This window comes from Mixophyes fleayi, chromosome 8 (assembly GCF_038048845.1).
Source record: "Mixophyes fleayi isolate aMixFle1 chromosome 8, aMixFle1.hap1, whole genome shotgun sequence".
Classification (NCBI taxonomy): domain Eukaryota; kingdom Metazoa; phylum Chordata; class Amphibia; order Anura; family Limnodynastidae; genus Mixophyes; species Mixophyes fleayi.
In genome coordinates, this window is record NC_134409.1 from 56,860,394 (window position 1) to 56,932,482 (window position 72,089).

Below are 72,089 nucleotides of genomic sequence, written 5' to 3' on the forward strand. Positions count from 1 at the left end.
TACTATATCATACTTGCCAACTCTCCCGGAATGTCTCGGAGACTCACGAAATTCGGGTTGGTCTTACGGACTCCCGTGAGAGCTGGCAAGTCTCCCGCATCCTGCAATTGCGGGGCTAAAATGCCCCCGCTACAAAACAGCATATTTTCGCGGGGGCAGGGCCAAAATGACACCTTTGACCGGGCTCCACCTCCGCCCGCCCTCTAGACACGCCCCTCTCCTGGACAGACCTTGCCAGAAGTCGGCAAGTAAATACTATATGCCTATTAACAGGTCACTAATTGTACTTTATAATTACTGCTTTATAATTACCATACTATTATTCTTAAGATTATTATTACTGCTGTGTAAAGAAGCAACATATTTGGACAAAACCATAGTTGCTATTACTAAAAGGTGTTTTTTGTTGACAAGTTTTCAACAGTATTTCAACAAATTGTTTTTGCACTCCTTAAACATCCAGCATGATTATTTTGCTTTATTTTGTTTTTGCTTTGTTCCAAAATCAATCAATGATGTTGCTAGATTGTTAGAGAATTATAACTTACTTGCTTGTAATGTTGGGTTCAGACCAGCCACATCCCTGAGAGCCTCCACCAGTTCATTTTCTGTTGTCTGTAGCTTTCTATTTGCAGCTTTGTTCTTTCTTGATATTCTCAATTATGGATGAGACCTTTGAGTTTCATCAGAACATATTTAATCAATATATCCTTCACTAAATGGAGAATATATATGATAAGAAAGTGACAAAGCCACCTCACTGAGGAGAAAGTAACTGAGAGAGCTGATCAGAAGAAATAGCTAATAATTTGGGTGAGATGATGTCACAATGCTAAATGTCACAACTGGTAACCATGGCAACCAGACAGCTGGACTTCACATCACCTGGTGAAAGTTGTAATGTACATTTATCTCCCAAAACAGTATACTGGGAATATCTCATTTAACACATGTCCCATCCAACCTTTACAGCCTCATATGGATATGTGAAATATTGCTGTAGCACTATGCGAGTACTTCATCAATCAGCACACTCTGGCATTTCCCATCATCAAAAGCTACTACTGTGTGTACATATGTATGTATGTATTGTATGTATATATAAAATATACATATATTGTATATACAGTATAAGCACTGTGTATGATAGCTATATGATAGTGATATGATTATTACAGCAGTGTATTAGCATGATTATTACAGGAGCAATTGGCTGTAACTACTTCCAGAAGAATAAGCTTGACTAACCTGATAACACAGAAACTTCAGTGAATAGTTGACCACACATTTGTAAGTGGACAGATGGTTTATATTCATGTACAGGTACACATATCCCTATCAGATTTGTAGATGTACACCCCGTTATATCTACTGAAAACCTATTTGATAAAGAATTTGGGAATTTGGAGGCCAATTCAATACTTTAAATTCTTTGTCATGTTCCTCAAGCCATTCCTGAACAATTTTTGCAGTGTGACAGGGTGCATTATCCTGCTGAAAGAGGCCACTACCATCAGGGAATACCATTGCCATGAAGGGGTGTACTAGCTCTGCAACAATATTTGGGTAGGTGGTTTGTGTCAAAGTAACACCCACATGAATGCCAGGATCCAAGATTTCCTAGCAGAACATTATGCAGAGGATCACACTGATCTGTTTCCTGTAGTGACTCTTGGCTTCTTTTTGGACCTTGCTTGAATGGTGATTGCCCCTGACTTCTGCCTGTCTATTGGATTACCCGGCTTGCAACCTGCCCAGACTTCTGGCCTGCCCCTGTTTATCCTGTTCGCTACCCACGACCTTGGACTATCTCTGGTACTTGCCTCCTGTATTCTGTTTACCCACCACTTTGGTGCAATTGATAAACTTTTATTACGCTACAGTGAAGTCCTAGGGTATCTGAGTACCTTTAAACACTACTAGTTCTACACGGGAAAGGCGGCTGCTATAGGTAAAGACCTCTATCCATCTATTCAAAAGTTTAACTAGGTAGCCTTAGCCATAACAAAGACATCAGCTTTCTAGGCCCCCATTACAGTTGCAGTTCCAACATCCATGGTATTTACACCACTGAATATGACAATGTCAGTCTCACTGTGCAAAGTTATGTTAATGTCCCAATCCAGCACTCACCTGAGCCTGCATGACATGTGTTTGACAAAGGTTAATCAAAGACAACCACCAGGTCCTTTTAAAAAATATTAAAACTCTCCTTGTCACAGAATATCACAGACTACCTTTTGCTTTACTGTTCATGCCACCACCAAGGTTTGGTTCTGGAGCTGACTCTCTTACTCAGGAAGCCTTCTATTTCTCCCTGTTTAATTTCAACTAATCTCTCACAACTTACTTTAATCAAAGTTATCAAAAGCCTAAATGATCTCCTCTGTTTCAGCAATGTAGCGTTACTATGACAAAGTTTAGTTGGACACGTAAATACAGAGACATAAACTTATAAATTGTGGTTTAATATGAAAAATGAATCCACAATACTTAAGATGCAAAACAACAAAAATAAAATACAAAGATATTGTGCAATAGTTTCCTATAAAATAAAATGATTACATTCCAGAAAAATAGTACATTTACGAATGAACAGCTGGGAGAGTATGAATTTGCTGAAACACTCAACTCCCAAAACTGAGTAAATCTTTTAGCATTAGAAGAGATTTTAAGCATGCTCCAGATGCCCGCAGCTCTTCTTCCATTGTGATGTCAGCAGCAAAAGGCATGGGTGAATGTAAATGGGCATTTACAACCTTCTTTGGAAAACACTTTTGTAACCAGGGATTCTTCCTACTGGCCTAACATCTTACCAGAATGTCCTGCTTCATGCTGGACATTACAATCACTCGCACTCACTGTCCCATAAATAATTTGATATGCATTACCATGTTACCTGTGTATTTTTTTGTTTAATCAGTATGTCTGATCTTTGTATTTTTTTTAATGTATTACATATTAGGTAATGTGTTACAGATCATTGCTGTCTGTTTATTGTGTATTACTGTATATGTCATGTACAGCGCTACAAACCTTTTGTGGCACCTTTTAAATTAAAGATTGGGCAGCACGGTGGCGTAGTGGTTAGCACTTTTGCCTTGTCCCTCGATTCATTTGTCTGGTTGTTTATACTACACAGATTTTCTATACTGAAAACACAATACATTAAATTGCTCAACAGTATAGACAGTATAGACAAGGCAGCACGGTGGCTAAGTGGTTAGCACTTCTGCCTTACAGCACTGAGGTCATGAGTTCAATTCCCGACCATGGACTTATCTGTGTGGATTTTGTATGTTCTCACCGTGTTTGAGTGGGTTTCCTCCGGGTGCTCCGGTTACCTCCCACACTCCAAAAACATACTGGTAGGTTAATTGGCTGCTAACAAATTGACCCTAGTCTGTGTGTGTGTGTTAGGGAATTTAGACTGTAAGCCCCAATGGGGCAGAAACTGATGTGAGTGAGTTCTCTGTACAGCGCTGCGGAATTAGTGGCGCTATATAAATAAATGGTGATGATGATGATTAAAGATAATAATAACTGCATAAGACCCGCTAGAGTATATTGCCTAAATATTGCACACATAAGCCATACAGAGCACACAATAAAACAACATACAAGTATGTTCAGTATAAAAACGCAATATATACAATATATACTTTAGGACATCCGCTTGAACACCGTAAATTAATTGAATTATAATGGGGAAAAAATGGGTATGTTTTCTTTTTCCATTAAATTCAGCAGGATTCAGTGCGGCAAACTGTACTCTTTCCGACTACCTGTGTGGGACAAATTGTCAACTACGTATAAACCTGAAATGAAAGTCATTGCACATGAAAAAGATCTCTAAGTAACATTCACAATCAAAAGCTAAACTAGCGAGCTGTGGGCCCCGGTGCAGGGAGGCGGGGAGAAGGGAAACGTGGCCCACAGCTTGCAAGTTCCCCATGCAGCGGGCCCCATAATTTCCATGTGCACCGATGCACCGCACCTGCTGCACCAATGGTAGTTCCACCACTGTTTATTTAAGGAAAGTCTGTAATTGTTGAGGAAACACTTTCCTTGTGCACACCACACTTTCTGCCTATAATACAAATGAAAGACACTATTGTGAGATTTTAAATTCCTAACAGACCACGATCTTTTATATCATACCGTAAATAAGATATATAAATAATATTTTACATCAACATACGGGAGCCGTTATATGTTAATTTCTAAATGTCACATTTTTACTTTTGGTTTTGGATAAACATGTATATTAGATTTAATGGTCCTTACTATTAAGAATAATTGTTTTCACAATACTCAATTGAAACACAGTGGGCCTGATTCATTAAGGAAAGGAAAGGAAAGTAAAAAAAATAGTAACTTTGACATTTGGCAAAACCATATAGCAATGCAAGGGTTGCAAATGAGTTTATTATTTGGCACATAAGGAAAATACTGGCTGTTTTTTCATGTACGACGCAAATACTTGATAGTTTTATTTTTACACTTGCATTAAAAGTTTATCTAGGACATGCTCTACTCTAATTATAAATCTGTCCTAGCATTTTAAATTTATCTCCCCCTCCAATGCAACATGGTTTTGCCAAGGTTCAAAGTTACTCATTTTTTTTGCTTTTCTTTCCTTAATGAATCAGGCCCTAGATGGGTTACTTAGTGATGGACACATTTTCACATCCATGGACATAAGCTTGATACTACCCATGTTACAAATTTAAGAGATAAATTATAGCAGTAAGCGTAAAATACAAACAGTATGTTGCAAACTTTTCAGAAGCCCAAGGATAGAATAAAAGTGTGGAATGTGTGGAACTAGCCAACAAGTAACAAGAAGAAAACCCCTTACAGTGTGATGATTCTGTGAATTAAAGAATAAAATAAAATTCCAACGTGCAACAGATAGAATAGTACTTGTTTTTACTGGATAGTACGATAGTTAAACCTTGTGGCATTTTGCTTCACACTTCATGAAAAGGACAATTTTTAAAACTAACAGCTTAGAGTGAGAAGGAAAGGTCTCTGAGTGTGTCCCACATGGAACACTTAATCACATCCTGATATATTTATGGGGCGAACTCTCCATGAAGATTCTCCAGTTCAAGGCCACTGTCCTTTACAAGTGATATAAATTTTGGTCCTTTCCACTTGGTACTGTAAGGTCTGTGTGAACATCTGCTAATGACGTTGCATAAAAAGTCTGATATTGACATTTAATCTGAAATAGAATGTCACTAGCTGCTACTACTACTAATACTACTATTAATAATGTAATATAATAATAATAACAATAATACAGTTTAAATACACTAATTCAAAAAAGTTTTATTAAATGATATTTACATTATATATATAAATATATATATATGTATATATTTATATCTATCTTTCTCATATATATATATATATATATATATATATATATATATATATATATATATAGATATATATATAGACATATATATATATATATATATATATATATATATATAGATATAGATATATATATATATATATATATATATATATATATATATATATATACCTATCTTATCTACCTATCTATATAATAAATCAAGGTTTGCATCAACCACATTAAAGTGGTTGATATTGAACTTCCTAAAATAATTTGCTGCTTTGTTTATGCATATTTGATTATATAGTTTATATGGTTTGTTAAACAGTAGCCACCTAAGCGGTTTGAAGTCCATTTGGTTTTTCATCTCGTCTGCTATCTCAGATATCTGCTTAGCATATCATCTGTTACTCTCAGTATATGTAACCCGCAAATGCAGTAAGGAGTACAGTCTAACTCTCTATTTAACGGGACGTTTGTGTACACTCCAGTTTAAAACCATGGTTTGATCTATACTCAAGTCAATTTGGAGATATATGTTTCTAAAGGACATTTTTTTCTATCCATATGCAAGTTCTTTTGAATTAATAACTGACCTTTTCTATTTGGAACAGCAATTAATCAGAAAACGCCAATTTATGTACTTCACAAGTTAGATGCATCTCTTTATTGTTTAAAGGTGTAATCATACATCCTTTATCATATATTCAAAACAAGCTCATGTGGTTTATTTTGCAATCAATGATTCACTTTTGCTTATCTATTTTGGAAAAATTCGTTTTATCAGCTGCTGCTTTTCTGATATAGTGAATATGATATGTGGTTTTTTATTTATTATTTTTTATTATTTAGAAGTATCTTTTGTACATACTTATATGGTTATCATAATAAATGTATAATTGGGTCTCCCTGCGCAACTCTGTGTTTTCTTTGATATATTTATATCTATCTATTTTTTTTATATATATATATATATATATATATATATATATATATATAGATATATATATATATATATAGATATATATAGATATATATAGACATATATATATATATATATATATATATATATATATATATACCTATCCACCTATCTATATAATAAATCAAGGTTTGCATCAACCACATTAAAGTGGTTGATATTGAACTTCCTAAAATAATTTGCTGGTTTGTTTATACATATTTGATTATATAGTTTATATGGTTTGTTAAAGTTGTAATATTTATGTATGTCATATAATATATTAAGAAAGTTTGTTAGCTCCTGGCATTGACTTCTGTGAGTGAATTATGCTCTAAAAACTATAGAAAAGACAAAAAAAATATACATCATCCCTACGTTGTCTTCTCATAAATGCGCCCACCATTTCTTCTTTTCTTCTGCTCTTCAAAAAATCATCCATCACAAAACTTCATTATCCCTAAAGCCTCACCCGTCCTACTCTCTTCAAATAAAAAAGATTCATTTAATTCTCTGTCCGGAGAGGTGGAGACATAATATGAGCGGACATCTCAAACACTTATCAAACAATAACCAGCATAGTAATGCCGAATCGGCTGTATATTTACGCCATCTCTCTAAATCTCTGGCTATCCCTCTTCCCAATGCGACAAGCAGGTGACAGGAAGACATTTCCTGAAAGCCTTTCAGATGGGGTCTCTTGCTTTGCTAGATGACATCCTTCAGTTATATGTTCTTGCCAGATTTTTCCCCCTAAACTGATGTTCGGAGTTGCTCATGCAGAGCGATGAATGCGTTTTTATTATTTTTTCTGTAACTGGTTCTTGTACAGGAGTAATGCCATTGTGTTTTAGTTTTAAAAGGTTCTTATATTTATGTAAAACTATGGAAAGCAATATGTTAAAATTGTTCCGTGATTCAGAGTGCAATTCATTGCTCCACGATAAAGATAATTAGCTAACGTGATTGCTTGCTTTGTATAATATCTTGGCAACTTGGACTTAAATCATTTAGTTAATAAAATAGTGTAATACATATTATCCATTAGTATGGCTTTACAACATAATCTTATGTGATGTCAGGACTTGATGACCATAATGTCTATAAGCACATTATCACCATCATCATCATCAGCATTTATTTATACAATGCAACTAATTCCGCAGCACTGTACAGAGGATATTTGTCACTCATATCAGTTCCTGCCCCATTGGAGCTTACACTCTAAATTTCTTAACACACGCAGGCAGACACACCTACTAGAATGATTTTGGAGTGTGGGAGGAAACCAGAGCACCCATAGGAAACCCATGCAAACATGGGGAGAACATACAAAATCCACACAGATATGACCCCAGTGTTGTGAGGCAGAGGTGCTAAGCCACCATGCTGCCCAAACCACTGTACTGACAAGTGTGAGATGTTCCTGATTGAAACTTAGGGATAGATTTATTAAGCAGTGGATTGCATGCAGTTTTCACAGCCTCTAGTTAGCAATTCAAATGTAAGGGGTGCTAAAGGAGAGAAAGCCACACAGACAACAGTCCCCTCCCCTACACCCCAATGACTCACCCGATCCCGAGGGAACACGATGAAGCACACCGCTCTGCCCGTGACCTGTTCTAGCCGAGGATCAATTCTACATCCTCTCTCTGGCACGACCTTCCGCACTGTGGTCTGGGGGAGATACCAAAAGTGAGGATCTGCTTGCACCAGGTGACAATATGACCGAGACCACGACAAAGTGGCAGAGACATTCACTCTACCCCGCCTGCCTACAGCTCGTTTTACTCTGGGCCAGAAACCGGCGCTACAAATACTTGGGACTAGAAACAGTTCCGCCCAAATACTCTACTCGCCAATAGGCAAGGGCCCGCTCAGATGAAGGGAAACCTAGTAGCTATACTTACCGGGTTGCTCCCACTACAGATTCCTGCTCCCTCACGTTCCTCCGTCACCTGCAACGACAACACACAGCCTCCCACCTACACTAACCATGGGACTATAGTGTACAACCCACAAGATGCTACTAGCTAAACAACAGGTGCCTTGATCCTACAACAACTAATGACCAGTCAGCGCAACTCTGCTAGCAGCTGTATGTGGTGTACTGGCTAAGTCCCCCACACTTTTCCGGGGAGAGCACCAACCAATACTTACCCTCTACTTCGAGTTATAGGCTAAACTGAAATCCCAGGACTTACGAAGTAGACTCACTAAGGGCATTTACACAGTACCAAGGACCAGTTGCAGATGCTGGACCGGGGCCCACTGGAACAGCGCGCCACCTGGCAAGATGTCTCCGCCTGGAACTGTCAGTGGCCACTGCCGGAACTCAGACCGGACATGCCCAACCCTGTGGTAACACCGCCTGTACTGGAACCTCCAGGCGAAACGGCCGGAACTCAGAGGCACGCACCCAAGTGGAACCGAAGGAAGAACCCCTGGAACTCAAATGGGCCGTGCTGCACTGCCAATGGGGTACACTATCACTGTCTCAGTAACTCTGCATGACCCAGGGAACTACGGGTCAGGAAAACTAATTTGTATTCTACACCTACCGTATGTGATGTAATTTAACTCTCTACTCCCACAAAGGAACGGATAAACACAAGGGAGAGGACAGGTAACAAGAGCCTACCTTTAATGGGGGCCTGACGTCTTGTACCTGGAAGAGACTTCTAAACACAATCCAAACCCAATACACAATGCTATATCATCACACTAGTTCAATAACACGTTACTACTGTCTGGGATGGTCTGAGAATGACAAGCACTTGCCCCGGCTAGCTGATAAGCCTAATATACAACACAACAACAGGAGCCTTCTGCTCAAACTGATGTCCCAGGCTTATTGCCTGACGTTAACCCTCCGGTCTCACACTGCACCTAAGGGCTTAGTGCCCAGCCAAGGGCCTTGCGCCCTATACAAACTCAGGGGCTCTTACGCCCACTCTACTTCTAAGGGCCTTATGCCCACTCTACCTATAGGGCCTTGTGCCCTCTCTATTGAGCATTGTGTCCCCTCTCTAACTATGGGCTTAAAGCCCAGATATCCATGGGGGCCTAGTGCCAAGATAATCCCTACCTATGCCTAACTGTGCCAGGACCTTGAGTCCATTACCTGTTGCCATGGGCCTAGTGCCCAAAGTACCCACGGGCACTGTGTCCACCCTAGCAATCTATTTTATACTCACCTGCACTGTGCAGGATTCTCAACTTGCCCTGACGTCTTCATTTCCGGGTCTTCCAGACCCTCCAGCCAGCAGCGCCTCTTCTCCTCTTTGGCACGCAGCTCCCTGCTGTCTTCTGGGCGGGGGCACTCCTAGCCCCTGCAGGGGCTCCCCGCCGATGACTTCCGCGCCGTCTTCGCGTGGCAGGGTAGCTCCTAGCCCTAACAAGGGCTCCCTGCCACTTCCGCCAGCGTTTTCTTCTTCTTTTATTCTGGACGTCCCACAACATCCTCTTCCTTCTGCTCCGCCGGCTAACTAACTGAAAAACGGCTGCACCCTGCGACTTAAATAGTCGCCAGCGCACTGACGTCACTCGGTGCTGCCGTGAGCGCTGATTGGCTGACCGTGGCGCCAATAATTCAAACGGATTGGCTCACCTATCTGACCATCGATTGGCCAGCAGTGGAATGTGAGCCCTGATTGGCTCATATGCCTTCTGCTGCCGGGACCTGCGGAAGAAGAGAAAGACTTACCAGCGCTGGAATGCAGGGATGGTGGGTTGTCTTCTTTCTTCTGAAGTTCCAGCTTCACCCTCTTCCAGGGCATGGCAGCGGAGCACACCTCCACACAATCATGTATTGCTGGAGGCTTGGATGCGTGGCTATGTCTAGATTTGGGATTTTCATTGGTTGGGGGGTATGCTTACAATACATATAACAAACACTGAAGTCAGAACTCACGGATTTCAAGAAATGTAATCAGAGCTCACTGTTTATGCAAATATTATGTACAGTAGTTTATACATATATTAAAGTCACTAGTATTATATCATTATAATCAACAGCAGTGGTATTTTTTTTAGCTGGGACCCCAAGTGTCAGTGTGGCATTTTTACTCAAAAAAGGAGGTTACAATAAAATGTATTACATATCTCACAGTCAAGCGACACCACAAACAGATTCTCGGACCTAAATTCAGTTACTGAATACTACAAGTTACACAGTAACTAAACAATCACACAGCAAACAGTCATTGACAGACATGCTAGATCTAAGTCTATCTTCTACGCTACTGCTGTGTTTTAGTAAATTATAATCACTAGTTGAATAATATTTTTTTTGTATATAGTGGGACCGGATTTAATTTAGGTTATTCAACATAAAACTGAATTTCCGTTTTTATGTCATAGACACAGGAAATATTTTCTAATATTAAATATAGTATTTTAGAACATAAACAGCAAGCTAGTAGATGGGCTGCAAATAAAAATTCATTAGTAACACTTGGGCATATAAAAGTGCTTTTGTTTGTGAAAAGAAATGTATTTATTTGCATAGGCTAAAACATACTTAAAATGGAAAACATGCTGTATACCAGGTAGATAAACTCTTCGGGCCTGAATCATCTAGGAATGCAAAAGGAACGTAATGTCCATTTTTTTTAAAAAAACGCACGTACTTTGGGCATGCACACGTCCATATTTAATTTCAACCGTATGCAGGTAATACATTGTTTCTTGATGAATATGGGAGTAATTATGTGTTGTAAAACCCAGCACAGGTAGCAGTGTGTTTTATTTGCCCCTCTATCTGATTCACCGACAGACTTACCTTGGTGTATGACATACATTTGTATTACCTATTGACAGGGGAACGCACAGCTGTGCAATCTCTTTTTTAACCTCAGTCACCTAATGCACACGTTTCCTGACATGGATTTTTCAATGTCATACTAACCCTACTTATTAACCCTTTGTATCATGCATTATCACATCAATCTGTACACATAAGGTGTAATTGCATGATATTGCATGATATCCAAAACCCATATAGAACTTATATCTCCCTCTATTAATTAGAGATGGGCGGGTCCGGTTCCCCGAGAACCGAACCCACCCGAACCTTGGCTATCCGAGTACCGAGCTGAGGAGCTCGGTACTCTCCCTCCCGCTCCGAATCGAAATCGAGGCCGAACGTCATTGTGACGTCGTCGGTTCTCGGGGCTCGGTTCTTGCGATACTTGAAGATTATAAATACACGCCTCCACAGCAATCCATCGCCATTTGACAGAGGGAGAGAGCAGGGTTGTAGTCACAGGCTGATTAGAGCAGGGACAGAGAATACAATATTCTTCTTGCAATTGCTCTAACAAAAATCGCTATAGAAGAGAGGAGGATAGAGGTTTATAATTTTGTTTTAATATTTGGCACTCCCCAGTGCTTTTGGGGTGTTCCCCATAATTGTGCATAAATATTTCTGGCTGTCAAAAGTTATATCTGTCAGCAGCATCTTACCAAATAATTTTTACCACTCCTCAGTGCTTTTGGAGTGTCCCCCCTAATTGTGCATAAATATTTCTGGCTGTCAAAAGTCATATCTGTCAGCAGTATCTACCAAATAATTTTTACTACTACAAGTGCTTTGCGCTCAGAATGGATTTAAAGCAGTCCACATTTGATCAGAATGAGCAACCAGGTTCTGTCACCAGTCCTGATGTTAGTGTTCCCAGTATGTCAACTGGCCAAGGCGATGTCAAACAACAGAGTGTTTCCAAATCAGTGCAAAAAACAAAAACCAAAAAAAAATTTACTGTGTTGAAGCGAAAACGAAGTGTTACTGAGCAAAAGTTAAGTGCCGATAAAAAAAAATTGCAAGCATGCCATTCTACACACGCAGTGGCAAAGAGAGAATGAGGCCTTCACCTTTGGCTATTAGTGGCAGATCCCAAAAAGTTACCCAGCCTACAATTGGTGCACAACTACTGATACGCGTCAAAGCCGAGCTGCAAGATAACAGTAAGGCATTAGAGGAGAATGTTTGCTCTGATTCACAAATGACAACAATCCCTGTGGAGAGTCCATCCAACAGTGGGATGTCTAATCGTGAACATTCTGTTAGTGTACCCAGGGCTGCCATCAGAAACTGTGGGGCCCAGTACTAATTAATCTGGCGGGGCCCCCCTCCCCATACATGCGCCCCCTCCCCATACATGTGCCCCCCTCCCTCTTCGCCATACATGCGCCCCCTATCCCTCAACACAGTACATTCATCCCCACTCCCTCATCACTGTAAATGTTCCCCTCCCCCCAAAAAAATGTCCCCCTCTACTCTCCCCGCAAGCACAGTAAATGTCCCCCTCTCCTCTCCCCGCAAGCACAGTAAATGTCCCACTCTCCTCTCCCCGTAAGCACAGTAAATGTCCCCCTCTCCTCTCCCCGCAAGCACAGTAAATGTCCCCCTCTCCTCTCCCTGCAGGCACAGTAAATGTCTCCCTCTCTATGAGCTGTGGTGCTGTGTGTGGTGGACAAGGGTTTTCTATGCACAGTATTTAGTTTTTTTTACTTTCTCTGTTATGGTGGACACAGTACATAATAATATGTGTTTCCTTACAGACCTGCACTTAGTTTACTCTATCTCTATCCTCCCCACACTGTGCTTGTTGGAAATCCTACAATAATCTTAGAGGAAGAAAGAAAATGCGGCTAATAGGGCACTCAAAGGGTCCTGGATATAATATAACATGCTAAAAAGCTTTAATGATATGCATTAATATAATACTCAAATTGCAAAAGAATGTATTTATTAAAAACAAGATTAGCGAAATAATTAAAAGAGAAAAATATGCTGAATCTGAAAAATATTAATGACTGTTAACATAGCGACAAATAGCCGCTAAAAGCACGAAGCCCAGGCTCCTGTTAAGTAAACAAGTCCCCTTAGTAATTCTTTTTTGTGACATGATATATTCAATTAGCGATGGGGGAAGTTATTAGTTTAAATTAAGGTAACTGTCAATGGTAATTCTGTTGTTTTTAAGTCAAACCCTGCCTAAAAGTTTAATTATATAGCACGGAGTCGGCGGTGAGCTTGTCTCGCCGACGAGCGTTTCTCTAGTGTCTTTTTCAAGGCAGCTCGAGGCGATCCTTCTATTGGCTATTTATAGAAATAGGTCCACCCCCTTACTTGCATCATACCTAGCGACGCTTGGGGACAACCGTTCTTACCACATGTTTGTAAATACGAATTGAAAATGCTGTTCAACACTGAATGTTTCATTTCCAGCAAAAGAGAATAAGGTAAATATCAAGGCATTGAAATTATAATGAAAATTAAATGACAGGAAAGTTGCAAAGCATTAGAACTATAATGTGAGGCTTTAAAGCAGGGGTGTCCAACCTTTTAGCTTCCCTTGGCCACATTGGAAGACGACGAGTTGATTTGGGCCGCACATAAGATATACTAAAAATAACGATAGCTGATCATCCAAAAAACCATAGAAAACATAATTAACATATATATATATATGAGAAAAAAAGTGATTGAAAAGTATATATATATATATACTTTTCAATCGCCCTGTTCAAAAAATCCTCTCTAGTTATTATACTATAATCACTTTTTGTATTGTTTCGATGCAATATCAATAAAGTGAATTTAAGCCAGGCATTGTATATCAGGGTGCCTTGACCAGGCCTGCAGTACCTGACATATACACCACTGTGACCCCAAATTGTGACCTGTTTTGCTAATTACACCACTATGTTAGTTAAGGGATAACAATTTATAATGGGCCAAAGAGAATAATATATAATGCCCCATTAGTATTACAAGTAGAAGTATGTAGCAGGGAGATAAGGTCCATGATGCTCCAGGACCAGGTGACTTTTATTCACTGGTCAGTGACCCTTGAAATAATAAAAAAAATCTCCCTTAACTTACCTTTTAATCGGCTTGTTCTCCTGTCCTCTTCTCTTCTCCAATTCTGTGCTGCTGATTATTCTTCTCACGCGGGTGAATCCTCTGTGCTGCGCTCCGCAATGTATGTTGGGAGTGATGACATCACGCCCGACATTCACTGCGAGCACCGCACAGAGGAGGAGACAAGGGAGGGAGCCGGAGTACCAGCTGACGTGACCGCGTGACCGCAAGGTAAGTATTTTCTTTTCTTTGCAGGATTTTTTTTTTCATTAACAGTGCTGCCCCCTTGCCACAACCAAAACACCTTCTGGGTCACATTTACAGGCTTGCTGGGCCGCATGCGGCCCGCGGGCCGCGGGTTGGACAACCCTGCTTTAAAGGGTCCCTTACATTTAGAGGAATGGAACATATGTGAGCGATCCAGTAAAAAATAAAAATAAAAAAATAAAAAATACAAACCTGATCACCCTGAAGTCAATGGATAATTTCTATAAAACGTTTTCAGCAGTAATATATTACCCTTAGAAAGACATATCAATCTATACAAATCCTAATATTCCATAAATATAAAATGTAGATAGAAGAGAAAAATGAAATAAACCTATTAATACTATACAGTGCCCTATAGTGAACAACTAAATTAATTATTAACAAAATTACCCTAGTGAAGAAAATAAATAAGAGATACATTAGCACATCTGCCTAATGTATCATAATATCCATACCCTTAATCTTACCATTATCACACAATAAATCAAAAGGACATATTACATCCTATATTGAATGAATAATATACATATAGAAATTAACACTACAAATTAATATTGAAGTGAAACTACTAAGTGACAAAATAATAGGACAAACCCCATATAAAATATAAATAGTGTGAACTAATGGCTTAAGATGAGTGCCTACAAGTAAAATAAAATTACTTACACTGTCCAGAATGAAACAGAAGTTGCTTGATGCAGCCCCTCTGTGTGATGTGAGGTCACACCATCATGTGACAGAAAGAGGAGGCTGGTCACATGTTCAAATGGGCGGAGCTAACATTCCCCTGCGATCTCTGCTGTGTCCTCCCCAGCGTCCCTGCTGCTGCTGCTGCTGTGAGCCTGGCAGTGACAGGCAGCTGTCAAACGTGGATCGGAGATGAAATTCGCGTTTCACAGCTGCCTGATACTGCCAGGCTCACAGCAGCAGCAGCAGCAGGGACGCTGGGGAGGACACAGCAGTGATGAAACAGCTCATCGGTGGTCAGCGGGCCCCCTGGTGAGCCCGGGCCCCATACATCAGTACCCCCTGTACCCCCCTGATGGCGGCCCTGAGTGTACCCATAAAGAAGGGCCCTTTCAGCAGTTCTGCTGATGTGTGCCCGAACAACCCGAGTGTAGCCGGTGATACACCAAGTGAGGATGACACTTTGTCTTTAGAAGAGGATGTGGGGGAGATTTGGGTATCCAACGATGAGGATGCGGTTGATTGTGTAAGTCCTGCAGCAGTGTGGCACCAGTGGGAGCAGTTCTGGCACGTGAGGTTCTGGCACCAATATGCACAAGCAGGGATGATGCAGGGGGCAGAGCACAACAGATTAGCTTTTTTTCTATTCAACTACAAGTGAAGGGCGGGGGGTGGGGGGGGGGGGGGGCTATAGAAACAGAAACCAAACTGCCTTTGTCCATTTCTTTAGATATTTAACTATAAGTGTAGGGTGTAATATACACCCAAAGACGATGGCTGCATTGCCAATATGCATAGATGGAGAGAAAGACAATCTGGTTTGTGTGTAGAATTAATGAAGGCCTACCTACCAGGAATTAAACTGTTTTTTGGCTAATTTATTAGCTTTACAATTACATTACTTATCCAAGAAACAGGTGGAGCACTAAATTTGGTTATTTTATGCCCAAAAACATTGATTTTCCAACAAAATAGCAAAACAAAACCAAACAAAACCAAAACCAAAACACGCAATGGCGGTTTTGCAAAACCAAAACACGAAGGTAATCCAGATCCAAAACCGAATACAAAACCAAAACACGGGGGGTCAGTGACTATCTCTACTATTAATAGACATTTGTTTATGAGAAATGAAACACACATTTACTGTTTAAAAAATTATCTTTTTTTATCAACAACAAACATAAAGATAACTTTCATAAAAATAAGAAAAATAATAATTTTTTGAACTCTCCAATATATATACCAATTTATTTATTTATTTCATTCTTGGGCAGTGATATTTTTAAATCATAACCAATGACTTTTTTTTAACCTATATTATGTTTCTCACAATAGTTTGTTTTCACATTTTTCTAGCTCAGCAGAGTTCAGAGAAATTAAGAAAAATTCTCTCCAAGGTTCATCTTACTGACTGAATTTTGGAGGCACATGCAGATATATTGGGGTGGTATTGCATGGCAACAAACTCTTACTAGGCCCATGAAGTCAGACACCTGTAGAATAGGAATATTTGCCTAGGCCTAGGCAAAGACACATTTAGTAAAGAAAGGCTTTCTGAGGCCTACTGTAATATGCTGCAAAACAAGATTATTAATAGAATACTAGATATTTTCTATCAAAATACTTACATTCTTCTGGAGGGGCCTGAGATGTGCTCCTTGCCCCCTCCTGCTGGCTCTCCTCTGCCTCATCCTGGCATGGGCAAGTCTTCTCCTGGGATGGGTAAGAGTATTGTTTGATAGTTTGGGAAAGGGCCATCTCCAGGGCTGGGGAAAGGGATTGGGTATTTAGTGGGGAAAGCTGTGCCTCCTCTTCTTGTGCCTCCACTGCCTGGGCCTCCTCTTATTCTGCCTCCTGCTCCTGGACCTCTACCTGGCCCAACTCTTGAGCCTTGTGTTGTCGACGGAATCTGCGTCAGCGGCGCTTTGTTTGGAAAAAATATGCCACATAAATTTTTTGATAAATGTTATCTCTGTCTCTCTCCAACATACATATAAAATCCTGATATTATGTTAGGTTTAAATGTTCCCAATTGTAAAGCGCTACAGAATTTTCTGACGCTATATAAATAAATGTTGATGATGATGTTGATGATTAATTATTAAATACCACACATGGACCTCCATCTTCATCTTGGAGGTTTAGTGAATGTAATCACATCCTGAAACTAAAAAATCACTATTACATAGCAGGCCTAGTCCTTTGTTCAATGAACGTTATTACAAACCACATTTCTATCTACACTGCTATAGATCAAACTGTAAACTATTTTTCTCTGTATTATCACAATTGTAAACTTACGCCTTGCAATTTCACCCCTCAAATGAGCTAGTAGCTGGACTGCAGCCTTCACTCATTCCTCTCCGCTGCAGCTTGACAATAGAGCGTCTGCTCCCCGGCTTCCACCTTATCTCCAGTCTAGCAGCCCTGTATGCTTAATTGTATGCTTAATTGTACTGCTTGTTACTAATGTAATGTGCAGAGGCACCAAGTCAGCGTTCCATTACCCTGGTAAGGGCACTGAGTTCTGTGCTGCTGAAGCTTGCTGCTCACCTCATGCCATGTGTGGGTGTAGGAACGCCAGTAGTGGTACTTGTATGCAAAGTATGATGAAATCACATATTCTTTGAAGCCAGAATAGTCTTGGAAATCTGGAGGACTAGGATCGACGTCATCCACCTCCGGCCAGCAACTTCTGTATCTTCCACCCATGGAACATCATTCCTGATGGCAATATTATAGCATACCACATATACAGCAATCATGTTGCAGTACAATATTGGGCGCATACACCAGACCGATCATTTGAGCGTAAGTCTGCTCTATATCTGGTGGACATATGGGCTGATTTGTATGCGACTTCTTGCTCCGTGTGTGGATGTAAAGTGGGAGTGAGGAGCAGAAAGGGTGGAAAGAATACACTGTGTCCCCTCTAAAGAGTAACAAGAAAGGGAAAAAAAATAAAAAGAGTAATGAGAAGCTAAACATACAAGTAGTTAGGGAAATCTTTTTACATGATATGGTGCTATTGTAATGGTACAATATCTGACAATTGATTCTACAAGTACACCAGAATGCAAAGAGTGTTTTTTTATTTTGTAAAGGTGCTAGACCTACCATTTATTACTACAATGTATACCAAGATATTTAGGACTACAACGGACTACTTGTAACTAATGATGCAATAGAAAATAGTACCTAATAGCACGTGCTATTAGGTACTATTTTCTATTGCATCATTAGTTATCAACATGTTGGGCCTTGGGGCATATTGCATCCGGGGGGCGGCCAGCCGGCCTACCCCCCGGCCCTAATAGCGGTCTGACTGAGCGCCCCCCCCTGCCCCCCGGGTCAGCCCGCCCCTGTTTGTGCATATGAGATGGAAAAAAATGTGTATTTTGCGCCAAAGATGCAATTTGTGTTCAATTTAACATGAGCCCCACAGTGCACATTTAAAAAAGCAAGCAACTTGATGAGACATGTCATAGAGTAAACAATCAATCCGACAGCCATTGCTGTGCTCTACTGCACCTGCAGGGAATCCACAATTCACTGAAATTCAGAATTATTATGGGATGGCTCTGAATGCCCCTGGAGTCCTGTGCCCTGGGAACCACCCACACTGCCCTCATTCTAAATGGCCACTGTTCCTGAATCATTTTGCTACAAGGGTCTATTTCCAAATTGCATAATTACATCAGTTGCACCAACAATAATCCTTTTTTTTTTTACTGCTTTCAAAGGCAATTTTATATTTCATACTTTATTGGGACATATGGGACTTTCTTTGCTACCATAGTTGAATAATTATGTTTTAAATGGATGATATATGAATGTATCTTATGGGGTAGGTTAAATGTGCTTTTTTGAATTTCTTCCCTTTATGGGAAGATCAGAAGATCCCAAATATGAAAACCTTATTTCACCCCCTATTGTATACACCTAATAATTTGTTTTATTTTCTCCAGAATATGGGCCATGCATTGTACTAAGGTCACCACAATAGGCTCTGCATGGTACTGTGGTCCACAGAATAGCATTTTACTGTGGCACTGGAATAAGGTTCCACATTGTACATTGTGGACATCAGAATACGGACTCCATATTTTCTTGTGATTTCTAAAATATTTCTGTTTATTGTACCAGAATATGGAATCTGCATTATACTGTGATTTACAGAATTAGGCTTTGCACAGTACAGTGTTCACTAGAATATAGACACTGATATTATCAAAATATTATTATTATTACCTTTTATTTATAAAGAACCAAAATATTATACAGCTCTGTACATTGAGGAGATTATGATACAAGCAAACAGCATACAATGACATAAAGCAGAAGGTAAAGATGGCCTTACCCAACCGAGCCTATAATCTAAGAGGTGTGGGGTACACTTGGTATAAAAGGTAGCAGAATACCAATTTTAGCTCTTTTTAGTGACATATGTTCATCGATATAGGCCCTGTGCTAGTTCCTGGCTCTAGGCAGTTGGTGATTAGATACACTGTGCTAGTTCCTGGCTATTGGCAGTTGGGGATTAGAGGCACTGTGCTGATTTCTGGTTATGGGCAGTTGGGAATAGATACACTGTGCTAGTCCCTGGCTCTGGGCAGTTGGTGATTAGATACACAGTGCTAGTTCCTGGCTCTGGGCAGTTGGCGATTAGATACACTGTGCTAGTTCCTGGCTATTGGCAGTCGGGGATTAGAGGCACTGTGTTGATTTCTGGCTCTGGGCAGTTGGGGATTAGAGGCACTGTGCTGATTTCTGGTTATGGGCAGTTGGGAATAGATACACTGTGCTAGTCCCTGGCTCTGGGCAGTTGGTGATTAGATACACTGTGCTAGTTCCTGGCTCTGGGCAGTTGGCGATTAGATACACTGTGCTAGTTCCTGGCTATTGGCAGTCGGGGATTAGAGGCACTGTGTTGATTTCTGGCTCTGGGCAGTTGGGGATTAGAGGCACTGTGCTGATTTCTGGTTATGGGCAGTTGGGAATAGATACACTGTGCTAGTCCCTGGCTCTGGGCAGTTGGTGAATAGATACACTGTGCTAGTTCCTGGCTCTGGGCAGTTGGTGATTAGATACACTGTGCTAGTTCCTGCCTATTGGCAGTTGGGGATTAGAGGCACTTTGTTGATTTCTGGCTCTGGGCAGTTGGGGACTAGAGGCACTGTGCTGATTTCTGGTTCCGGGCAGTTGAGAATAGATACACTGTGCTAGTCTCTGGCTCTGGGCAGTTGGTGATTAAAGACACTGTTGCTAGTTCCTGGCTCTGAGCAATTGGTGATTAGATACACTGTGTTAGTTCATGGCTTTGGGCTGTTAGTGATGAGAGACAATGTGCTGGTTCCTGGCTCTGGGCAGTTGGTGATTATATACACTGTGCTAGTTCCTGGCTCTGGGCAGTTGGGGATTAGATGCACTGTGTTGATTTCTGGCTTTGGGCAGATGGTGATTAAATACGCTGTACTAGTTCATGGCTCTGGGCAGTTGGTGATTAGAGACAATGTGCTAGTTCCTGGCTCTGGGCAGTTGGTGATTAGAGACAATGTGCTAGTTTCTGGCTCTGGGCAGTTGGTGATTATATACACTGTACTAGTTCATGGCTCTAGGCAGTTGGTGATTAGAGGCAATGTGCTAGTTCCTGGCTCTGGGCAGTTGGTGATTAGAGACAATGTGCTATGTGAAGATATCAGGTTTATTTGGCCCAATACTACCCATTTCACGCTGGTCCCCAGCTGTTCCATACTTCCTGTAGAGGAAGGATGGGGGGAGAATGAATGCAGTTCCAGCCCCCTCACCTGTATACAGGACACCAGTTGATCTTTATCCATAACCCACCCGGCTTCATTTAAGGACAATGAATACCAACCTCACTGCCACATCATCAATATACAATACACAATATACATATTTACAATTAGCTACAATGTCCCCTTATCAACATGTAGACACTGCAGTTGTAGTCTGTTGAGTTGGGGAACAAAAGCAAAGGTTATTAAAAGTACTTGCTATAATCCACATTATGTAAGAAACGAGAAACAGGATGGTCACAGTGTTATCACAGTCGTTTTGTCACATGCTAGTTCCTGGCTCTGGGCAGTTGGTGATTAGATACACTGTGCTAGTTCCTGGCTCTGGGCAGTTGGTGATTAGAGATACTGTGCTAGTTCCTGGCTCTGGGCCGTTGATGATTAGAGGCACTGTGCTGATTTCTGACTCTCGGCAGTTGGTGATTAGAGGCACTGTGTTAGTTCCTGGTCTGTGCACTTGGTGATTAGATGCACTGTGCTAGTTCCTGCTCTGGGCAGTTGGTGATTAAAGACAATGTGCTAGTTCCTGGCTCTAGGCAGTTGGTGATTAGATAGAGGCACTGTGCTAGTTCCTGGTTCTGGGCAGTTGGTGATTAGAGGCACTGTACTAGTTCCTCGCTCTGGGCATTTGGTGATTAGAGGCACTGTACTGGTTCATGGCTTTGGGCAGTTGGTGATTAGAGGAACTGTGTTAGTTTCTGGCTCTGGGCAGTTGTTGATTACATGCACTGTGCTGGTACTTGGCTCTATATGAACAATGCATTTTACACTTCTTGTCTCATCAGAATATAAATTCCACAACTTACTGTGGTCAATAGACTATGTGTCCTTCATTGTTGTCACGATAATCAGATCTCATCTCTGCATTGCATGCTGGTTACCATAATTTGGTCTCTACATTGTCCTGTGGCCACTGGAGTACATGCTCTGCACTGTGGTCAGTGGCAGATGGGGGCGGGGGGGGGGGGAGGGCGATCGGGGCAATCTCCCCACCTAGCAGCACAAACCTATTCACCAGTCCAGCTAGTTAAACCTGCTCTGGGCCAGAGTTTTACCTGTACTCCAGCGATCCCGTGCATCTTGTCTCTGATTTCTGTGAATTCTGAACTGAAAAGTTCCTGACCTCCATTCTGCCTGTCATTTGGTTCTGCTTCTATTCCTACTTGTTGCTTGCCTGACTTGTTTCATGCTCCCTTCACTTATCTGATTTGACACTCTGCAGTCCGTCTGTGTACCAGTTCTGACTATTTTAACCAGTCCCTTCTTTCTTCTATCACCAGCTCATCACACCTGGAGACAGGATAAGAGGGTAGCGAACTGCGAACCTACCAGCAGCCAAGCCCAACCCCCCATGTGGAGTTCCATGGTGAAAATCGGGGCTTCATTTGACTCAGTGCCTATGTTTCTGCCAGCACTACTCCAGATTGGCAAAAGAAAATGCACTAAATCTGGGAGAATCATGAACGCAAACCTTCTAAATGTTTCTCTAATACCACGGCAACCATAGACAGGGGGTCCCAGCTGTTATACTAATGCATCCCAACTAGAAGTCTGTGAGAGTTACTCGTGATTTCCCTGTTTGACTGGGTCTAAATCACACATCTTGACCTCTCCATCAAGTAACTAACCATTAAATATTATAAGTTATACAAGCACAAGTCTATCATCAAAATCAGTGGTAATCGTTTTCACGATTACCACCATTCAGACACCAAACAGTACTACAACTAAATTGCGAATGATTGAAAAAACGGAGTGTACAATAATGAGACTTACCTGCATAGGGACATTGTAGATGTCCGATTGCATAATGTTATTTACTTGAAGTAACTCCAACTATTGACATGTTAGTCAGTAGATGTTAACGTCAGCGCGACCTGTCTGACTTGTAATTTAAAGCGGCAATGTTGTGTTAAGTGTTTAAACACTTAACCTGTGGGCTCCTGACATTGCCACACTGTAAAATAGTACCCAACCCATCAAAATAACCACAATGTACTAGAAGTATAGATAAACCATTCAGTAATCTTTTCTTTCAGTTATCATAAGCATACAAACAAATAAATAGTACAAAATATTTTACTTCACAAAGATAACTTCAGGATCATATTAACGATACAGTCCTTGCATATAGTACATATAATACAGTATAGTTCAGCTAACAGTTAGTCTGAAAAGTGAGTTTCCAGTTCATATCCTGAAATGTATTACACATTCTGTTACTAAGTTCACTCTTTGTTTTTTATGAGTAATTTCTTGTGTATATAACTCCGAGTTACTTTGCTGTGTGTGTGTATATATATAGGTGTGCACTATCATAATCATCAGCATCATCATCATTTATTTATATAGCGCCAACATATTCCGTAGCGCTTTAGGAGTGTGATATAAGTTTTTACTCTCTGCTTGCGTGGATGGGGGAGTAGGGGCATCCAGCATTGCCAGGGCACACTCACCTCTGGGCCCTGCCCACCCTGCATCTCCATTGTTATGCACCTGGATAATAGTATTGTAGCACTAAGGGTTAAATACAGTGTTATGGAAGAAACTGTAGGGTAAGTTATTTGCTATTGTAGGGTTATTGTGTAGTGTTGCAGGGATCTTAGGGTGAACTACAGTAATAACTATTGCAGGGTATTGCAGAGAAATACAGTATAGTGAGGGTTAGGTATTATAGAGTATGGTTGTAGAATGTTGCAGGGTTAAACAGTATTGTATTGTGATTGTTGAATAATTAAATATAAGAGTTAAGAGTTAAATAAGATTAGATTACAGTATAATATTGTTAGCACAGAGAAAAAATACCTGTAGAAGTACTGCAAAGTGCTCAGTGAAGTGTGTTCAAGATGTCCTGAAAGCAGAAAACTGTGGTGTGGTGTTCAGAGAGAGTGAGTGCAGGTTGGGTCTGGCCTTTAAAAGCTCAAGACCAATACTGCCATTTTACTCTTTATTACTCCATTACTCTTTATGACCACATACATATTACTGAACGTTGCTAGATTTGATGAATCATCCCACTTGGCCATACATGTGTTACAGGTATGAAGTGGCCTCCGGTGAATGCGCAGCACATAAGTGACACTGTGCACATGCCAATCCAGCAGTGGTAGTAGTGGTGGTCATTACAGGACAATCCCTCCAGGATTCTCATGGCCAGACCACACACCACGCAATGACATCAACGAGCACTCCTTCACAGTTATCCCTACTTCACTGGGGTATAGTACAAGGATAGCAGTGGCAGGTAAATGCATCTTGTCTTTGGCAGTGCCTCCACCCATGTCTTTTTATGGGCCTTTTGGCTTGACTGTCGAATATATCCGTCTATCCAGCCTACTTTGGGAAACCCTACCTGCCCAGCCATTTCTCAATAAACCTAGATGATCCTCATTAATATTCTCCCCACAGTAATTTAACTCTATGCACGGTCTCCACACTCTCTACTAATTTCCCCCCAGTTACAGCTGGCTGCACAGATAGTCTACAGTGTACACATGGGCCTGGGGCAGCTGGAGATGCTCATGTGTGTTGAAATAATAAGGTATAACTGTGTGAGCCCGTTCTGGTGACTAAGTTGAGTCTATATGTAGTAATATATTAAGGATATTGTTACAGTTTGGTCTCACAAACTTCACATATGTTAAGAAATAAGGATATCTCCTGTTTGTCTGATCTGTTATCTGTGCAATTACTGCTGCAGCCATGTGTAGGATCACTTCTGCAGTTCACTGATTCAGTTGGTTCCTATGTTTATAGCAACCAGCATTTCTTTAACTCTGTAAGCATCAGCTGTGTAATTACTGCTGCAGACATGGAGCCAATCATCCAGCCAACTTCTGATTGACTTTATTGGCTTTATAAACCGCTCTTTGTTATCAATCCAGTGCTGGTGATAGTTCCTGCTTGATCTAGTGTGCCTTTTATGCTGATGTGTTCTGCTGTTAAAGTTCTGACCCAGATTGTTCTAAGGATTCACTGTCTTTTCCTGTATTCTGACTTTCACTAGTTAAATGGATTTGCTCTCAAATCTATACCTGCCGTTATCTCTGGTTTGTTTGAAGGAAGGGCTGTCTACTACTATATTCTGTCCTCGCGTTGTTAAATGGATTTGCTCTCATATCTCTACCTGCCGTTACCTCTGGCTTCTTTGAAGGAAGGGCTGTCTACTCCTATATTCTGTCCTCACGTTGTTAAATGGATTTGCTCTCATATCTCTACCTGTCCTGTCCTCTGACTTGTTAAAAAGAACTGCTGATTTCCCCTGCTCCTGACCTAGACCTCTCTGTACTCTGCATTAACCCTTGAATGTCTGGCTCTGAGCTCTGCTCTGGTTGCTCACTACTTGCTAGTGTGTGCTGTCCACTCACCTGGGCAAGTGCTAGATCAATAACTGCTACTACCCAAGCTTAGTCCTGTAGGCAACCGTATAACTGTGTGAGCCAATTCTGGTGACTAAGCTGAGTCTACATGAAATAATATATATAAGGTGTTCTTAAAGTTTTGTCTCACACACCTCATACCTGTTAAGAAATAAGAATCTCTCCTGTTTGTCTGATCTGTCATCTGTACAATTACTGCTGCAACCATGTGTAGGATCACTTCTGCAATTCATTGATTTATCTAGATGCTATGTATTTGCTTTATATCAACCAGCATTTCTTCAACTCTCTGCAAACATTAGCTGTGCAAATACTCCTGCAGACATGCAGCTAATCATGCAGCAAACTTCTGATTGTTTGCTGGCTTTATAAACTGCTCCCTGTTATCATTCCAGCACTGGTGATTGTTCCTGCTTGACCAAGTGTGTCTTGTACCCTGACCTGCTCTGCTGTTAAAGTTCTGTCCTGGATTGTTCTAAGGATTCTCTGTCTTCTCCTGAACTCTGACCTTGGCTTCTTAAATGGATTTGCTCTCATATCTCTACCTGACCTGACCTTAGGCTTGTTGAAAAGAACTGCTGATTTCTCCTGCTTCTGACCTCGGCCTATCTGTACTTTGCATTTACCCTTGTCTGTCTGGCTCTGAGTTCTGCTATTAACATCCTTGTTGCTCACTATCTGCTACCTTGTTTTGTCCACTCACCCTGACAAGTGCTAGATCAACAACTGCTACTACTCTAGCTTAAGTTCTGGGTGTAGCTGACTACTGTGGAACATAACTAGTTCCTTGAAAAGGGGGCTGCTAAAGGTGAACATCTTGTGAAGTGGTTCTACAAATTGAGGATCTCACGCTACTCTGCCCAATAACTACAGCACTGCAGACAGCTGGAATCCCAGGAAGTCTTGGTGTCCTCTCCATTGTATCTAACAAAAGCTAAAAGGAAATAGGTGGGTGCACTAAAGATCTCATTGTTAATAGATGAGGACGTGGTGGAATATAAATTAAAACTTAACTTTTATTATTTTAATTAAACCAGCAATGTATAGAAATATATATTCAATAAAAACAATGTGTGTAATTAAAAGAAGCAGGATGCACCAGATGCCTTGCCTCAATATAATGGGGAATATAATATGTAATTATGGTAGAGTTATTTTCGCATTTCAATCCTCCAAATGAATCATATTGAATTCATAATCTATATACCCCATCTGATATAAAATAATCTTATTGAATAAGTATACAGCAGTAGTGCCAATGCTGTTCGCTATTCTCTTAATTAGCTTTCATGAGTCATATTAAATTCATAATCTATATGCCACATCTGGTACAAGATAATCTCATTGAATAAATATATAGCAATAGCACCAATATTATTCGCTGTTCTCTTATTAGCTTTTCATGAAGATATACGGAGGTGATACACTATCTACCTAAAGAGGCTCCAAACTAACTCTGGTTTAATTAAAGCAAATCTCCATTTCTATGTGCCACGTCTGATGTAAAAGATCTAATAAATAAATATATAGTAGTAGTGCCAGTGTAATTCGCAAATCTCTTAATTAACTTTCATAAATCATAATAGGTTCATAATCTGTATGCCACGTCTGGTATGAGATAATCTCATTAAATAAGTATATAGCAATGACGCAAGTGTTATTTGCTATTCTCTTGATAAACTATTGTGGAAATATATGAAGGTGATTTGCTATCTGCCTAAAAAAGCTCCAAACTAACTCTGTTTTTATTGGAGCAAATATTAGTTTCTTAGATCCCCTAAGGTCAAGAGTCAGCTGGTGCACCCAGCGCGTTTCACTGCATGCTTATTTTTTTTTGCCTTGAATAAGCACACAGTGAAACACGTTGTGATTTGTTATAAAGCTGAAAATAAAACAGAATTGGGGGACCTCCTCAGCATACCTGGAGGAGGATTTAGTGCAGCGGGCTCTCACTCCTTTCTCTGTTTGGACCTTGTGAATGCTGGAGGCTCACATGTACAGTCTGCAAGGTAAGTACAGTTGCCCATCACAGCCTTATCCAGGCCCAGGCCCCTCCCTGCACTAGAGGCATCTAAATGATGTCATCCTGTGTTTGTAACTCAGCTTCATTGTCTTTAACACAGGCTGGTCTGTGCATACCAGGGGCAGAGTAAGTCTAAGTTACATATGTAAGCTGTTTCAAATAAAGCCTGTCTATAAAAAAATTAAAATAATGTTCACTTTAATTACTACATGACTTTGAGAGATACAGGATGCTAAGTAAGGATTTGGTGAGAAGCCATCATGCATAACTGAAATCCCATAATTGGAGAAACAAACAAACCAACAAAAGAACAGGTTAACACATTTTATGATTCAAGAGGTCAAGTGATGTACATTCTCATTTGAATTTTGTAATGGAGCCTTCTACTGGAAAATCTCTAATTGTAACACAATGGGGTGTATTTATGAAAACTGTTACACAAATAACATCTGATTGGTTGCTATGGATAAAACATTGTTTGTGAATAGTTACCAGTGCCAGGGGCAAACGCAGGATCTGTAGAGGGGGGGTTTCCACACCACGCCACCAGTGGGTGTGACCAGCATGCATGGGGGCGTGGCTATAATTTTAGACAGTGCTTGGCTGCTCTCCAACTCTTCCTATCCCTGTAATATACATGGGCAATGCTGTGTGCACTACTGTTAGGTGCACGCAGCTCTCCCTTTTCAAGTAGAGCTGTGTGAAGAGGGAGCAGGGTCCGGCCACCTTATTTATACAGTGCCCCAGGCTTGGAGGGAGGTTTCCGGGCACTTGGAAAACCCCCCCTCGGTTTGCCTATGAGTGCACCATTTGTTTTCAAGCATACCTTCCATTTTTGAGAACAGAAGCATGGAGCTTCAGGTAATGTGGGGTGGATTTCTCCTGTGTTTATCCAAAGTGGACAATGCCTTTAAACTTATATCAGATAATTAAACTTATCAACTATGCTATCAACTAACAAATAAAGGATAATAATAATAATAATAATAATAATAATAATAACTATGCAGAAAAATTACGTTTCCTGAGCAAAATGACTTATGCCTATATGTTGTAGGGTATAAATTCCCTTTAATATTGTTGGTAATATAGATAATAATAAGAAATGTATATACACATATAAATTACATATTGGTATAATCAATTAATGTCTCTTTAAAAGTGCATCACTTTTACATTACATGGATGGACATCCTACCCAGTGTGTTGCTTGACGCAGCAGGAGTGTAAGTGTTTTGGCATAAATGACTGTCAATTCCTGTAGAAAGAAGAATTTGCATTTCCCTTGTATTTTACTTTCTAGGATATAGGCATTGGAAGATAAGAGTGCTATATCTCCAATTTTGCTCATATTGCATGGCATGTCAGCTGCAATATCCTTTACCCTGCAACCACCTGGCACAAAATGGGTTACTGAGATGCGGGAAAAATCTGCAGGAAACCGAGGATATGTTACTCAGACCCGGGAGTAAACAGGAAGCCTAAGTGAAGTGTCTCTGATGGCCTGGCACACAAAGCCTCATCTCCGCCAAGAACAGAGTTCAATCTCCATGTCAGGTAATAATAAATAAATAAATAAAATGCAATCCGTGTTTGCACTGGTGTGACGATGGTACAAGGATGTTAGGTCCCAAACAGCAGGGTCACTTTCCATGCAATCATTATCACAGAATATGCATGGATTGGAATAAATTTATTATCCATATAATTTTAGATTATCAAATCATCCCTAGACAAATCCTCCCATGATACATACAGAAAATATAAGTGCCAAGACCAGTTTTCAGGAAAGTATGGGATTAGATGTAATAAAAAAAATTTAGTTACACAAATCAATAAATAACATGGAAGCCACTATTGTATATACAATAAAGGACCACAAACATGAAAAAAGCATAAGGTTCACTTTAGGAGTGTAACTAGAATTGACCGATACCCGCTGCTAAATTTTGAAGAGGCTAGTACTCTTCTAAGGTGGATTACTAAAGTCACATCCACACACTCATAGTTGCCTACTCTAGGCGTTCTTCTGGACTCCCAGGAGACCATTGCACCATCCCGCATCGGCCTACTTTCCTTGTGAAGTGGGTGGGGGCAAGAATAAATGACCCGATTCACAGAGAATTGTGCTGTAATATTTACCAAATCACGACATTGAGTATCAGGGGGCTAGTCCACTATGTACCGGATCATGCAGCTTTACCACACTTGGCAACAGGATCTTCCCTAGACTCCAGCAGATAAAAGGTCACTTAATCTCACTGCTTTAGAAGGGCTCATCTTGGAGACCTTAACATACTGCTATAGACATAACAGTCACCCAATTTAACGTCATTGGTACTGGAAGAATGTCCATGTTCTAAATCCTGGGTAGCCCTGGTTAGCCCTGCTGGAGAAAAATAGCATTCCTAGGAGTATATTTACTAAACTGTGGGTTTGAAAAAGTGGAAATGTTTGAAAATGTGCCTATAGCAGCCAATCAGATTCTATTTATAATTGAATTAGTACATTCTACAAAATGACGGCTAGAATCTCCACTTTTTCAAAGCCGCAGTTTAGTAACTATACCCCCTAGTATCAGTTTCTCTTTTGATCCCAACCACGACATATATATCTCTCCATTACCAAGTTTTTAAAGCCCCCGAGATCTCCACTCTTACAGGAAAAATGATTCTTAATGCGCTAAATGAGTGTGATATAACAAAATTATCCCATAACCTGATCGGTGTAAGGATGTGGTAGGACAGGTACTGGATGAGTTAGTATAACATAATAAAGGCATAAATTGAAATTAATACATGTCCTCATAAACCTATTTCAACACAATTGATTAAGACCACAAAATGGCAGGCCTCTGCAGTCTGTAGTTGTTGGTACACTTTAAATGTCAGACAAAGCCTGAATGCAAAGTATATCTAAATTTGTCTGCTGGGATTCCAAATGTAAAAAGATAAATACATGTCTTAAATGATAATTATCACAGGGACAAAAGGAAAAAACATTTTTATGGGGCAAGACCACACATTTTTTTTTCAAAGACATACAATATATGTAATATTTAAATGCATACTACACATATACAAAGAATATAAATGGCAAATGCACATATGTTGTACATAATGGGGGTCATGCAGAGTTGGACGCAAAGTGCAGTTTGCTGTGTATAATAAGCTCTTTCCTTTTGCGCATGCCATATGATTGCCATCTTGCGCTTACAACCACTTGCTACCTTTTACGTTTGAAGAGGCGGAACAAGGAAAGCAGGGGGCATATAAGCATAGCCAAAATACATTATGGGCATATTGGAGCTACTTATGTAGTCTGAGACTCAAATGCACATGCGGCTGTCAGGAGAATCTTTCTGGTGTAAGTTATGAACTGATAAAGACGACAATCAGTTGAGATGTGTTCAGCTGAACATGCAGGTGCAAAATGTGTATTTTTTAATGTAATGTACATCTTTGACAAAAATTGGGTCCAACTCTACATGAGACCCAATATATACAGTGGTTATAAAAGGTACTCACCTCCCTTCACATTTTGCTTTGTTACGACATGGAACCATGATGGATTTATTTGATATTTATTCCCACTAATCAAAACAAAGTACTCGATAATGTGCCAAGAAAATGTAATTCCACCAAATTAATTATGAACAAAAAATGAAAAAAGTGATAGCATTAGTATTTACCTTGTTATATCCATACAAGATTTCCTCTGAAGTAACTAACTTTCTTCACAAGTCCCATTAATAATTTATTGAAGTCCACCTGTGTGCAGTTAAGGTGTGTCAAATGGTTACAGCGTAAATACACCTGTCTCGGTGACCTCAACAAGGTAGAACATTCCAAGCAGATCCAGGACAAGGTCATTGTGAAGTTCCAATCAAGAAAAGGGTACAAGAATAGTTCCATACATTGAATATACTCCAAAGCAAAGTTAAGTCCATCATACAAAAATGGAGAAGATATGGAACAACTGTGAATCTGCCTAGAACAGGCCATACTCCAAAACTGAGTGTATGGGCAGGAAGAGCTTTAGAAAGGGAGGCCAACATGAGGACAATGTCAACTCTAAAGGAGCTACAGTCTTCCATAACAGAGATGGGATTAAATATGCATGGGACTAAAGTAGCATGGGTGCATCATAAATCTGGATTGTATGGAAGCGTGGCAAGAAGAAAGCCTTTGTTGAAACAAATTCACATCAAAACCTGGTTACAGTTTACCCAAAGATGTGGAAGACATGATCATGGAGAGGAAGATAGAAGTTGAAATTTCGAGCCTCAATGCCAAGTACTATGGTAGGCACCAAACCAACACTGCACATCACATTGAAAACACCATTCTTACAGTGAAGCATGGTGGTGGCAGTATCATGTTCTGCAGCAGGGACTAAATAGCTCATAAAAATAGAGCAGAAAATGGACAGAGTAAAGTGCAGAGAAATCCTGGAGGAAAACTTGCTTCAGGCTACAAGATTTATCTTTCAACACGGCAATAAACCAAATACAGCAAAAACCACAGTGGAGTGGCTTCACACCAAAAAAGGTTAATGTTCTGAAGTGGCCTCGTTGAAGACCAGGGGGTAAATGTATTAAGTTGAGAATTTTCCGGCGGGTTTGAAAAGTGGAGATGTTGCCTATAGCAACCAATTAGATTCTAGCTATCATTTTGTAGAATGTACAAAATAAATGATAGCTAAAATCTGATTGGTTTTTCAAACCCGCCAAAAAACTCTCCGCTTGATACATTTACCCCCAGATCTCTATTCAATTGATCATCCATGGCACAATTTAAAAATTGCTGTCCACCAATGATCGCCATCGAACCTGATGGAGCGTAAGCATTGTTTGCCATGAAGTATGGGCTAAAATTCCAGAAAAACTGATAGAAATGTACCCAAATAGACTATATATAATTGCTGCCAAATGTGTTTCTATTGAGAATTAACTCTGGGGGGGGGGGGCATAAAAACTAATGCAATCACTTTTTTTCAGTTATTTTTGTTCATTATTAATTTGGACAAATGGTTGGATTCATTTTTCTCCCATTATCGAGTACTTTCTGTTGATTAGTTGAGATACATTTAAAAAAAATCCACCATGTTGTAACACAGCAAAATGTTAAAAAGTTCAAGGGGGTGGGGCGAATACATGTTATAGCCACTATAAATCCTTCCCTTGAATATCTTACAAACTGCATTATACAATACACATACAAAGTTTGAATTGGATAGCCTTTTATCGCTCCTTTGTGGACATAGGTGCAGGGCCGTAATGAGGGTGGTGCGGGCGGTGCCGTCGACTAGGGCGCAAAGCCAAGGGGGCGCAGCAGCCGCCCGCTATCTGCCTTCAGCCCTTAAGTTCCACTTAAGGGCTGAAGAGAGAGAGAGAGAGAGATTTTAACTTACCAGAGTTTGATGCTTCAGCCGTTAAGTTCCGCATGTGCATTACACTGACAGGAAGTTCTGCATTTGGAACACAAGTTTGCGTTCCAAATGCCTGTCTGTGGAACGCACATGCGTTCCACGGTGGAACTTAACGGGTGAAGCATCAAACTCTGGTAAGTTAAAATCTCTCTATCTCTCTCCTCCTACCCCTCCCCCCCATCCCCCTCCTTAGATGGGGGTCGCCGGTGCCCTGTCTCGCCCAGGGCATCAAAATGTATAGTTACGGCACTGCATAGGTGTATTGCACTTTTATCTTTTCCTTTTCTTTTTTAAAACTTTTTTCTTAACTTTCTTTTTTTAAAATCTTTTGGACAATATTTTTTTGTCTTATGGGTATTCCAAGCACCTGTTATGACCCACTAAATACACCTATCAGTATCTATACATAACCTATTTTAACAGAAGCGTACAAATATAAATTACAGAGGAGATATTTCTAATGTTAGCTGGTTACATGATTTGTACAGTTATCGTCAGACTGTACAAGAAATCTGTATTTAGTCCCTCGCTACAAAGCTGTGATCTGCATTCCAGAGGAAACATCCACAACACTTCAGTCCTGGAGGAAGCAGAGAGGAAGCCTGGACCTGCAGCTGTACAGTCACAGAGAACATTATGCACACCACACAAGGGAGCAGTAAACCAGTGACATTGGCCACGTAAGGGTTAATGAGGATTCCCATAACATCACACAGATGGAGGAGAAGATAATCCACAGAAGAAAAGACACTGGCAATACAACTTGCCACTTCAAAGTAAAAACAAAACAAAACAACATTATTTTTCTCCGATTTATGTGGCTACCTCTTTTGACTATTTACTGTAAAAAGGCAAACAAGTTATTGTATTTGTTCTCTTTGTGTAAAACTGTATCCTTTTCGCTTCTTCCGCTGTTATCACAGATTATCCCTATCACCTCCAGTTTGTTAAAAGCTCCATTATCCATATCTCACAGATGTGACACTATGTAAACTCCTCAGCATGACCCCAACTATTGATACAAACAGCTTTTCCTTGCAGTTAGCTGCCTCAGTGGCGTGTCTTTCTCAGCTGGATGTCCATTGTGTTGCAATGCTGACTGTTGATGTACACAAAGAACACACGCAGTGATTACTAAACTCTGGGGACCAGGCAGAGTTTATAGTACATGCTGTATCCTTTGTGGCTAGCAGCCAAACGCCTGTGGCATTCTGTATATTTACAGTATTTAGAACAGAGGGATTTTTTTTCACACTTTCAGTAAGGAAATCTTTGTAGATTCCAGAATTATTGGAACATGTTATTCACATTGCTAAAGCAAATATAATTAAAAAAACATTAAACATTGAATCAACTGTGCATTAATAGAAAAGGAAATCGTTTATCTTTTTTTTTATATTTAAAATAATTTTTGTTTTCCTGGGAACTTTCCATGGTACCAATTAAGTGTCCACCTTATTAAGTACAAACTATTTAACATTTCAGTATGGAGTAGCCAGTGGGTCAGATTTACGAATCACACTGCAAAACACCTTGATATGTCTGGATGGTTCACTTAAGTGTGTGGAGAGGCGGAAAAATCCCAGGTGCAAAGATGTAAATGCCTGTCAACTTTATATTCCTCCAGAAGATCCCAGGGAAGGAGGGTGGGGAGGGAGGACACAGGCGGGGCTTAATGACATGGGACCTGATTCATTAAGGATCTTAAATTAAGAAGTCTTCTGGACAAAACCATGTTACAATGCAAGGGGTGCAAATTAGTTTTCTGTTTTGCACATAAGTTAAATCCTGTCTGTTTTTTCATGTAGCACACAAATACTTGATAGCTTATTTGTACACTGAAATTTAAAGTTGATATTTGTGTGCTACATGAAAAAACAGTCAGTATTTAACTTATGTGCAAAACAGAAAACTCCTTTTACACCCCTTGCATTGTAACATGGTTTTGTCCAGGAGAGTTACATAAGAAACGTCTAAATTTAAGATCCTTAATGAATCCTTAATGTCCAATTTGCAAAATCACACGGCAGGAGGCAGGGCACGATTTGTGCCATCAAGCACAAGTAGGGAAGCCTGGTCTCTGGTATTCCCAGGACCACAGGCCAACCTGTTGCGGGGCAGTACCCTGTTACCTGCCAGATCTTGGTGCATGATTCTGATATAGAGCTCCTGCACCTGCAGCAGAGTCATCACTTGATCCCAAGCTGTGTATAATGTGATTGGCAAAGCAGCTGTTTTCAAATCTCCTGATATCTGCCTGATGTGCTGATTTATTCACTGATATGAGCCAGAAGACATGAAAATGTGGTTCAAATAAAAGGCAGCGTGGCTCTAGTGAGTTACAGTGGTGCCTGCATAGTTAACAAGTACCCTTTCCTGACGTAGGTCGTTCTTTTCTATCGTCGGCTTTTTTCTTCCTTAGTAATATATCTTCTTCCCCAAGAGCTCTCTTCTTCTTCCCTAAGCTCTGTCTTTTCTAACCTTTTTTTTCAACTGTTTATTTTCTCTACCCAGTGCTTTTTCTTTTTTTACCCGCAGGTAATTTTCTCTCTGTAATGTTCTTTTTTTATTAAGAATGTTACATAATGTTTTCTCCCCATCCATTGGAACCCCCTTCCATCTCACTTCTTCACAGTAACTTATGCTCTGCTGACTTTACCTCCTCCTCAGTCTGCCACATTGCAGACAAATCACAAGAGATGTTGGGCCTTGAGCGCAGTTCAGACTGTATTCAAATCCAAGGAGGTCTCAAGATTCATTTCAATGTGAATCTGGGTGTAAGTACTCTCTGCCTAAACAGTATTTGCCTTGTGTAGTATGCGCAAAAGCATATGTACAATATAGGGTCGCATCAGAACTAAAAAAAATGAACAATTCTAAACAGTATACTCGTTAATAACAATATGGTTGGTTTAAAAAAAAAATAATTCTATTTTTCTTTTACATTAAATATATAAATTAAGATTTTCATAATGCATACTGTACATACAATGCACTTGCACCTGCCCTGTAGCTGGTGCAAATGATATGGCTGGAACCAAGCGTACCTAAGAGAAGCCCAGGACATGAATCAGCCGCAACTGCAACGAGTCAGTCGGCACGCCCTGACAGTACATTGCCTACGTTCATCTGCCCCTTCCCATCCCGAGTCTGCCTTTCAAGTCATGGGCTGTCGCAAGTGTCATGTACGCTTGGAAACTAATTGCATGTAATTGCCTTCATTAGTGTAAACTCAATTTTTGAGCATTCACAGATGTATTTCACGTAGGAAACGACACACAAACGTACTTACATCTGCACATGAATCAGGCCCGTTGTGTATTCCCTGGATGGCATTGCATGCAGTGTCATCTTATCAGAGGATACTCAGAGAACACTCAGCACCTCCTCTGATTGGTCTGAATGGTGCAGTGGGATACCCCGCTAGTAGTTCCTGTCTGTGAAATTGGTTGCTTTTTTTTATTACTTCTACCCCTTATCTTGATTTAGAGTAGAAGCAAACACTAAATAAATTAATAAATAAAAAAGCCAACAACAAATATCAGGCAGACGGTAGTTCTGTCCTTGGGTCTAGACAATGGGAAACTCTCAAGATGTATGTCTGGATTGTTTGAGCACATCTTAAGTCAGTGCATGGAAGTTACTAGGTGACCTGGTGCAAAAACTAACATTATAAGATCCTGTGTAACACTATAGCATCCTGTGTAGCTTGGATCTAATAACAACTTCTGCTGCAATAGCTAAATCCGCCAGATTATTTTCTCTCTAAAGGATCTCCAAGCATATAGAAATGCAAACATTTTATAGCTATATAGTATTTTAATAGATAAACATGGAACATAGATTTTGAGGGTAGAAAGTAACCTACAGGTACAAGTAGCCATCAATATCTGCCTGCTTCTGTTTTTTTGGGGGGTGTTCCTAATTTATTCTAACTTTATTTGCTAAATATTTTCCTAATTTATTCTAATTTAATTTTCTAAATATTGTCTTAAGTCTTAACAATAGCAATATGTTTGTCTCATGCATTCTTGAATTCCTTTACTGTTGGAGACCCACAACAGTCCATTGATCTATCACCCATCCTATAAAGATCTTCCTTGTGTTACCTTTTAGGTCTGTGTGTTGTACATCGTTTGTGCATACAGTTGCTCTGTTCCACCAGAGGTGTTGCTGTTGTGGACTTGTGGACTTTTTACCTGTGAGAAATCTCCTCCCTCACCTGCTTACCTGCACCTGCCTACCTGCTTTATATTCCTGCCCCTAGCACTGTACATTGCTGGTCATTGTTTATCTGTGCCTATGTACAACTAGTTGCTGACTTTTAGCTTGATCAATCCTTTTGTTCCAATGTTCCATCAGTTTGTTTCCGGTTTTCCTGCATCTCTTTGGATTACTGATCCAGGCTGCTTGCTATTTCAAAGGACTATTCTAAATTGTGTGCAGGATGGGAGGGCTGCTAATGCGTGTGTAGGATAGTGGAGGGTGTATGCTGCTATAATGTGTGAGGAAGGGGTGTGTATGCTGCTATAATGTGGGAGGGAATGGGGGGTGTATTCTTTTGTAATGTGTGAGGGAATGGGGGGTGTATGCTGTTATAATGTGTGAGGGAATGGGGGGTGTATGCTGTTATAATGTGTGAGGGTATAGGAGTGTATGCTGCTATAATGTGGGAGGGAATGGTGGTTGTATGATGTTATAATGTGTGAGGGAATGGGGGGTGTATGCTGCTATAATGTGGGAGGGAATGGTGGGGTGTATGCTGCTATAATGTAGGAAGGAATGGTGGGGTGTATGCTGCTATAATGTAGGAGGGAATGGGGGGTGTATGCTGTTATAATGTGTGAGGGAATGGTGGGGTGTATGCTGCTATAATGTGGGAGGGAATGGTGGTTGTATGCTGCTATAATGTGTGAGGAAATGGTGGTGTATTGTGCTATAATGTGTGAGGAAATGGGGGGGTGCATACAGCTATAATGTGTGAGGGAATAGTTTTTTTTTTAATATATTGTGTGATATGATGAAAGGGATGGGGACTGTCCTAAATGTACATGGGTGGGAGGTAGGCTATTCATTTAATGGTGGAGTTTAGGTGGTGGCTAATTATTTAATGGGTGCTATTTTATTTGTGGGGTGATGGTGGGGCAATTTCATTTATTGGTGGGCTATTTAATTTAATACTGGCGCCTATTAAATTAATATGGGACCTTTAATTTAATGCTGGGGTGGTTTGGGGTTGTTAATTGAAAGTGGGACTGTGTTTGGGGAGGAGGGCTATTTATTAAATATGAATTGTAACTTTTTAATGTTGGGGATCATTGTGGGAAATGGTTTTATTAAACATAAATGCTATTAATTTATTGCTGGGGCTGTTTGGAGGAAGGGAATAGGTTTATTTTTTAAATGGGAATACTATTACTTTAATGTTGGGGTTGGTTGAAGGGAAGTAAGTCTATTTATTAAATGTGTATACTATTAATGTCAGGGATGGTTGGAGGGAAATAAATATATTTATCAAATGTGAGTACTATAATTTTAATGTTGGGACTGGAGTGAAGCCTAATTATTAAATGTGGGTGATATTGATTTAATGTCGGGGATGGTTGCAGTTTTCTAAATTTCATGTACCCATTTTTATTCCAAATAGGGCCTCCAGCATTCCAGGATCCGGACAAGCAGCAACTGAGCTAAAGACACCAGCAGCCATAGGTGGTGAAAGTGACAAGAACAGGTAGGAGAGAGCAGGACAGTCTGTCAACTGTTCTGAATTTGGTAGGACAGTCCTAAATTTGGGTGACTGTCTCAGTATTTGGTCCGACTGAAAGGACAGTTGGGAAGTATGTCCTGCTTCACATTGTTCTGCTCGTGAAGGCAGAGCTGCATGCACCTAATAGTAGTGCACACAGTTTGGCCTGTGTATGTGTCTAAAATGATAACATCCTGTCTTAGGTGCCCTGGGCCCCCAAGAGCCTTATTCCAGCTCTGGCAATACTTTAGTGGTTCTTGCATTGATTCCATCGTCTGCCTTCTAGCCAGGGCCGGATTAAGGGAATGGAGGCCCCCGGGCTAATGGAGACACCCCACCCCGTGAGCCCCATGCCCCGTTAGCCCCCCCCTAACCGAGCGCTTTCATCCAACTTTTTGTAGGTAAGCGATCGGGGAAGGGCTGTAGCCCAGTTAGACCTCGGGTTAATCTGACCCTGCTTCTACCTTGCACTGGTCCCATTCTCGGATCACTGACAATATCATTAATCTTGCCTCCTTACCACTTACTATATTGCCAGCAAACCCTCGGAATAGCTATCCCCTTCACTTATGCCATTGTCTGTCAACGTTCCCTGCACTGTTATTAATTCACACACCCCCAATCTCAGGGAATATTAAGGGCTCATACACAATTGTTACAAAAGAAGTGTTTTCTTGCAGATGCTGCATTTCACCTTTGTGGTGATCACACTGGATAGGCATTTATTATTAGAGATGTTTACTGACCCCCGTGTTTTGGTTTTGGTTTTGGATCTCTATTAACTTTGTGTTTTGGTTTTGGTTTTGAATCTGTATTTATTTTTTTATAAAATTGCTAAAATATGCTAAAATCCCATAATTTGGCTCTGTTTTTTGTTCCTACATTATTATTAACCCCAATAACACTAATTTCCAGTCAATTTTGAACAACTCCCAGGTCACAATATTATTTTCATCAACTTTCAGATAAAGACTGCAGCTAGCTTGCTGTATACTACGCAACAGAGCAATGGCACAAACACACGGCAGTTCATAGCACATGTAGAAAACATTACCACACAGCAGTAGCTGAAAGGAAAAGTGGTACAAGATGGAATTGTCCATGGGCCATCCCACCCACCCTTATGTTGGATCTTATAAAAACATGCACACTTTAACAAACCAAGCACTTCAGCAACAAGGAGTGCCACTTTTGTGGCTGAAGTGCTTGATTTTTTTAGGGCCCCCGCAAAACAAGCTAACAATGGGCTTAAGGCAGCTAAGCAAACAGGGCTGTCAATGAACTCTAAGACTGCAGTGAGCTGCCTGGTTGCTCTGTCGAATAGTAATGGTACAAACACACGGCAGTTCATAGCACTTCTAGGAAACATTGCCACACAGCAGTGTCAGAAAAGAAAATTGGTGCAAGATGGAATTGTCCTTCAGAACTTCCACCCACCTTTACGTTCGATTGACATAATATGATTGATGGGCAGCAGAGTAGACAAAGTTCTAAAGTCGACAATATAATAACATTGATAGTATTATTAGTACATCAATTGCAATGTAGACCGTATTCATTAGGTTGACAATTCAAATGTAGACAGTATTATGCCTAACTCTAACCCTGTCCCTATACCTGTCCCTATCCCTACACATGTCCTTAACCATATCCCTAGCCCTATTATAATACTGTTCACATTTCAATAGTCTCCCTAATCATACTGTCCATCATGTGAATTGGTGACCTAATAATACTGTTGAGGCCTGAATTGTCGACTTTTACACAAGCTGATAGGCCAAGGCCAAAATGTCAAACAGTGCAAGATGGAGTTGTCCTTGGGAAATATGTTAAAAAGGTTCAACAAACTCACACAGAAACAGGAGAGGTTGCAGGTACAGTTTAACAAACCAATAAAGACTGATGACTTTTCATTGTCCCTCCTCTGAAGCATATAAAGAATGGAATTCCACCTTGTTACCACCTCTTGCTTCAGTTGGTGGCAGGGCAAATTGTATTCATCTTGTAGCTGCTGTAATTTAATCGACAGAGCAACGACACAAACACACGGCAGTTCATAGCACATCTAGGAAACAATGGCACACAGTATTGGCAGAAAAGAAAAGTGGTGCAAGATGGAATTGTCCTTGGGTATGTTGGATCTTTAAAAGGACATGGACACTTTAAATAACAAAGTGCTTCAACGGCAAGGAGTGCCAGTTTTGTGACTGAAGTGCTTGATTTGTTTGGGCTACCAATGGGCTGAAGGCAGCTAAGCTAACATTGTTTTTAATGAACTCTACAATGGCAAGCCATGCACCAGTGGAAGCAGTTCTGGCCAGTGATAAGAAGAAGGCCATTGTCATGCCTGGCATAAGACCAAAAAATCAATCTTTTATAGGTGTAATTATTTTTACCCAAATTCTGACAACAGTTGTCTAGCCCTTTGTAGTGTTTGTAAAGCCATAGTCAGTAGAGGTAGGTAACTTAACCATCTAGGAACCTCATCCATGTTATGCCTTTTGAAGCAAGCTCTTGGGAAAATCAGAAACTTATACTAAACAAAATAACATAAGCAGTCCAGCATTAGCTACCTGCCTTCTCTTAGCTAGATTCCAGCACCTGCAATCTACACCCCCAACCCCTTCATCATTAATATCCTCACTAGTGATAGGAGTTAGTCCTGCATTGAAGTTGCTAAGGTTAAATGACTCCTCCCCTATCCAGGAATGCTCAGATGAATCCTTGAGCATTAGGCCCATTTCTGCTGCTCCTGATGCTGGTGGTGGAACTTCAACCCAGAAGTAGACCAAGAAGAAGACTACAAGTAGTTTACAACAATTGACTGTTAAACAATCCTTTGCAAGAGGAAGCAAGAATGACAGTTGTTACCCAGTTGGACAGCGGATCACAGGCACCATGGTGCCTATGCTAGTATTAGATCTGTGTCCAATATCCACCATTAATGCAGCAGGTTTTAGACAGTTAATTGAGGTCCTGTGTACCCTTTATCAAAGTCCATCTCTACACCATTTTACTAGACAAGCAATTCCTCACCTGTACTAGGAGGTTACAAAAAAGAAAATTATTCGGCTACAAAATACCATTCTACCCACTGTACACTTAACAACAGATATGTGGACAAGCAGAACTGGGAAAATTAAAGATTATATGACTTCAATAGCCCAAAATCATTTAAGCAGTACCTTCACCTTCAGCAGCAGGAACAGCAGCAGCATTGTCATGCACCGGTTCCGCATACAGGCACCTGTCTGTTTACTTGCCTCTCACAGACCATGAAACCGGCATACCCTGGCATCAGGCTCACACCATACGTCACCCTGCAGTCAGATCTGCGCAGGTGCATAGTCTGTCCTCCTTCGAGACCTCCTCTCTTCCCTCCTTGGCTATGGGATTATGGAGCACTATTTAAACCTCCTGTGTTCACCTGTCTGGTGCCTGTTGTTCAAGCTCACTTCCTGCAGCCTGTGGTTCTGATTCCTGTCTGCCTTGTGGTTTGCGTTTGTTCCTGACAGTCTACTCTCAGCTCGTGGCCGGGATGTTCCAAATATCTCTGTTACCATCTCCTGAGTACTACATCGTGTCAGCTTTGGTTCTCCCACCGCTACCTCTCAGAGCTTCTACTGTTCCTGTGACTCCTCATCTGTTGTCCCGAGTTACCACCCCTACTTCAGTCTGCTCACAGCTCGCAGCCAGTATTGAACTACCGCTGTTCCAAGTATCTGTGTTACCACCTCCTGAGTACTACATTGTATCAGCATTGGTTGTCTCTCTACTGCCTCTCAGAGCTACTACTCTTCCTGTGACTCCTCAGCTGTTGTCCCGAGTTACCACCGCTAAATCAGCTTGCTCTCATCTCCGTGGCCGGCATTGAATCACCACTGTTCCACTGTCTCTACCACTTACCTTCTGGCATCAGTTTCTGCCTCCTAGCATCTTCTGGCTCCTCCACACCACTCTGCTGTCCAATCACACGCGGGACCGCGACCTGCAGGTTCGGTGCCGCTAAGAAAATACTTCCATGGGGGGGTTCCTGGTGAATACCACCTATCTGTTAGACTCCGCGCCCATGAGTGAGCCTTTCCATGTCCAGCAGAATCTAGTAATCCAAAGTCCAGCCTTGACAACCATGACAAGTATATAACAAACAACGCCAGATCTTTCAGAGGCAGGCTACTCTGTGTATCACCTGTTTCACTAAGAGGTATACCGCTGACAACCTGTTTGAAAACTAAGGGATGTCATGCAACATGACTTATCCCGCTTGGATTCTCCTGAAGATATGCGATTTCTGATAGCGCTACTAATATTGTTAGAGCATTACAACGGGGAGAATTCCATCACATTCCCTGTTTTGCTCACACAATCAACTTGGTGGTGTAGAGCTTTTTAAAAAATTACAGTGACATACAGGAGATGCTGTCTGTGTCCCGAAATATTTTGGGTCATTTTCAGCATTCTGCAACAGCATGTAGGAAATTGCAGCAGCTGCAAGAAGGATCAAATTTGAGGGGGAATGTACTTTAGTCCAGCGCAGTGGAGAATAGTTGCTGTGTTGTGCAAGGTGCTGAAACCACTCGAAGTAGTCACCTGTGAAGTAAGTTCAAACACTGTTAGCTTGAGTAAAGTGATTCCCCTAATTCAACTTTTGGAAAAGCAGCTAGAGAAATAGAAGGAGTAGATGAAACAAAGCAATTCCGTTAACTATGTTGGACTTGTAGATCAAGTACTTTTTTTGCTTCGCCAGGATGCAAGAGTTATCAACATCTTGAAATTGGATCACTACATTTTGGCAACTGTGCTTGATCCTAGGTTTAAGAGCTATGTCTTCTCTTTCTTTCCAACTGACCCAGATCTCAAGAGATGCAATGAGCTCCTGGTCAGCAAGCTGACAGATCAAGGGGTATGTGACACAACGACGTCTCCTCCTTTTCCAAGACACCCAGTGGTGATGCAGATGAGTCAGCACAACATTTTGACATTTGGTCTGATCTCAAAGAATTGGCCAAAAATCGTGACAGCTCTGCCGTATAATCAACTACAAATTCCACATGGAAGACAATTACCGGCAATTACCGGCAATTACATGGTGATGGATTCCAGCGGGGATGAATTATCATTGTATGAGGATGATGTACACACTGGTGAGGGTGAGGATGAGGATGATGTTGGTATGCTTGTTAATGGTTTCGGTAAAATGGCATGTTGTCAATCTTATGTTTTTCTACAGTAAACTTTCTCTTCATTAGAGAGGTGTTTTTTTCTTTACCAATGTAAAAGCTTGTTTTTTGGATTTCAGTCTCCCTGACTTAAACCCACTATGCCCTTGAGCATAGGCTTTAGTAATTGACGTAGAGGGACTAGTATCATCATGACTGGGGCGAGCAGCTGGTTGCCTTATTGATGGCGCTGAGCTATGGCACTGAAGACTGACAAGAACACTGCTACCCTTTTTGTTTCTATGTTAGCAATGGCATTGAGACTGGAGAGTGACAAGAACATTGCCACCCCTCCTGTTTACTTTCTGTATAGGCAGTGGCACAGAGGAATGTGACTGGAGACTGGAAAGTGACAAGAACACTGTCTGCTACCCCTGTTTCTATGTTAGCAATGGCACTGAGCAATGGCACTGTAAAGTGACAAGGACACTGCCACCCATCCTGTTTCTGTATGAGCAATGGCACACAGCTATGTCACTAGAGACTGATAAGAACACTGCCAACCATCAACAATCACATACGCATGATATAAAGTATTGTTTTTTGGGGAGTCAGTAGTTATTAGTGGAGTAAATAGTTTCAGTAGCGAGGCGAACACCAACACGCGTTTCGCTACTCGATTTGTCAAGGCCTTGGCTTGACAAAGCCCCCCCTTTAAGGAGCGGATTCCAGATGCTCCATACAAGCTCCCTTCAGGCTTTTCTCCTCTTCTTCTTTTTATAGGAATTCCCTGGAGACACAATTGGGCTCTTCTCCAATGGAGTACAGAGAAGACCCAATTCTTCAAAAGCAACAGAATATTTGGCAAGTTTGTTCACTAAGTCTCTAGTATCTTCAGTACATTCACTCTCAAAGTCTGAGTCCCAGCCTAGAGTCAGGATAGGACCTATTTTTTTTATTGCAAGATGATGATATACCCATAAAGCCAGCCACCAAGGTTGATGTTTGTTGTGACTGAAGTGGCATAGCGAGGGTTTTTTCCTTCTTGTTAACTTTCTCTCTAAGTGACACAGACTGCCTGATGGAGGACACATTCATAGAGGTCTTATGGACAAGTGCAGGAATTGACACACAGGCTGGAATGGGCAAAGAAAAACCGTGATCAGATGACTTGACTGTGGATGGAGAGTACTTCTGACAAACGGCATTAACAAAGTCCATGGTCTTATGGATAACGGGGTCATCGGAATTTAGTAATGAGAAGGCCCAAGTTTGTGGCTCCCCTTTAAAACACATGATAATTGAACCTTCTTGGTTAAATTGGTCAACAAAATAATCCGAACATTCTTGAAACTGTTTCATGGAAAGTTGAAGTATCCTAACAAACTATTTGATGTCTCCGTCAAAGAAGACTGGAGGAGGATCTGATGACTCGGAAGAGGCTTTTGGGTGTTCTGGCTCAATAGCAGGCTCTGGGCCCTCTGGATTAATAGCAGGCTCTGGAGAGTTCCCAACTTGTGCAGCAGTCTCTGGAGAGTCCCCGGCTGGGAGGGCAGAGAAGGAGTCCCCAGGAGCCAACCAAAGTGAGGAGTCTATATCCAGAACAAAAGGGATGGCCAAGGAGTACCAATGCTTAATGACAAAAAGCAGAGACCCAATAAACCCACAGATAATGGTACTGCCCAATTGACCTGCTACCAAGGAACATGCTACCAAGGGACAAGAAATACCCACTACCTGAGCCTGACAAGGGCCAAGATCACCTACATACAGGAGAACTTGAAGCATGGGTTCATAACATAATTCAGGTCCCTGGCCATGGTGAAATAAGACTGTTACCTACAATCATGCATTGACTAGCTGGGGCTCAACAAAATCACTATCAAGAATTATTGTCCCCTTGAATGACGGAGGTAACAACCTTCCACTAGAATTCCAGGGGGACCAAACCAATTGTTTTTCTGATGACAGGAAGTCCTGTCAATCATGAGTCATTTTCCCATTGCAGGTCCTCCAACTGGCAACCAGGAGGAAAAAACCTTTTGTCCAGCAACTTGGAACAGATGGCCACTCCCAGAATCAAGACTGGTGGTACAATGGTTTCACCTTCCATGAGGGATCATTTGGGAGTGTGCTTCAGCCTTCAAGTTGTTGATATAGACTATGGAGGCCATTGGAGTACACTGAATATATCATATTATTGAAACCAGCTTGAGATGACATGTGCTTTGTGATATGAAATGTTATCCTGCTGAAAGTAGCCATTAGAAGATGGGTAGACTATGGCCATAAAAGGATGCACATGGCCAGGAACAATGCTCTGGTAGGCTGTGTCATTTAAACAATGTTCAATTGGTATTATGGGGTCTAATTTGTGTCAAGAAATCATTACGTACACCATTACATCCATACTAGCCTGCACCAGAGACACAACCCCATAGTTATGTGAGTTACTGCAAACAACCTGTCAAATTGGTCAAACAACCTGGTCAACCAGTCCGCCCATTTTCCTATGACCTCTCTCTGGACGCTTTTTGTTTTGAGCACCATTCTCAGTAAATGTTTGTGCATGTGCGTTTTATGAAGCTAGGGATCTATCTTTTGGCAAACCAGCTTTTAAGAGGTCCTTTTTCTTGATCTCTACAACTTTAAATTTAAACTGAACAGAGGAATTGCCATGTCCAGGAAAAGTGGAAATTGTGGACTTTTGAGATGGTATGAATAATTGCAATCACCGTTTCACATCTGCTTTTAAGATAATATACAATTGTTAAATATAGAGACTCTATAGAGTCAAACTTGTGTGTTGTCTTGAGGAGGCTATTGTATTTTTGAATTAGTGATGGATTAAACAAATTATTTATTTTGCATGCACGCCAGTGTCGCTTGACTGTGCAGTATCCATCCTGCTTTCCTCCAATACTCACGGGATAGCATACCTGTAACTCCTCAAGAACTAACAGTGATATTTGCATGGATGCAAATTGGCACAACATGTGTTGATTGTATAAATGGAGAAAGCCATTCTCATCACATATACTTTCAAATACATACCTAACCAGATCTATCTAATGTACATAAATCTTTTTTTTTCCTCTTAAATATTTTAATCTCTGGAGGTCCCAGAGGTGTCTTAAACTTCAACCATCAACTGCCGCAAACCGTTATATGTCTGCTTGAGCGGCAAGCCACAAAAAACACCATCATCCTCTTATAAACATGTTCCTGGATGTTCCTTCTTTGTAACTATGGACCTATGGACCTTGTTCTTGGGGTTACCTTTAACTTACCACCAAGCTTTATCAACAAAGTGATAACCCACATAAACCAAGAGTACCTGAAAAGAGCCAAGCAGTTTCTGGCATCTTTTCCAAATAAACCTGGGGATCATTTTGTACTACCTACTTTCATCTCCACCCGCTCTGTCTTGGTTAAAATGTTCCAATGAGAGTAAGAAAAATATTTCCATATACTCATCCCAGATATAAAAGCATTTAAAATTTGTGAAAGCAGTGGGAAATTGCAAAGTAGTCCCAAGGAGTGTCATCACAGAAACATAGTTGTTTTGAAGATCTACTTGAATACTAGGTCATTGAGTGGCAACCGCTACCGCTAGAACTTTTGAACAAAGGTAACAAGTTTTCCGGCTCTGTGTCCTGCAGTGAGCATGATGCCAAACAAGTTTAAAAGGCACACAGTTACTCGGATAACCCCAAAAATGCCTATGCAGCACAAAAATGGAATCCACCTCTATAACCAGAACAGGAAGAAAATTTGGCTAATGTAAATTGTGATATCTGTTCATGGTTGCCAGCAGCTGTCATAAGATTTCTACAACAGCTAAATCTTTCAATTCTCTACCATCTATTGCTTTTTCTCATTCCAGCCATACCACACCACTGTTAACCACACAAAAGGCCAGTCACCAATTGCTCCTTTAAGGTTGGTGGCTGGTATTTCTTCTGTGATGACGTAGACACACATACCTTTAACACCAGCAGCTACAATTGTTATTATGTGTCACAAGCTGGGTTGTTCTGATGGTCTTACCTGACACTATTTGCGCTGCTATGTTGGGAGGCGCGGAGTCTAAACACATCTCAAGTCTTCACCAGGGATCCCCGCGAGGAGATTTGGGTTTAGCTGGTAACACATGCATGTCGTGGCCCTCCCAGGTAGCTACCAGCGAGGTTGGGGTGAACTATCGTAGTCGTGCAACCCAAGCTCAAAACTGAGCAGGCTAGATAAGGTACCGAAGGATAAAGCAAAGGAATCGTCAGGAAGCCAGAGGTCAAAGCAGGAAATCAGGATGAGTCCAAGGGAGAATCCAAAAAGGGTGGTCAGGCAAAGCTGGGTCAAATCCGAGTAGACTGCAGAGCAAAATATAGCAATACAGGAGCCTAAGAACTAGAAACTAGATACTCTGGCACCCTAGTGGTGCCAGAGTCTGATTTATACACATGCTGCCCCTTACTCATTGGTGGACGTGGGGTCGGCGGTCAGCTGATCTGACCTCCAACAGGAAATGCTGCCTGTTGACTAGAAATGAAGACATGATGTTTGAGCACATGCGCCCGAGCTTCCTATTAGTCCGGAAGTAGCGTCCCGTTGCTTAGCAGAGAAGGAGGGAATGTGTCCATCCCCGCCCGCTGGCGAGTGTGCGGGGGCGGCGCCTGACATTATGCTAGCTTCTGTATCAAAATTTCCCCACACCCTTTAGATTGTAAATTAGTTTGAGCAGCGCTTTCTTTATCTATGTTTCATGTAATTGCACACAATCTGTTTGTATTATTATCCCCTCAATGTATAGCACTACATTATAATTACAATCCATGAAAATGTTCCCCTTAACCTCCTGTATTATTATTATTATTATTATCCTTTATTTGTTAGGCGCCACAAGATTTCCGCAGCGCCGTACACCATACAAACAGTACACTATACAGGGTGAGACAGTACAAAACAATAAACAAAAATCCCAGTACTTCAGAACTCCAGGCAGGTAAAGCAATAAACACGGAGCAGAAGAACAGGGAGGGAGACAGAAGGGAAGAGGGCCCTGCTCATTTGAGCTTACATCCTAAGGGAGGGAAAACAGAACAGACACAAGGGGAGCCAGATGAGGCAAGTGAGTGAGCGAGTGGAGGAGGTGAAGGGGTTATACGGATGGTTGGTAGGCTTTAAGGAAGAGGTGGGTTTTTAGTGCACGTTTGAAGGAGCACAGAGTCGGAGAGAGGCGGATGGAACGAGGGAGGTCATTCCAGTGAAGGGGGGCTGCACGGGAAAAGTCTTGGATTCTGGAGTGGGAAGAGGTGATAAGAGGGAAGGAGAGGCGGAGATCATTGGCTGAGCGCAGGGAGCGAGCAGGAGTGTGAATGGAGAGGAGGTTAGACATATAAGGGGCAGTAGAGTTAGAGAGAGCCTTGTAAGTGGTGGTGAGGAGTTTGAAAAGGATTCTGTAGGGGAAGGGAAGCCAGTGTAGGGCGAGACAGAGAGGGGAGGCAGATGAGGAGCGGCCTGAGAGGAAGATGAGTCTAGCGGCCGCGTTAAGTACAGAGCGGAGGGGGGAGAGATGGGAGTGGGGGAGGCCGGTGAGGAGGAGGTGGCAGTAATCCAGGCGGGAGATGATGAGTGCGTGTATGATGGTCTTGGTGGCATCCTGAGAGAGAAAGGGACGGATGCGGGCAATGTTGCGTAGTTGGAAGCGACAGGCTTGGGCAAGTGATTAAATGTGGGGGGCGAAAGAGAGAGAGGAGTCGAGGGTGACCCCCAGGCAGCGGAGTTGGGTGACAGAGGAGATGGTGGTGTTGTTGACGACAATAGAGAGGTCGTGGTGAGAAGGCAGTCTGGGCAGAGGAAAGACAATGAGTTCCATTTTAGAGATATTGATTTTGAGAAAACGCTCGGACATCCAGGAGGAGATGGCGGTGAGGCAGTCAGACACGCGATAGAGGACGGCGGAAGAAAGGTCAGGAGAAGAGATGTAGAGTTGAATGTCGTCAGCATACAGGTGATACTGAAGACCGAAGGAGGAGATGAGAGCACCAAGGGAGGAAGTGTAGAGCGAAAAGAGTAGAGGGACAGGAACAGAGGCCTGCGGGACACCAACAGGGAGAGGGTAGGAGCGGGAGGAAGAGCCTGATGTGGATACAGAGAAGGAGCGGTTAGCGAGCTAAGAGGTGAACCAGGTATGGACAGATCCGAAGAGGCCGAGAGAGAGAAGAGTTTTCAGCAGGAGGGGGTGGTCCACAGTGTCAAAGGCTGCTGGGAGGTCGAGGATGATAAGAAGGGAGAAATGACCCATGGATTTGGCCGACAGGAGGTCGTTAGTAACCTTGGCCAGGGCAGTTTCGGTGGAGTGGAGAGGACGTAGCCGGACTGGAGGGGGTCAAGGAGGGAAAAGTCAGAGAGGTGACTGGCGAGGCGGCTGCAGAAAATCCGCTCAAGTAATTTGGAGGCATAGGGGAGATGTGAGATATGGCGATAATTAGCGAGAGAGGTGGGGTCGAGATTGGGTTTTTTAAGGATGGGAGAGATTAGGGCGTGTTTAAAGGAGGAGGGGACTACACCGGAGGAGAGAGATAAGTTGAAGAGGTGTGCGAGGTAAGAGCAGACAGTGGGAGAAAGAGAGCGAAGGAGGTGGGAGGGGATGGGATAGAGAGGACAGGTAGAGGGAGGAGAGGAAAGGATAAGGGAGCGAACTTCTTCCCCAGTTGTGGGACGAAAGGAGCTCCAGAGTTGGTTGTTGGAGGGAGGTGAGGCGATGAGGGTGGCGGGAGAGGGGGAGGAGGAGGTATACAGTCTAATGGCCTTAATTTTGGTGGAGAAAAAGGTGGCAAAGTCAGTAGCGGAGAGGGAGGGCGGGACAGGAGGGGGGGGGAGAGAGGAGGGAGTTGAAGGTGGCAAAGAGGCGGCGGGGGTTGGAGGACTGAGAAGAAATGAGGGACTTGAAAAAGTATTGTTTAGCGAGGGAGAGGGCGGAGCAGAAAGAGGAGAGGATGAATTTATAGTGAAGGAATTCAGCCAGGGAACGAGATTTCCTGTATAAGATGAACCCCCAACCTTCCTTCAAAGCACACACATAAACTCCACTTGGTCACGTTATAAATGTACCTGGACCCTTAACTTGCACACGGGGGATTTTTTTGTTCACCATTTCTCCACTACCTTCTATTGTCCTGAGAGGTTTCTACTGTTCACTGCCCAACCCCTGACAAACCAAAAGGAAAAATTTTTCGGCTGTGGTGTTGGCACTTATATCTCTTATAGAAACTGTAACCATGTATTTTACTTAGGGATCAACTATCATGAGTATACAGGTGCAGTTGCTCTAATGGTCAGTTTGGATGGAACCTAACAGCGCAGTCGGCTTTACCTTGTTCATCCGCTATAGCATGATTGGGAGACAATGCGAGTTTCTTATCCTCATTTAGTAGCATACATACAGGATGCACTAATGTGCATGGCTCAATCCTCTGCAGCTAATAGGAAGTGATTCAAAATTCTATCGCATCAATTACCAAATTTAAAAAATTTGTTCCAAGAACTGTTCTTATACTATATTACTTAATAGATAAAACACTTTTAAACTGTACCTATCAGCAGAAGTCACAAATCTAGATCCAACAAAGATCCTCCTTTCCCATGTTAGTGCTGAGAATCTCTACAGCCAGGCTTTATGAATGAATTTGGCAGGTTAAAGTAGCTCCAAGATGTTATAGGCGAGCCTCTCCAGCCTAAGTGCCCCAGTGCCAGGAATTTCAGCACTTCATCTGGGGAAAGCTGGAGTGTGACATCACTAATTACTGATGAAGGAGATAGAGCTATCTTTGCTGACCAAATTCAGCTAGTATGCATTACTAGAGTGACTCTTTAAAAACTAGCAATCTGGAATGTAAGGCTTTTCACAGGCACTAAAGGAACTGAAGTCAAACCTATTACAAAGCTTCTGTTAAAAGAGCGTAATCTAAATTTTATAAATTTATTAATACATTAACTATAGAATTCTTTCAAGAATGCACTGTACTTATCAAAGTAGACAGGTACAATATGACATTTCATCAGAGCAACATGTTCTTTTGAGTCTTCAGTGCCTAAAAATGTCAAGACACAATTTAATCACTGATCGTTGATATATTTACTAACTCAACAAAATTCAGGAGGAAATCATGCGTTAAATAGAAATAATGTGAATACAAGCAGTCATGCAGCAAAGCAGACACACGCAGGAGTAATGTTATGCAATACTAAATTGACTAAAGGAACATTTATGAACAATGTGAATGAGAGTACCTGGGACAATTGCCTTTCTGTTCTAACATTTTTGGATTCTAAATATCTAAAATATCCCTATAGCTATTTTTATGGGAAGCAAAACCTCCCTAATAGTTTTTGAATGGGAATCCTATCTCGTAAAGCCCCTGTACCTGGCTTGGGAGGAGCTTGAAATATCAGATGGCATCTTAGGGAAAGCACAGGGGGCTGCAACACAGAATGCTTCTTAATGTATATTACTGCAGTCAGTTCATCTGTAGTCTGAAATACAATGAATTAAGGAAGTTGGTCCAACAAGCATACATACTTATTGGTGCACCAAAAGCTCTAAGCTTTTAGGGAATGTACAGATAAGGGAAAAGGGAATAAGAAAATAATTTTATTCCTTCTATAGTAAGTGTGGCATCTATTTCAAGGAATGGCTGGAAATCAAAATAAACGTAACACAATTCTAGTATGTACTATCAGGGGCGGATCTAGAAAAATGCTGTACCCGGGGCGATTTATGGGGGGGGGGGGGCGATTTAGGCCCCGCCCCTTTCTAACATCTTAGGCTGCCGACGGCTGCACACTATGTGCAGGTCCGTCCAGCCGTGACAGGCAGGGACAGTGTGCTGCCCGACTGCTCTGATTGTGTTTTAAACACAGTCAGAGCAGCCGGGCAGCACACTGTCCCTGCCTGTCACGGCTGGACGGACCTGCACATACTGTGCAGCCGTCGGCAGCTAGTGTCTGCTGGGGGGGGGGGGGCGATCGCCCCGATCGCCCCCCCCTGGATCCGCCACTGTGTACTATATGCATTTTATTTTTATTAGGGCCACTATAATCTTGAGGTCCTTTTGAACACACTGGTAACAGGTCCAGGTGTGATAGTCCACTGTCTGAACAACCTTTTAGGAAACAGGCCCAGGAGAAAAACTCCCACTATTGCCCAGATTTACATGTTTTGCTCTTGGGCTGCATCCGCTGTGCCACCCTGTCCCACCCGTTCCACATAGTTCCATGACCCTGATTCCAACATATCTTATGTGTATTAAAGAAACCAATGTATTCTAACCCATAGTTAAACAAGATCATGGAATGTATATGCTGGCAGCCATATGTGCCCAAACACACATGCTCCTCCACACCCAGAAAAAGTATAAAAACATATAAAAGAAGCAATAATGAAAAATAAAATTCACAAGTTTAATTACTATCTTTGATCAGAAAATTTGGTAAGATAATGAAACAAGGAGCAGTCTGCCATTCCAGCAACTTTGCAACACTAAACCTTAGCATATGTCCCCTTTCTACAAATCCAGGGCTGCTTCTAGGAACATGAGCTTACGACTAGACATCTCTGCAACATAATATGTATTTTTGCAGTAGTGACCAGGTTCTGGCTTTCTGACGACCTCTCCAGTTCATCAGTGTTTCTTTTGTACTGAGCATATTACAGTTCTCTTTTCACTCCCAAGATAGCGAACCCTGTCCTAGTAAATGTTGTGTCCAAACCCCCCTCTCTCAATCAGGAGAGGGCTGGCAAAATTTTGCCCATGTGGCTAGATTCGACTCAGCAGCCTATTAAGAACATTTTAAAGGAAAAAAAAATTCTGGGAACGGTTCTGGGGGCAGATGCAACCCTTGCCCCCCAGCCTGCCCCTGCCCCCAATCATCATTTTGAATGCAGCTTACCACCCGTAAAGGCCTTCACATACCTTATCTTACACAGATAGAACACAATTGAGACAAATAACATCTCCCATGAAGTCCACACAGACAGATGAAACCTGATTTAGCCCTGATTGTGCCTCTATAGGCAGGAAGCCCATTTGTACTTCAAGGTGGAAGTTGTGAAATAGCCTGCCAGGCCTCAGATAGGGAGCTTTCACTTTTACACGCCACGTGTTGTGGGTCTATTTATTAATCCTTATTTTCATGTAAATTCCCCGAAAACGGCACTTTTACAAACACAAATCTAAGATTAATGCAAATGTATTAACATTGCATCATAGCAGATATCATAGATATCTGCTGCTTTGCATTTTGTTCGAATTACAGAGCAGTACCCATAGATGTCTATGGGGACTGCAATTTACCTCAATTTAATAAGTAATGAAAAGGCAATTACATATACCGTAATGTACATTATCATTTGTGTAATTTTTCAGCACTGCTCTATGGGGAGAGCATTGCGGTAGAGAGATCTTCGGATCCCTCACTGCATCTTACTGCTCTCCCCTCCGGTCACTATCACAAAGGTGGTCACTTTGTGATAGTGACCATAGAAAAGATAGTATACAGGTCTTCGCAGGAACAGCAGTGGTTTGTGACTGCTGTTCCTGTGGAAGTCTTTTAATAATACACACAATCTTTCAATCCTTATCTTTGCAGTAATGATTGAAAGGGATCATGCTAAAATGCGGTCTTTAATAAATATACCCCATTGATTGTTATCAGGACTGAGTTAGTGACTACAGCAAGTTGCTATCAATGGCTAAATCAACACCTGTTACTGTAGGAATGCATTTCTTATGAGTCTGTCTATTTGGAACTTAGCACTAAGATATCTTAGATGGACTATAGATTTAGGGATATTTAGTATGTTCGTTCCATCTACACCACTGTTTGCATTCCCTTCTCCATAACACTCACTATTCTCCTTTTACACCCTCTGTTCTCAATTGCACCACTCATTATTACACTTGCTCTGCTTTGACTAATTTTACTCTTTCTCCCCAGCCTCCATACAAGTATATGTTGTATGTCTCCTAACGACATCCAACGGATCCAGGACTTCAGTGGGACAACAACACAGCTGTCTACAAAAAAAGACATCAAGACCCCAAAAATAGTGCTCCACAGTGAAGAACAGCTAAGTCTTGTGTTTCAGTTTTTGACAATTGTTATAAAGAAATATTGACTGATTTATATAAAGTATGCATAGTTATTCTTAAGTCCTGTCTTTGTTTTTTGTTTTGTTATACTCACTCTGATGTAGTTAGATAAAAGACAATGTACACCCTACCGTCAATTCTAAGAATATTTATAGTCACTGAGGAGTTCCATGACTATGACAGGACAGGACAGTGGCGGAACTACCATTGGTGCAGCAGGTGCAGTGCACCGGGCCCAAGGGAATAATGGTGCCCTCTGCACGGGGAATTAGCAAGCTCTGGGCCCCAGTTCCCTGCAGCACACTAGTTCCGCCTCTGGGACAGGATATGGAGACACTGGCACATTGACAGAAGCCTTCCCCAACACAACCTTTTCTTACATCTCTTGGGCCGAATGAAGATACCCACCTGCCCCCCTGTGCTCTTGTATTGGTGCAGCATTACTCAAGCATCAGGATGGGGCCTACTTACCACAGAGCTTACATTCTTGAGTTCAGGAGCTGGTGCAACCATGAACGTAGCACAGAGAAAGGACTTTAACTGAGATATAAAAGGTAAGCGAAGCATTTTAAGTGTGTAATTTACATATACTGGGATAAAACATTTAAATTATCTAAATATTTTTTGCAGAAAATATATTATAGAAAGGTAAAGTACACTGTTTGTTTTCATTATGTTATGAGTGGTCTCCCTCTAGTGGCAGAAACTGCAGTTGATCGTTGAATTAGTTTGTTCTCCTTTAGAAGGACATACTGTTGGACTCGTATACTATCAACACGAGAAGTGCATTGCACAACTTGTATAAAAGCTTACACTTCATCTTCAGTGTTACTGAACCTTCTAATCATTGTTTAAATACAGGAGGTTAGTTTAGGAACGTATGGTGGGATGTATGAATGAAAACAAATATGAATGATTGATATGTTTCAGTAACAAAGGGCTAATGCGGAAGAAGCATTACACCATGTAAGAAAGTGGATTTGTGTAATTAAAGTAGATAGGATCATCAGGAAGCAATATTTCCATATACAATATAGTGTGCTAACAAAACACATTTATGAATAATTCAAATTAAAAGATGCACTAGTTTGGGATCAAAAGTCTGCAGAACCAGCTAAAAGCCGTCCGTATCCTATGGACCTTTATTCCATTAATCCTGAGTAAAAATTCATCTCTATAAAACTTTAAAATCCAAGTTGGACTTAAAACAGAAGCATTTCTGCAATCTGTGTGTCACTTATAACCATGTCCACAACTTAAAGTACTGCACCTTCCTAATTTCAGCACTTTGCCTATTGTTGCTGTATGTCTCTCATTAATACATTTCCTTTGCAAGGAAACTCAATTCTAATATGTATGTATGAGTGCATTCTGGTTTACCATTGAGTGTTGTTACTCAATTACACAAGTTTATCTTTACAAAAAAGTGTACAGTCATGGCCAAAAGTTTTGAGAATGACACAAATATTATTTTTCTGCTGCCTCAGTTTTTAAAATGGCAATTTGCATATACATAGTAACATAGTAACATAGTAACATAGTTGATGAGGTTGAAAAAAGACACCAGTCCATCAAGTTCAACCTATTTTGGATCTCCTGCAATTCTGCACTTATATTTGAAATTAATCCAGAGTAAGCAACCGCCAATCTGTTTCAATTGTGAAAATCCCCCCAGACTCAATATTGCAGCCCTATTTTTACCCTATATCCACTACTATCCTTCATTTTAAATTAACGGTCGTATCCCTGGATACACCTTTCCGCTAAAAATTTGTCTAACCCTTTCTTAAACATATCTATTGAATCTGCCATCACAACCTTCTCTGGCAATGAATTCCATATCTTGACTGTCCTTACTGTAAAGAACCCCTTCCTTTGCTGGTTGTGAAATTTCCTCTCCTCTAACCTTAGAGGATGACCACGTGTCCTATGTATGGTCCTTGGGGTAAAAAGTTCCCATGAAAGCTCTCTGTATTGACCCCTTATGTATTTGTACATAGTAATCATATCTCCCCTTAGACGCCTCTTTTCTAAAGTAAACATGCCTAAACTGGCTAACCTTTCCTCATAACTTAATGACTCCATACCCTTTATCAATTTTGTTGCCTTTCTCTGAACCCTTTCTAGTTCTAAATTATCTTTTTTATAGAGTGGTGCCCAGAACTGTACTGCATATTCAAGATGAGGTCTTACCAACGATTTATACAGTGGCAAAATTACACTGTCTTCCCTTGCATCTATGCCCCTTTTTATGCATGCCAAAACTTTGTTTGCCCTTGCAGCTGCTGCTTGACATTGAGCACTATTGCTAAGTCTACTGTCTACGAGCACTCCCAAATCCTTTTCCATTATAGATTCTCCTAAATTAATTCCATTTCATTTATAGATTGCGTTCTTGTTTTTGATCCCTGAATGCATAACCTTACATTTATCTGTGTTAAACCTCATATTCCATGTGGCTGCCCAATCCTCCAGTTTATTTAAGTCCCTCTGTAGAGAAGCTATATCTTGCTCTGATTTTATTACCTTACAGAGTTTAGTGTCATCTGCAAAAATAGAAACTTTACTCTCTAAACCATCACCAATATACTCCAGAATGTCATGAAAAGTGATCAGATGCAATTAATTTCTAAGTGCTTTTTTTGCCATGACAATGAACTTCCCAAAAACAACATTTCCGCTGCATTTCAGAAGTGCCATGAAAGGACCAGCCTATATCAGGTCAGTGATTCTCTCATTAACACAGGTGAGAGTGTTGATGAGGACAAGGCTGGAGATCACTCTGTCATGCTGATTGAGTTAAAATAACAGACTGGAAGCTTTAAAAGGAGGATGGTGCTTGAAATCATTGTTCCTTTTCTGTTAACCATGGTTATCTCCAAGGAAACATGTGCAGTCATCATTGCTTTGCACAAAAAGGGCTTCACAGGCAAGGATATTGCTGCTAGTAAGATTGCACCTAAATCAACCATTTATCGGATCATCAAGAACTTCAAGGGGAGAGGTTCAATAGTTGTGAAGAAAGCTTCAGGGCGCCCAAGAACGTCCAGCAAGCACCAGGACTGTCTCCTAAAGTTGATTCAGCTGTGGGATCGGGGCACCACCAGTGCAGAACTTACTCAGGAATGGCAGAAGGGAGGTGTAAGTGCATCTGCACACATAGTAAGGCAAAGAATTTTGGAGGATGGCCTGGTGTTAAGAAGGCCAGCAAAGAAGCCACGTCTTTCCAGGAAAAACATCAGGGACAGACTGATATTCTGCAAAAGGTACAGGGATTGGACTGCTGAGGACTGGGGTAAAGACATTTTCTCTGATGAATCTCCTTTCAGATTGTTTGGGGCATCTGGAAAAACGCTTGTCCAGAGAAGGAAAGGTGAGCGCTATTATCAGTCATGTGTCATGCCAACAGTAAAGCATCCTGAGATCATTCATGTGTGGGGTTGCTTCTCAGCCAAGGGAGTGGACTCACTCACAATTCTGCCTAGGAACACAGCCATGAATAAAGAATGGTACCAAAACATCCTCCAAGAGCAACTTCTCCCAACCATCCAAGAACAGTTTGGTGACGAGATTTCCAGCATGATGGAGCAACTTGCATTAAGGCAAAAGTGGTAACTGAGTTGCTCGGGGATCAAAACATTGAAATTTTGGGTCCATGGCTAGGAAACTCCACAGACCTTAATCCCATTGAGAACTTGCGGTCAATCCTCAAGAGACAGGTGGACAAACAAAAACCCACAAATTCTGGCAAACTCCAAGCATTGATTAGGCAAGAATGGGTGGACATCAGTCAGTATGTGGCCCAGAAGTTGATTGACAGCATGTGCCAGGGTGAATTGCAGAGGTCTTCAAAAAAAGGGTCAACACTGTAAATATTGACTCTTTGCATAAACTTAATGTAATTGTTAATAAAAGCCTTTGAACCCTATGAAATGCTTGCAATTTTATTTCAGTATACCATAGGAACATCTGGCAAACAGTTCTAAAAACACTGAAGCAGCAAACTTTATGAAAGCCAATACTTGTGTCATCCTTAAAACTTTTGGCCATGACTGTATATAAAACCATTAATAAGATGGTATACATTTTTCCACAAAATGGTCAGCTATTGAAAAACATTGCCTACTCTATCTGGGTAAGGTTTTTTGATGCTGACTGCAAAAATTCAAAATTATGCTATCTACCTCTGTGGTTACGACAGGGGCAGGCTGGGCTTGGGGCAGGGGACATCTGGCCCCGAGCCGGTCCCATAGTGGGCTACCTTGGGCTGTGTCACCGGGCCACCTGCATTTGTTTTCCTGTAAAATGTTCCTATTATGCTGTTGAGTCGAGTCTTGCTCCCCAGGTTAAAATTTGCCAGCCCTCCCCAGGTTACGATCACTTGCATAGATGTGCCCCTTTTTGTCACTGGAATAAGTAACCGACAAAAGAGGCAGCTGTTTGGACAGATTTGGGTCTAACTTTGTGCAAATGCCTGTTTGGGGCCAATTCTCAGTCCTAAGATGCATTAGAATAAGCTGCCTATAATTGTATTATTTTTAGGATAGTGCCACCTTTGTACTTGCACTGTAAAATCACTGGAAGCCAAATGTAACTATTAGAACATAGACATGACTGTGGACTACTATTTTAGCACACATTAAAGTTGTTCATGCAGATTGCTGCAGTTTGCTCACATGAAAACCTGGTAAAAAATTGAGTAAAATGAACAACTGCAAATTAATAGCAGCCAAATTGAGCATTCAGCATTTTTGACACAGGTACACTGAGAATTTTGTCCAAAGAGAGTACGGGCCTGGTGTAGAGTTGGATGCAATTTACTTCTAAAATAAAGTGCATTCACTACTAGTGCTCACAACTTGTTTGTTCTCTCTGATTTTGCTGCTTCCAGCATTAGGCTATGACAGGCTGGGTTAGCAACATTATATCAGGTTAATCTGCAGCGTGGGGTCCCTCTTCCATAATGTCAACCAGCCATAACCTGTTGAGCACAGGGTTGAATTCCCTAGAGGGAAGTAAGACACCCTACCCCATTCCCTTGAGAAAAACAGTTCTGTGCTAAAAGCACTAGGGTTTTTCCCACACCGCTGATGCAGTGGGTGTGGGGTAATGAAATGGTTTAAAACTAGATTGAAGTGGGGCTTTTTGATGGAGAATTACAGATCCCAGCAAGCTACATGATGCCTAAAGTGTTAGAGTATGTTGACACTACAAGAGTATACTCATGGTGAGGCCTGTAGTTCACCTGTAACAAAAACACTAGAAGATTTAAAAAAAACCCACACCATTAAAAACACCTTTATTGAAAAAAAATTCCCCGGACCCCTATCCTCTTTGATCCCTTTATTGCTCACCTAGATTGAGGAAAGGTCCTCTACTTTCTTCTAGGCTTGCTTTCCAAAGGGATAAGATAAAAAAACGCATTTCAAATAACATGCTTTGAGATAATCATTCTAATCAGAGCGGTTTCTCTCTGATTGGTGAGAACGCAGTAAAGCCGCACTGATTGGTTAGAAATTCACAAGTGATTTAGTTGCAATAAACTGCATTGATACAACATACTTAATTCATACAACTTGTGGTATCAGCTGCTAGTTTTGGGGGGCACGCTGTTTACTTTTTTTTAACCACACACTTCAATTTCCATTCTGATGATCATCAGTATGTATCTTGTACCATGGGTTGATCTCCCGCAACAGACAAACTCTCTAAAGAATACACTAAATACATAGGGACTTGGGCATGCATTGTAGGGAAATGCGTATTTTATGCAAATAAAATGGATTTGCGCCCAACTCTACATGAGGCCCTGTGTCTTTGAAATCAGTAAGAAATCCGCATTTGTTGCATCACAAAAATGCTTTAGTCTGAATGACATTATATGAAAATCCTTATAAATGATGAGTTTGTACTGCATTTTCTGTATAAAATAGAAAAAAAATCACAAGCACATGAAGAAAGTGTTAGTGTTCCTTCAGCAGGTGGTCTATAAGGAAGCTATAGTAGCCAAGCAGAGTCACCCAATAGGGCTTCACAGTCATTCTAAGTAAAGAAGGACATATTATACATGAAGCATCTCTCAAACACAAAGGCTATATAATCTTACTGAGTAAACATACAGGTTGCCTTTAAATTATTATTAAACTATGCAAGTTTTATTTATAATACAAACAAATATTTCTTCCAGAAAATAAGTAACAATGAGACCATATATGTGAAAATATTCCAAGGGGATTAAAAATCATTGTGTATGGAAGAAGATATTAAAACAAACTTCAATGTTCATTTTGCTGATAAAGATATTGCTTTGCGTGCGTGTCTCCCGGACCCTTGTTCATTATGCAAGACAGCAAAATATGAAGCGAGTGAGTGTGGACTGAGAGATATAATGATTTCCCACACCTGCTCATCTGCGGCCAATTTAATTAACACTCTAAGGAGGTTTGTCAAGAGTAATCAAAAACAGTGTCACTTATAAAATCGTGGCAAGAAATCAATAGTTTTCATCAGAAGAAGGTATGGCCTGTCCTTACCCAACCATTTAATTACTTCATTCCAATAAACAAAAACTGCACATTTTAATGGCTTGATTCCGTTCATCGATTTGTGCATCCAGACAAGGGGGGCTGTTTAACCCTCCAGAGGCAGTTACTATCAGAGAAGCAGTTATAGGATAAGTTAGGTGTGGTGTTCTAAGAGCGGTTAGATGAAGCGCTGCAGGGAGCAATTATAGTAACACTGAATGTATGACTTCAAGAGAATAGCTGCAAAGGCAGTACAGGTGCAGCCATCGGTCCTGGCGTTAACTCAGAGGAGTAGTGTTTTAGAACAGTCATGTAATAGCGGCTATAGGAGCCATATTTCAGGATACTTTGGGTGTTTGAGTACCCTGATAGTTGCTTCAACCACTAACCATGTTTATATATGTCATTTTTCAATCATATAGAGGGTAATGTGAGCACCCCCAGTCATTTTAAAAAAGGTGGAAGCAGCTATAATAAGCTTGAGAAACCGTTAAGGGAGGAGCTGTAGGGAACTGTTTTAAGATGAGTAAGAAGTTCTTATTAGTCCTCCAAACAATTAGTGAGCAAGCTATTGAGATCAATCATAAGGACAGTAACATGTTCAGCTATATTAAAGAAAACCTCCAATTTTTTTATCTAAATAGTATCTTTTGTACGATGTATGTGCAAAAACAAAACAGAGTTTGTTATGCTATTTCCACCAGGAATAGAGGATAGAAACTTTATACACTGAGTGCAAATCCCTTCACTCAACTTGAGTCAGACAGGCAGCATTCAGTGTTATGGCAGCTCCTGGGCGACTTCCATTCTACATCACAGGAACTATCTGATGGAAACCACCTGGGCATGAGCATAACATTGCATGCTGACTGTCAAGCTAAGTCAATGTATTTGCAGCCATGGATGGAGGGAGTCAAATCACTCCCCCCAAATCGGAATTTTTATAAAATACATAGTGCAAACGCACGTTATCCATAAAGTGACAGGTTCCCTTTAAGCTAAACAAACAACCAGGGAGAAGTTTAACCCCTTCATGATTTGGGGTACTTCATCATTTTGCGACCAGATAACATAAATCATTTTTAACTACTAGTGGAAATCACTTTCTTTTGGCAGAATACTAATTTAAATGTTGTTTTTTTTATTGTGAAAGCATTATGCAGGCAAACATATATTTATATTCCATAGGCAAAAAACCTTACGGTTTAACATGTCCAATTAAGGTTCCTTATACACAATCTACAATGTAAGAAAACGATTGAAACTCTTCGGGGCATATTCAATTCTCGGCGGAAACGCCGAAAATCTCGCGGTCCGCGCACGATTACCGTTATTACGGTAATCGTGCGTGGAAAAACAGTTATTACGGAAATCCAGCTAACTATTACCGTATTAACGGTAATAGTTTTTACGCGCCGCGAGAACTAAACAATTGAATATGCCCCTTCAACTCCAACTGCAAAAAGCAATGAAATTACGACGATTAAGGCAGAAACCTTAATGGACGTGTTACTTGAGCAATACAGACATAGTATGCCATCACATCCTGTGGTTAGCTGGAGATTCAGCACTATCATGGAGTGAGATTGCTGTCACTCACAAAATGGTGGAGCTTCTTATTCACAGATTTGTGTGTTCACTGGAATACACACATACAGTAGTAGTACATTTTCTTAGTTTATCTTAGTTTTTAGGTTGCAGTATGTATGTTGTGACAGACAGTGGTGGGGTGCAGTATGTATGCATGTTCTGGCAGTCAGTGGCGGCGTGCAGTATGTATGCATGCATGTTCTGGCAGTCAGTGGTGGCGTGCAGTATGTATGCATGCATGTTCTGGCAGTAAGCAATGTGGTGCAGTATGTACCACATTGTGCTTATGTGCTTCCCACCAGCACCTGCAGCACTGTAATCACCTCCCCAGTCCTTAAACTTGAGTCCTAGTTGATGCTGGTTACCAGTGAAAGCAGACATACTTTTAATGAGATTCTGACAGAAAAGTCCTCCAAGACAGGAAGTGATGAAACAAACTGTCAGATCAGCTGTGAGTTACCCCTCCATGGTTTCAACAGCAGCGTTCTCACACAGCAGTACAGTACAACACTGGGAAGGAGCAGTGTGTGTGAAAACACTACATTCTGCTGACGAACCAATGAGTAAAACACAGCCCACAGCAGACAATGAGAAGTGGGTGTGTATAGAATATCAGCAGCCTCTCTCCAGTACATGTCACTTGTAAAGAGGGACATGTCAGATGCTAATGTCCAGATACCTCACATCCAGCACCGGTGCTAGGGTTCACGGCGCCCTAGGCAAAATAACGCGCCGCCGTTCGCTCCCCACCCGCCCCCAGCCCCCCCCCAGCACACCAGATAAAAGAATAATTAATTAAATGTTACTTACCTTTTCTTCCTCTAGCTGCTCCTCGCGATGCATGCTGAGAGGGGAGGGGAGAACTCAGAGGCGCCGCCGGACAGACTATCACATGATCACTGACGTCAGTGTGACTAGTGTGAGATGGAAAAACAGCGGCGGCACCCCGTGATCAGTACAAGTACCGCAAAGCACTTTTGAATAAAGTAACTGATGTCACTGAGGGGCAGGAGGTTTACAATGGATTCACTAACAGCTGCCTCAGGGAGAGATTAAACTCTCAATTGAGAGCAGTGCCTGGGCTAATAGTACTACAGGGTGCCCCTCCATATCCCGAAAACACTAACCAGCCCCCTGTGGCTAGGAAATATGTGTAATTTCTTCAGCTAAGAGATGAAAATCCCTTAGCCAGAGACTCAGCCATGTTTGTGCTCTCAAGTGAAGCCAGTCTGACTACACTCAGCACACACCTCTAAAATGGGGCATATTTTACCAAATTGTAAAAAAAACTATAACATTCTCAAAATTTTAAACCCTCAAAGGCACTCCTCAGCCCTAATAGCTTTCTTATAAAACAAACCCCAGGTCTTTAGACCTCATGTACACGGAGTTACGCTCTCCCCAAAAAAACCTGAAAAACTGTCACTTTTGCAAAACTGGAAGTGGAAAAAAACGGCAAGATTTTGAAATTTAGATTATTCCTAATTTGCATTTTGTATTCTTTTTTTCCTGAAATTTGGCATGTGGCACATATGGATGGTTCTTCATTTGCATGCCAAATTTCAGTTTAATAGCTTTAATACTTTTTAAAATGTAGCCCCTCAAACACCATCCCCCCCCCTCTCACAGATTTCTAATGGCAGAATGTAATTTATTGGATGCAACCTTAATATAAGAGCACGACTGTGCCCTTATAATAAAACATATACTTTTCCACAGTGGAGGACTGCAGTGCAGACCTTATATATGGGCCCTCCAGTCAGTGTCGGACTGGGACATGAAGGGCCCACCGGGGGACTGCAACGTTAGGGGCTTACCAGAGGGGGTGTGGCCAGCCATCATAGAGGCGGGACCAGATACTAGAGGGGGAGTGGTCAGCCCACGAAGAACAGCTAGCACCATAGTGTAGTATATAAATAATGCAGTGTGTGTATAAAGAATACACAGTCTTGATCTGCCCCTTAGATTGGGCAGAACAGTCACCAAAAATTGGGATTATCCCACTAGACCAGACTTGGCTTGCTTGTGGCACTCCAGGTGTTGTGGTCCTAGACCAGTGTTGGCTAACCTGTGACACTCCAGGTGTTGTGAAACTACAAGTCCCAGCATGCTTTGCCAATACATAGCAGCTTATTGCTGGATGGGTATGCTGGGACTTGTAGTTTCACAACACCTGGAGTGTCACAGGTTAGCTAACACTGTGACCTAGACACCTTTACTGCTGGGTCCCATGGTAGCTGCATAGGCTACCACGGCTATAGTTACACTAGCGAGGGGCCACAGGCGGTCATAGAGCTGTCTCCTTCCTGCGTCATTGATCTTCATAGCATTCTTACAATGCCTGCTGATATTTTATTACAGATAGGTGTCTCTTTCTTTGTTGAAATGTATTGTTTTAACTTATTACTGAGATTAAGGGGTATATTTACTAAACTGCTGGTTTGGAAAAGTGGAGATGTTGCCTATAGCAACCAATCAGATTCTAGATTTCATTTATTTAGAGCATTCTGCAAAATGACAGCTAGAATCTGATTGGTTGCTATAGGCAACATCTCCACTTTTTTACATCCGCAGTTTAGTAAATATACCCCTAAGGGTAATGTGCGACCCTTTTGTAGGTGAGAGGGCTGCCCATCTTGCCCTGAAGTGTATAAGGTAGCCCATCACTGAGTTACACCCTTGCCTGTGTACACCATGTATATGACAATTCCCTGAAGTAAATATTTTTCACAGTTGCAAAGCCAATCACTGCTTGTTCCAGCGACACTGTAGATTTAGCAGTCCTGTAGTAATTTGTTATTTAAAAAAGCAAAAATAAAAAATCTTCTTTGGACTGCTTCCACGTCGTAGTTACTTTATTTTATCATATACTAATTTCTATAAATAAAATATGTAACGCCAGAGTATATTAGCGGTGAAAAGAAAAAGAGGTAGATGTTGGTGTTCCACGTAAGCTCCGCAGCCAGATATTCAGAAGGGAGAAAGAGAAGGGAGCAAGCGTAGAGAGATGAGGTGTATGTGTGTGGTTAAATGTATTGTTTTATCTCATAACTGAGATTGAGGGCATGTGCACCCTTTTTTTAACTTTGTTTGAAATTGACCAAACTGACCAACATTATCTGTACATGTATGGACTTCTCTTATCAGAGGTTAGGTTGGAAACGGCAACTTCAAGATCGATACACCATAGCAAGGTCCAACTTTGTTTACTGTTGGCAAAAATGAAGGCAAAAATAATTTAAGCTTAATCATATTTTCTAAAATGAAGAAATAGTTCTTAACTCCCAAACAGCATTTGGATTTCACTCTGTGTCAAAACAGCAACACAGCTCACTTCAATAGCCTTTGTGATAAGAATAACAGGATCACCGTCTCTTGGAGTAGTCATAGCACACAACATCAGGCATGCAGAAAACACAGACAGAGTCCAGAAGTTAAGGTTAACTAGCTCTCAGATGGTTTTCTTAATGATGATTATGGGGCAGACAGGATAAGCAAAAACAAAACATACAACACCAAAAATCCTAACTAACATTGAGTGGACCTTGTGGTCAGCTCAAAGACATACACAGCAATGCAGAAAAATACACATTTTACACATATATGCACGTCACATGGCGAAGAAAAAAAATGTATATAAAATATAACAAAACATTAAAATGGTAAAAAGTTTTGCAGAACTTTCTTACCTTCTGCAGACACTGCACACAGGGTAAGGTCAGCTAGCAGACAAAGCAGGCTCTGTGTCTTCAACTTTTTCATGCAGTATAAGGTACTTTATCTTCGTCAATTAGTACAGGCAGCAGTGATCCTCTCGTAGCCGGCTCAGCGGTGAAAAGAAAAAGCGGTAGATGTTGGTGTTCCACGTAAGCTCCGCCCTAACAGCGGAGGGGGCGGAGCTTCAACACACCGGGCCTATCGGTGGATAGTCATTTTGCTAGACACACACAGATATGCAGTTTAAAGGATAAGCGCTGACAATTTTCTTTCTGTTTTGTATACATATATGGGCATTTATATTGCCATGCAGCTGGTACTACATACAATATGGGATATACCGAGCGCGGGCTTGTTGCCAAGTAGCTGGTACCATATATAACGTGGGATATACCGAGCGCAGGCTTATTTTTCTCTGGTTATGTTTCAAAATATTGCCTTTTTGTCATAGCAGCTGTCCATCAAGTCTATTTAAGGCACATTTGGGTGTGGCTCACAAGCCAGCCTTTGCTAGATGTAAACCCCTATACCTGGGAGGTGAGTGCATCTGATTTTAACTGCATTTTAATAGTGTTTAAAGCATATAGGTCAGTGTAGGACCTGCATATAATGAGGTACCCTTGACGTGGCATGCAGGCTTAAGTCTTTTGATCAAAATATGAACTAATACCTCATGTTTTCATTTTGCTAGACACACACAGATATGCAGTTTAAAGGATAAGCGCTGACAATTTTCTTCCTGTTTTGTATACATATATGGGCATTTATATTGCCACGCAGCTGGTACCACATGCAATATGGGATATACCAAACGCGGGCTTGTTGCCAAGCAGCTGGTAACATATATAATGTGGGATATACCGAGCGCGGGCTTATTTTTCTCCAGTCCGAGGCTGCCTTCAGTACACAAACAATCATTAAACACATAAAATGTACCTTTCTTATGTTATGTCTATGTGTTTAATCTAGTGTCAACCTATTCCGACATCAGTGACGAATATGTATTATATATAGACAAATTATGTTGACATGTATCACTTTTATACCATCCTGTGCCCCAATATATTATGGTAGCCTGTGTACCACATATTATATCAGCCTGTGTCCCACCTCTTCTACTTTGGTCTATACCAGTGATAATGCAAGCAAGTTTTAATATGCCAGTGATAAAGCCCACTCAGCCATACCAGTTACAAAGCTGTGATAATGCCATCAAGGCCTAACATGCACTGATAATGCACAGCTAAATGCCCATTAGTAGTAGTGCCCTGGTAAGATACCCTTCAATATCAATAATGACAGAAAGATGCTCTTTAGTAGCAATAATGCCCAGAGAGATCAGTATAAGTAATTTTTAGTAATTTCCAGCAAGATAACTAGTAGTGTTCATAGTGGTAGTGGTAATGTCCAGTACGACAACCAGTAGCGGTAATGTCCAGTACGAAAACCAGTATAAGTAATGTTCAGTACGACAGCCAGTATTAGTAATGTCCAGTACGACAACCAGTATTAGTAATGTCCAGTACGACAACCAGTGTGGTAATGTCCAGTACGACAACCAGTAGTGGTAATGTCCTGTACAACAACCACTAGTGGTAATGTCCAGTACGACAACCAGTATTAGTAATGTCCAGTACGACAACCAGTATTAGTAATGTCCAGTACGACAACCAGTGTGGTAATGTCCAGTACGACAACCAGTAGTGGTAATGTCCAGTACAACAACCAGTAGTGGTAATGTCCAGTACGACAACCAGTAGTGGTAATGTCCAGTATGACAACCAGTAGTGGTAATGTCCAGTACGACAACCAGTAGTGGTAATGTCCAGTACGACAACCAGTAGTGGTAATGTCCAGTACGACAACCAGTAGTGGTAATGTTCAGTACGACAACCAGTATTAGTAATGTCCAGTACGACAACCAGTGTGGTAATGTCCAGTACGACAACCAGTATTAGTAATGTCCAGTACGACAACCAGTAGTGGTAATGTCCAGTACGACAACCAGTATTAGTAATGTCCAGTACGACAACCAGTATTAGTAATGTCCAGTACGACAACCAGTGTGGTATTGTCCAGTACGACAACCAGTAGTGGTAATGTCCAGTACGACAACCACTAGTGGTAATGTCCAGTACGACAACCAGTATTAGTAATGTCCAGTACGACAACCAGTATTAGTAATGTCCAGTACGACAACCAGTGTGGTAATGTCCAGTACGACAACCAGTATTAGTAATGTCCAGTACGACAACCAGTAGTGGTAATGTCCAGTACGACAACCAGTATTAGTAATGTCCAGTACGACAACCAGTATTAGTAATGTCCAGTACGACAACCAGTGTGGTATTGTCCAGTACGACAACCAGTAGTGGTAATGTCCAGTACGACAACCACTAGTGGTAATGTCCAGTACGACAACCAGTATTAGTAATGTCCAGTACGACAACCAGTATTAGTAATGTCCAGTACGACAACCAGTATTAGTAATGTCCAGTACGACAACCAGTGTGGTAATGTCCAGTACGACAACCAGTAGGGGTAATGTCCAGTACGACAACCAGTAGTGGTAATGTCCAGTACGACAACCAGTAGTGGTAATGTCCAGTACGACAACCAGTAGTGGTAATGTCCAGTACGACAACCAGTAGTGGTAATGTCCAGTACGACAACCAGTATTAGTAATGTCCAGTACGACAACCAGTGTGGTAATGTCCAGTACGACAACCAGTAGTGGTAATGTCCAGTATGACAACCAGTAGAGGTAATGTCCAGTACGACAACCAGTAGTGGTAATGTCCAGTACTACAACCAGTAGTGGTAATGTCCAGTATGACAACCAGTAGTGGTAATGTCCAGTACGACAACCAGTATTAGTAATGTCCAGTACGACAACCAGTGTGGTAATGTCCAGTACGACAACCAGTAGTGGTAATGTCCAGTATGACAACCAGTAGAGGTAATGTCCAGTACGACAACCAGTAGTGGTAATGTCCAGTACTACAACCAGTAGTGGTAATGTCCAGTATGACAACCAGTAGTGGTAATGTCCAGTACGACAACCAGTAGTGGTAATGTCCAGTACGACAACCAGTATTAGTAATGTCCAGTACAACAACCAGTGTGGTAATGTCCAGTACGACAACCAGTATTAATAATGTCCAGTACGACAACCAGTAGTGGTAATGTCCAGTACGACAACCAGTATTAGTAATGTCCAGTACGACAACCAGTGTGGTAATGTCCAGTACGACAACCAGTAGTAGTAATGTTCAATACGACAACCAGTAGTGGTAATGTCCAGTATGACAACTAGTATTAGTAATGTTCAGTGCAACAACCAGTATTAGTAATGTTCAGTAAGATTCCCATCATCGTCATCATCATCATTTATTTATATAGCGACACTAATTCTGCAGCGCTGTACAGAGAACTCATTCACATCAATCCCTGCCACATTGGAGCTTACAGTCTAAATTCCCTAACATACACACACAGACAGACACAGACTAGGGTCAATTTGTTAGCAGCCAATTAACCTACCAGTATATTTTTGGAGCATGGGAGGAAACCGGAGCACCTGGAGGAAACCCACGCTAACAAGGAGAGAACATACAAACTTCACACAAATAAGGCCATAGTCAGTAATTGAACTCATGACCCCAGTGCTGTGAGGCAGAAGCACTTAGCCACCGTGCTGCCCTATTATTCTTATAATTATTCTTATTATGCCATCAGTGGCATTAAATAACAGATTGTTACTAGGGATGTGCACCGGCGACTTTTGAGGTCTCGTGTTTTGTGTTTTGGATCCGGATTTTCGTTATTTTTGAGGTTCGGATTTGTCTCGCAAAACACTTGACGAAAGGTCTCGGTTCGGATTTAAGGTATTGGATTCGGATTTTTTTTGAAAAAAACATAAAAAGTTTAAAAATCAAGTTTTTGGGCTTATTTTCACTCCTAGGCTATTATTAACCTCAATAACATTCAATAACAAGCATTTCCACTAATTTACAGTGTATTCTGAACACCTCACAATATAGTTATTAGTCCAAAACGTTGCAACAAGGTATCTTTCTGGACTGCGTAGAGGAGTGGGTCACCACAATATATATTAAAAACCCTGAACTTTTATGATTCGCACCAATAATTGTACCTGGACTGCGTAGAGGAGTGGGTCACCACAATATATTAAAAACCCTGAACTTTTATGAATCGCACCAATAAATGTACCTGGACTGCGTAGAGGAGTGGGTCACCACAATATATATAATAAGAAAACCATCAACTGGTTTGATTCGCACCAATAAATGTACCTGGACTGCGTAGAGGAGTGGGTCACCACAATATATTAAAAACCCTGAACTTTTATGAATCGCACCAATAAATGTACCTGGACTGCGTAGAGGAGTGGGTCACCACAATATATATAATAAGAAAACCATCAACTTGTTTGATTCGCACCAATAAATGTACCTGGACTGCGTAGAGGAGTGGGTCACCACAATATCTTAAAAACCCTGAACTTTTATGAATCGCACCAATAAATGTACCTGGACTGCGTAGAGGAGTGGGTCACCACAATATATATAATAAGAAAACCATCAACTTGTTTGATTCGCACCAATAAATGTACCTGGACTGCGTAGAGGAGTGGGTCACCACAATATCTTAAAAACCCTGAACTTTTATGAATCGCACCAATAAATGTACCTGGACTGCGTAGAGGAGTGGGTCACCACAATATATATAATAAGAAAACCATCAACTTGTTTGATTCGCACCAATAAATGTACCTGGACTGCGTAGAGGAGTGGGTCACCACAATATATATAATAAGAAAACCATCAACTTGTTTGATTCGCACCAATAAATGTACCTGGACTGCGTAGAGGAGTGGGCACTGGGCACCACAATAAAATATATAAAAAACCTTCAACAGGTCTGCATTACACTACACATACGGCTGCTCCTCCATCCTCTCCATCATATACATGTTGGAGTTTTAGCATGTGACAACCTCTTGTTTTTGATAATGTCAGTGCATTTTGAATATTTTTCAATTTGCCCCACACCACTGAATGTACTTTATCTATGATACGCATCTATCTATCTTGACTGCGTAGTGTGGTGGCCCCGGTACACAATTTGGTACCGGGGCCACAATAAAATAAATACACCCTCCACGTGTCAGAATTCCACCAAACAAGTATCTGGACTGCGTAGTGGGGTGGCCCCGGTACCCAACTTGATACCGGGGCCACAATAAAATAAATACACCCTCCACGTGTCAGAATTCCACCAAACAAGTATCTGGACTGCGTAGTGGGGTGGCCCCGGTACCCAACTTGATACCGGGGCCACAATAAAATAAATACACCCTCCACGTG

The 72,089-nt window shown here is 41.3% G+C and overlaps 1 long non-coding RNA gene across 1 annotated transcript; it reads left to right on the forward strand.

Moving 5' to 3' along the window:
• The first annotated feature begins 229 nt into the window (after nt 1-229).
• LOC142100082 (uncharacterized) lies at nt 230-34,054 on the forward strand. The gene is made up of 3 exons (XR_012678690.1): nt 230-273; nt 28,684-28,937; nt 33,366-34,054. It is a non-coding gene; the product is annotated as an uncharacterized LOC142100082 (long non-coding RNA).
• Nucleotides 34,055-72,089: the final 38,035 nt, after the last annotated feature.